At 37.0% G+C, this 72,089-nt stretch overlaps 4 protein-coding genes and 2 long non-coding RNA genes across 15 annotated transcripts; 4 read left to right on the top strand and 2 right to left on the bottom strand.

The window, feature by feature from the left end:
• Nucleotides 1–3,444: 3,444 nt before the first annotated feature.
• LOC110928751 lies at nt 3,445–5,498 on the top strand. 5 transcript variants are annotated; one of them, XR_002586656.2, is made up of 6 exons: nt 3,445–3,586; nt 3,753–3,826; nt 4,008–4,086; nt 4,180–4,275; nt 4,353–4,412; nt 4,982–5,498. It is a non-coding gene; the product is annotated as an uncharacterized LOC110928751 (long non-coding RNA). The 5 variants fall into 5 exon arrangements; XR_004888384.1 differs by having other exon boundaries at nt 4,359–4,412; XR_004888382.1 differs by having other exon boundaries at nt 4,353–5,498.
• A 1,902-nt stretch (nt 5,499–7,400) lies between these two features.
• Nucleotides 7,401–9,735, top strand: LOC110928752. Of its 2 annotated transcripts, none has more exons than XR_002586657.2 (3): nt 7,401–7,485; nt 7,812–9,125; nt 9,199–9,735. It is a non-coding gene; the product is annotated as an uncharacterized LOC110928752 (long non-coding RNA). The 2 variants fall into 2 exon arrangements; XR_004888386.1 differs by having other exon boundaries at nt 9,207–9,735.
• Nucleotides 9,736–10,734: 999 nt separating this feature from the next.
• LOC110928753 (disease resistance protein RPV1) lies at nt 10,735–25,784 on the top strand. Of its 4 annotated transcripts, XM_035987451.1 has the most exons (11): nt 10,735–10,937; nt 11,056–11,121; nt 12,414–12,506; nt 13,005–13,477; nt 15,657–16,788; nt 16,882–16,947; nt 23,266–23,481; nt 23,571–24,251; nt 24,353–24,960; nt 25,053–25,132; nt 25,459–25,784. In XM_035987451.1, the coding sequence occupies exons 4-9, from the start codon at nt 13,020–13,022 to the stop codon at nt 24,914–24,916; spliced, it is 3,117 nt and encodes a 1,038-aa protein (XP_035843344.1). In that variant the 5' UTR covers nt 10,735–10,937; nt 11,056–11,121; nt 12,414–12,506; nt 13,005–13,019; the 3' UTR covers nt 24,917–24,960; nt 25,053–25,132; nt 25,459–25,784. The 4 variants fall into 4 exon arrangements, with proteins under 4 accessions (XP_035843344.1, XP_022027475.1, XP_022027477.1 ...); XM_022171783.2 differs by lacking the exon at nt 12,414–12,506; XM_022171785.2 differs by lacking the exons at nt 12,414–12,506; nt 23,266–23,481.
• Nucleotides 25,785–45,195: 19,411 nt separating this feature from the next.
• LOC110931307 lies at nt 45,196–45,675 on the top strand. The gene has a single exon (XM_022174706.1). It carries the CDS (start codon nt 45,196–45,198, stop codon nt 45,673–45,675), a length of 480 nt encoding a protein of 159 aa, XP_022030398.1.
• A 283-nt stretch (nt 45,676–45,958) lies between these two features.
• Nucleotides 45,959–50,339, bottom strand: LOC110928754 (eukaryotic translation initiation factor 3 subunit G). 2 transcript variants are annotated; one of them, XM_022171786.2, is made up of 3 exons: nt 50,229–50,339; nt 49,365–49,742; nt 45,959–46,704 (listed from the first exon to the last, which is right to left on the bottom strand). In XM_022171786.2, the coding sequence occupies exons 2-3, from the start codon at nt 49,708–49,710 to the stop codon at nt 46,157–46,159; spliced, it is 894 nt and encodes a 297-aa protein (XP_022027478.1). In that variant the 5' UTR covers nt 49,711–49,742; nt 50,229–50,339; the 3' UTR covers nt 45,959–46,156. The 2 variants fall into 2 exon arrangements, with proteins under 2 accessions (XP_022027478.1, XP_022027479.1); XM_022171787.2 differs by having other exon boundaries at nt 49,365–49,733; nt 50,229–50,315.
• A 1,103-nt stretch (nt 50,340–51,442) lies between these two features.
• On the bottom strand, nt 51,443–57,987 carry LOC110928755 (peptidyl-prolyl cis-trans isomerase CYP28, chloroplastic). Its single transcript, XM_022171788.2, has 3 exons — nt 57,548–57,987; nt 56,114–56,419; nt 51,443–51,780 (listed from the first exon to the last, which is right to left on the bottom strand). Exons 1-3 carry the CDS (start codon nt 57,906–57,908, stop codon nt 51,572–51,574), a joined length of 876 nt encoding a protein of 291 aa, XP_022027480.1. The 5' UTR covers nt 57,909–57,987; the 3' UTR covers nt 51,443–51,571.
• Between the last annotated feature and the right edge of the window lie 14,102 nt (nt 57,988–72,089).

Here is a 72,089-nt window from a genome sequence, read left to right on the forward strand (position 1 = left end):
CTCCAAGAGATTACCACGCTTCGCGCTAAAAACACCCATGTCAATCTCAGACTCTGAGGGTGCAGGAGGAGTTTCCTTTTGAAGCTTAGATCTCTTGGCGGTAAGAGCAACAGCAGCTTGTTTGTCAAGCTCCTTCTTCTTATCCTCAAGAACTTTCGCCTTCTTCACGATCTCCGTCAAAGTTTCATCGTCCTGAGGGTCACGCTCAATACGCTTACCCCCTGCGCCTAAACCAGATAGCGTATCAGAAACGACAACATAATCCAGGAAAGGAAGGGTAGAAGGTCGCTTACGAGGAGCTTCAGTAACGTTCTCCTCAACCTTCTTCTCCTTCTTCTCAGACTTATCCAGTTTTTTCTTCTTTCTGGTCTCTAACTGCTCAGCAGTTTCAACTGGAGGATCAGGACCATCACCAACAGGCTCATTCACCGGTTCATTAGCAGCCCCTTACACCGGACCTGCACGCGCGGAATGAGGGATTAGGCCTTCAAGAGATCTGTCAAAACCCTCACTCGAAAGGACAATAACCTCCTCTCGAGTGGGGTCAGTAGTATCGTCAAAATCATCTTCATCATCTTCACCTAAGATAGTATTGGCATAAGCGGAAAAACTATCGTTGGTAGGGTGCAAGAAACGGTTTCGGATCTGATCCAACCACGTCGGTCTCCCCTCCGGTTGTATCGCTTCAATCATGGCACCACCGGCCTTTGTGTCAAGAACATTCAACAAACTATACCCAACTGAAAAATATCAAACCATGAGGAAGAACATAACAAAATCAGAGGAAAACACAAACACACGAGCAACCGTAAATACCTTTGCCCTGATAGCCATAAACAGGGATACCCCTAGGGTTCTTCGGGACCCCCAACATGCTCATACCAGCACCCACCAACGCTCTCTCCTCAATTTGTGAAATAGAAGTGGTTTTCCACGTCAACGTCTTATACCACTCTTGCTCAGCAAAATCTATAGAGACATTTACCTTGGGGATCCCTTCACCCTCTGCTCGGTAATGCATATCCACCGTAATAACCCCATGGCGAATATAGAAGAACTTCTGTTTCCAATCGTGCAGGCTCTTCGGTGGGTTGGAACTACAAGGGATAACACCACCGGTCCGGGAGTTAAAGGAGTAAAAACCCCCGGTGTAACTCACGTTGTAAAACACATTGAACATCTCGAAGGTTGGCTCAAGACGGTTGGCCTTGCATATAAACTTGAAATGTGTAAGCCAAGGTAACCCTAAAGCATTGATTTGAGAAATATGCAACCCGTAGTTTGTCAACACCTCCGCAGTAAACTTCGTCATAGGGAGATGGAAGTTACCCTTCCAGAAGAAGGCCGCATACAAATCTATATAACCGGGGGGAGCATCCAAAGCAGTGGAATTTGGGGTGGGAAACTGAGCACCCCACTCAGGAAGAAAACCCATATCTCTAACCAAATTTTGGAATTCCTCCTCTTTCCAACCTATCGCCGCCCGGTCAGGACCTGGAGGATTCCTGGGTTTATACTTTCTCTTTTTCGTCGAAGGATTAGCTCCGGTAGACATAATGTAGGAAGATGAAAAGAGGAGATAGGGATGAAACAGATGGAAGAGGAAGAGAAAGAGAGAAAAAGATGAGAAGGAAATGGAATTCAAATTTTGAAAGTGAAAGAAAATGGAGGAACCGCCATATATTTATACCCATCGCATTAAATGTGATGGGTAGTGGACTGTCAGGAGTACAGGTAAACAACCAACGGGGAAAGGACACGTCATAGGGAAGAGAAACTGTCACCTCTTTTTTCGAAAAAGTAGGTGACGCACACCTGACAACGTGGAGAAAAAGCAACTGACACGTCTGAAAGGGCGCATGTTCACCTCCGAAAAGACAGGGACATCAAGCAGTCACGACAGTTGTCTTCAAACCAAGAAGGGAAAACTTCTTTTAGAAGTTACCATGGTAAGCCATGCGCCATGCGTCCACTTGGCTCAACTTTGCAGTTACCATTGTACGCCATGCGCCATGCGTCCACTTGGCTCAACTCCGCAGTTACCATTGTACGCCATGCACCGTGCGTCCACTTGGCTCAACTTCGCAGCAACCATTGTACGCCATGCGTCCACTTGGTTCAACCGCGCAAGGCAACCAAAAAAAAACAAACAAACAAACAAACACAACAACAACAACCATTATCCTTATAAGTCCAAAATCCCTCCTAGACGATCAACTCAACTAGAAGGCACACTGGATTGGGGGGACTTGAAGAGGTATGGTCCCAATTCTTTGCCTACATGGCAAGGACCAAACCACTTTTTCATCCAACATGGCGCCTACATCAGCAAGTGAATCCAGATGCTTCTAGAAGCTTCTGGAAGACGTCAAGGTGGCACCAAAGATGCTCCTCCCAACAAGAAGGACAACACGTGTAACCAGTGACCAAGCGCCATGTGGACCTGCAACAAATCCAGGAGCAGGCCGACAACAGCAGTACAATTTCCCCAGCATGGACAAATATCGGCGCGCCACGTGGACCACTATCCTGAACGCAACAGGGGAGACCAAGGGGATATTCCCCTTGGTCGGACAGCTGGCGTCCGATAACAGCTGGCGAGGCTGCTCCTCCCTCCTTCACCCTCCGGCTATAAAATAGGACCCTTCATCATTCAGGTTAGGGGATTCTCCACACTCTCACTCTCAACACACACACTGTTTTCTTCCTCAGGGCAGTACTTATTCTCACGCCGGAGCCCGGTTAAGAGGGAAACCCCCATATTCCCCTCTTAACGAGCTAACAGTTTTGTTGTTTTGCAGGACCTAGTCATTTGGCGAGTAAGGAAGAAGATTGAACCCACAGAAGAGACAATCCAGCTAGTTCACCATCAGTGTTAACCAGTGTTTCATCATAACTAAAACAAAATAAATTATATATTATATAATATATATTTTTGAGTAAATTACTTTTTGAGTCCCTGTGTTTTAGTGGTTTTAACCACTTGAGTCCAAAATCAAAAAGTTTAACGCCCTGAGTCCATAGCCATTTATTTTATAACGTTTTGAGTCCAATTTTGTTCATTTTATAACGATTAAGTCCAAAAAATTGGACTCAAAAGGTTAAAATTTGGACTCAAAAGGACTCAAATGGTTAATGAAAATACTTATAGGGACTCAGGTTATTAAACTTTTTGTTTTTGGACTCAACTAGTTAAAACCACTAAAACATAAAAACATAAGGACTCAAAAAGTAATTTACCCTATCTATATTTATATATATAATATATGAATAAGGTTTGGGACACGTGTCAATTTGTGGTGCAACCTCAATAGGTTTTTGGCGGGAAAATGTGGGGAACATGTTATTTCTACACGGGATCCGAATGGAGATAACCATACCCACAAATATGACCCGGAGTATAAATCATGTAAGAATCCATCATCCTTTCACCCTATGTTTCAGAAACCCTAATCTCCTTCGCCTCCATCGTTCGTTCTTTCATCATCAGTCATCGATATCAAATCACCATTCTTTTGTAAACCCTAACCTTCCTTCCCCTTCATCATGAATCATCATTCTCTTCTCTAATGGTTAAACAAACCAGGTACCACTTCCGATTACAATAACAATCTAAATGGTATCACTTTTGCTCTTAACAACAATTGGAACATCATTGGGTCTTTCGATTTCTAGGGGATATTGGTGTAATCCAGTCAGGTTTATCTTTCGATCCTGATTTCTAAGTGTATTTTGTGTTTGTGAATATGTAGACTGGGTTTCCATTTCGTCATTGCAATCCGATTTCAAATCTCAGAAACCCTATGCAATCCGAAGATATCTTTAGGTGCTTTCCTTTTGTGAAATTTATACTTTCATTGTATTATGATTCTTCATTCTAATATTTTTTATTTGATTAATTTAGGGTGCGATTAGGGTTTCGCGGTACACAATCATCCATCCTTGATGACACTTTATTATTTACATTTATATTATGTTGATGTTTTTTCTTTGTATGACCTGTGTAGGATTGTTTTCGAAGCCCTAGATATCGCATACATCTTCCTTCTCGATGAAGCCTCTTAAATCTGAACATTCAAGCATCAGGTATACTCTTTCATTTTCTGTTCTCGCTTTCATATGTTGTAGTTGTTGCAACAAGGGTTTATAAGAATTCAAGATACATTTGTTGTTTTGTAGTCTAGGGTTCCGGTGGTAGAACTCAAGCAGATCGGTGGATATAAAGACGAGTTCCCAGGTGTAGATGGTGGTTGTGGCAGGTCCCGACAAACAGAGGTATGTCCGACGACCTTCTTTTGATTTTATTGGGTCATGCGCTTTAGTTCTTGAATCCGATTTTTGTTGCTCTAAAGTTGCAGATCTAGGGTTTAACTTTCATGTGTGGATTTTTTAACTCTAAAGTTGCTTCTGAGGTTTGTTTGTAACTTTTTTTCATTTGAGAAATTTATATTTGGGTTTGTTGTTGTTAGCTGGCTGGATTGTGTATTTCTGTTGTTCTAGATTCTAACATCATGATGATTGTTTGTTTGTTTATTTATTAAAAAAACTGTTCTAATGAATTTAATTGATGGATGATGGAGAAATGTGGTGATAATATATTGTGTTCCTAAAAGAATATTGGGCTTTGATTTGTATGATTGTTGTTGTAGACTCTTGTAAACAGAATTGGTCTTGCTGATAAACTGTTGGGGCATGAAGGGTGCACAAACACAGTTGCTTTTGTAAGAAAAATGGTTTTTTTTGTATAAAACCTCAAAACCGAACCATCAAACCATGAAAACCGGCCGGTTCGGTTTGTATTTTGCTGCAAAGAGGTTTCGGCGCATTATCATTATATAATTTCTCTAAATGATGATGATATATCAAAAGGCAACAGTGGTTACATAGGAAAGTTGAGGCAAGTTAGTTATGAATGACTGAATGAATTAGTTTTGTTTTAGCAGTAATCTTTTATTGAAAAATCATATGTTTGTTATGACAGATACAATTTTATTGGGAGCAAGTTTAGAGCTTATGTTTTAGCAACGATATGTCATTCCTCGAGGATGGGGAGCGTCAAACGTGTATCACCTAAATCCCTGCTGGAAATTATCCATTTTCCAACATTTCATATGAAGTAAATAACCCGGGAACCAGGTTAATAATAGTATGTCACGTCTATACCAAAAGAAAGTTATGTTGACTATCTTGAACAAATTCAACAATTGCTGAAGGTTAGATTTTGTTTAATCTTACTTGTACTGGAAATAACTTTGTGAATTTGTCTTTATTGTTGAGAATTTTGGTGTTCTACACGTCAATTTGGCTACAGTTACAAGTTTGACATTTCTTTGATACCCTGATCTGAGTGTTATACTAGTGCTTCACCAATCAGGCTGTAATATAACCACCTGTCAGCTACTGGTTCAATCATGTAGATATCTTTTATGATGTAAATGTTACTGTTAATTACATCAGTTTGTAGGTTGAATTCAAGGTTCCAAAGTTGAGGTGGGATCCATATCTGTAGAATGTGAAGTTCTTAACTTCTTATGATAGTTTAATAGCTTAACCATGCCTCAACAAGCATACAAACATGGTGGAAATACACTTTAAGTATACGATAAACTATATTCACCAACCAAGCATAGATAAAACAGTAAATTTAACAGCTTAAATGCCTGGATTTTTTTATGCGCTTGGCTAATAAACTTATGTCTACGTCGCGCAGACACGCGCAGACCTTTGGGTCATGCAGCTTGTTTGTTTTCCCGAAGCACTTCTCACCTTTTACCTCTTCCCCACGCAGACATAAGCCCACCTCTTCTCACCTCTTCTCACATCTTCCCTCTTTCAAACCCTCATTTTTTTTTTCACAAATGTTGCAGCCGCATACACCCTTTTCTTCCCCAATCCCTTCTCTGCAAATTCACATCAAACACAGAGACAAATTTCATCTCCTCCAAACAAAGCACACCCATCTGCTCTCTTCCTCGAGCTCTGGTCGCTAGCTCTGGCCAACAACACCCACCTAAACCATTTTCCACCCTATACCAAACCCCCTACTCGCAGATCGGAGATGGAGGTTCACGGCGACGGTGGTGGCGTCGGGTTGTTCGAGCAGGAGAGAGAGTTCAGAGATGGAGGGAGCGGCGTACGGCGGCGGTGGAGCCATCTGCGGCGACGGTGACTGTGTTGCCGGCGTCAGAACCACCGTGTACGGCGGTGGAGATGGTAGGTTCGAGCACAGAGAGTAACAGAGACGTTTGAGAGAAATGTTTGGTTGTGTTGTGACTTGTGAGGTCTGATTTTGATTTGAGGAGAGTAAAGTGGTTTTTTAGAAGTAAAAAAAAAACAAACCCTCTTCTCCTTACAGACTGCAGACCTTTGGTCCACCTCTTCTCCTGCAGATGTCTGCAGATGTGGTCCGCAGACTGCAGACCTTTTGCATCTGAAAAAACAAACACCACCTTATCTTCTCTATTCATGAAGCATACTGTGTTGTTGTGGTTGAATCCATTGGCAGACAGGTTCCAATTGCTTGTCTTGAGCGTATCAAGGATGACGTCTCCAAGAAATATGGTGGTGGGAAAGCTGCAACTGCTACTGCCAACAGCCTGAACAAAGAATTTGGGTATTTCCACTCTCTTTTTTAACTGCAATAATCTTCCCATGTATTAAGTATCAAGCTTTTAGTTCTGTAGTTCTCATGCACTTACACAAACCTTTTTTGTCAGTCCCAGTCCCAAGTTGAAGCAACAGATGCAATATTGTGTGGATCATCCAGAAGAGATCAGTAAGCTTTCGAATGTGAAGGCTCGGGTTTCAGAAGTTAAAGGGGTGATGATGGAAAACATTGAGAAGGTAAGGTCTATGTGAAATTCACATCTGGCATGAATACTGTAGGATATTAAGCATTGAATATGTACCGTAAGCCGGGTAAAATGTGTGGGTCAGGTTGGTTAACGGGTCAAACTAAGCTTAGGTCAAAAACAGCTTATGAGCAAAATGAGTTTGTGTCAAGATAGGCTTTTTTAGAATAGTATTAATTTGGTTTGGGTCAAAAAGGTGGAATCGGTTTGAAATTAGTTGTTATAATTTACTTAAATAACGGGTCATGATTGATACTGTTACAATAATCTGGTCAATTCTTTTCTAAGTTGACTTATGAACTGGTAGTAGATTTTTCATGACCATAACCCATTTGACCCCTTCTCATTTTAGCTAATTTTTTTTAGTTTCATACAACCCGTTGCCAACTCTATTTAAAACAAATAATAAATGTTCATAGGTTCTATCGGACTTTCATTTTGCTGACAGTTAGTTTTGATTAAATTTGCAGATGAGACTCCTCTTTGATATTTTCGGAACAATACAACCAAAAAATCATTGATAACAGTTCAGTTATTGAAAACGCTGACCAAAATGATGGTCAAACTCTTGCTTATCAAGTGCTCCTTCCTTTATACAAAATCTGTGAGTGATTTGCTGGGAACGTTCTCTATGGTAAGTTATCAACATTTAATGTAATTTAAATGTCTTTACTAGAGGTGGCAAACTGGGTTGTTTGGGTAATGATTGAAAATAGGTAACATTTGGCATGGGTCAAAGTAGGACGGGTCACGCTGGGTTTAATCACTTTTGTCCACTATTTAGAGTTTTTTAATTATAATATCATTAAAAAATCTTATGCAGCACCGTTCGACATATCTTAATCATTTTTGAGATCTTTTAATTGACCTATATTGAATCATTTTTTAGCCGTGTTAATTGGCCTGGTTATAAATGGGTCAAAATTGTCACCCTTATGTGTCTTTGCATATTTGTTCCAGATGAGACGAGACGAAACAATTTACACAAGGGGTACGGGCTAGCATCAAAGGCGAAATCCGGGTACAAACTTTTAACAAAATTTTAAATTTGACCGGGAATAATTCTAAGGTAAAAAGAGATAATATTAACCGTTTCAATTAGGGGTAATATGGTACTTTGTTATTTGTTATTTTTGGAATCCATTAACATTTATTTCCGTTTAATGGATAACGTGGAAAGTGCAGAGCTGCAAAGTTTGGTACAAATGGTGGGGATCCCGTTCCTGTCAAGTGCAAAAGATAGCTAGCATCGTGTTGGTCGTGAACTTTTTGGAATAAAATTGAATATTGATTGGCCATTAAAAAAAATCTTGGTCAATTATAGGTGAAATTCATATACATGATTTATTAGCATTTTGGTAGGTGTACAGAATTAACATAATAGTGTTGAATTGGTGGGTGGAGATGGATGGAATCCTCCTTATTTTACTGTTCGCGTTGAAACGGACAAACGGTACTGGTTGAAATGGTACGCGTCGAAACGGTACGGGTCGAAACGGCTCGCGTCGAAACCCGTCTCGGTCCGAAACAAAATTATTTTGTTGGATTATTCCTTCAGGTGGTGGTGGTGTTTTTGCTGATGCTGCACCAGCAGCCGCTGCACCAGCAGCCGCTGCACCAGCAGCCGCTGCACCAGCAGCCGCTGCACCAGCAGCCGCTGCACCAGCAGCCGCTGCACCAGCAGCCGCTGCACCAGCAGCCGCTGCACCAGCAGCCGCTGCACCAGCAGCCGCTGCACCAGCAGCCGCTGCACCAGCAGCCGCTGCACCAGCAGCCGCTGCACCATTCTTCTCAAGAACAAGAAAACAAACTTTTTCTTCCTGTAGTTACAAAACAACAGATAGATATGAGAGATTTGACATTGAAATGGAAATTGAATTGTTTTGTGATTTGATGATTTAGGTCAAATAGTTTATAAGAAGCTGAAGGAGAGGTCAGGGGAGTATATGGCACGAGGTTGTGTTAGAAGTGAGGAAAGTAAGACGAGTCCATTGGTGGAGCCGACGTCGTTTTGATCGGCGATATACCAATCTGGCAGCTCTATGCACCGAGGCTGCACTCCAATGCATCAGAGAGAAAACGGACGTGATCGATTTGGAAGACGAGTCCATCGATGCGGAAATTCTTAACTTCATGACAGTTACGAATGAGCATTTTCAGACCGCCCTCGGGACCAGCAATCCTTCTGCTCTTCGTGAGACTATTGTCAAAGTTCCGAACGTTAGCTGGGAAGACATCGGTGGACTCGAGAATCTTAAACTAGATCTACAAGAGGTATTAATATTGAAATATATTATACATTTAATTATTATTATTATTATTATTATCTGTTAACCATATTATTCAGCTGTGTAGACTGTTCAATATTCTGTCGAACATCCCGTGAAATTTGAGAAGTTCGGTATGCTTAGGGGTGTGAATTTCTCACACATGTCAAACTTAACACGATACGTGGGCTTGTGTTTGGCCTAAACGGGTTTGGGACTTTGGGTCAGCATCAGACTTTTATTCGGACCTGTATTGGTTGGATTTATGCTGGTAAAGGTTCCGGGTTATACGTTTGGGCCGGTTAGCTTATGAAGACTCAGTTCTGGTACCCTATTCAGACTCAAGGGGACCGGGTTTTGGCTGTTATATAATGTGTCGTAAAATGCTGAAGGACAGGGATGTGCTTCTGTGTTTGGCTGCAAGAAGTGGGCTCCGCCAACAGTTGTACGTAGCAAGTCCCAAGCTGATTTGTCTGAAGATTATTGTCAAATTGGAACTTTTGCAGCTGCTGATTGATTCCGAAAATTAGCTTTGCATTGTATATTCTCAAAACAGTATCGTTTTGCCCCATTGTAAATCTATTTATTTCTTTTTTGAATTCAGGGTTCATTTTTTAGCATTGGAGTTAATTCTCGGGTGTTATATGTTTTATTATTTAACCAACTTGCAAATATAGTTTTTTTTTGTTTTTTTATTTATTTTTAGGGTCTTTGAAGTATTCCTATTTATTTTCTTCTTTCCTTCTTTTTGCACTTTAAACCTAAGGAGATAAAGCCATCAGTAATGTCATAGTAGTGCTACATTGCACTATGATTTTCACTTTTATACAGTTTAAGTTGACGTGCTTCTTCAGTATTTAACTGTTATTACACACTGTGAGGTCGTGCGAATGTGAGGTTCCAATGAGAACCGGAAGTTAGAATCATCACATGTATACAAGTATTTTGTCGTAAAAAGGTTGCGTAAAAAGGTTGCGTGTCTAATGTATATATATTAAGCAAGATGTGTGTTGTATTCTTAGTCAATTAGATTTAGATTGTTTTTTTTTTTTTGTTTTTGTTTTTTGTTTTAACAACATACTTGGCTACTTTTCAAGTATTAATTTTTTTATTTACCCAACCAGTAGAGATTTATAATATAAGTACATATTTTTATACTTATTGGTTGACCCTTCTTTTGAAACTTACATAATACCGTTCTTATCTTATAGCAGTTTCTTTTTATAACACGTAATATCATATTATATCAGTTATTTTTTTTATATTTTATGACATTTAGTATTGTATCTGTGGCTACAAGGAAAGTATGGTAAATGAATGGGCAAACATATACTATAATGTGGCTACAAGGAAAATATGGTTAATGAAATGGGTAAACACATATTAATTATAAATAGTTTTTAATATAAGTAAATTTCTCGAGCCTGAGAAGCAATCCCGGGTGATAACAAAAAAGTATTCTGTTTAACATTAATGGATGAATCTTAATAAAAGAAAAACTATAACCAAATACATATGATTTCATAAAAGACGCTTATAATTTCTTTATTAATGTCATTCGTAAATTTTATTTGTGTACTTTTGTTTATGTTCCCGGTGATAGCCTAGTATTTTTATATAAACACACACTCTCTTTATCTAAGGCAAACTCCCATCCTCACCACCACCTACCGCCACGAGCACACTAGCTACCACCATTCACCCCCACACCAGCTTATCTCCAACCCCACGTCATGGTCATCTTCCTATGACAAAGCCTTAGATCAAGAAGCAGTATGTCAACTAAACAACTAGAATTTTGTTCTTCCTTATCGATTAGGTATGTCGATCCATCAGATTGTTCTTCACTGTTACAATTTTATTTGAGATTATGTACTTTCTTGTCGACTGTGTACTTCGTTTTTTCTCACCGTTCTTCTTCTTCTTTGATGTAACAGTTTGATGGTTACATCGAATTCTAGCCTCATATAGTTGCATCTTAATTTCTAAAGCAGCAAATAAAGGTTTTTTCATGTTCTTCAGTTCCATTGTTACAATTTGAGTTTAATCTATTTATTCGTTAATGAGTTTATTTGTTTGTTATTTGATGTTGTGATACAAAGAGCCGAAGGTGGCCATGGTTCTAATGGGTCAATTTCTTGTCTGATTTCCACATTTGTTTCGATTTAATTGTTTGATTTCTGGTTCTATGGTTCCCCTGTTGTGTACTAATGGTCGTTCCAAATGCTAAGCCAAGAAAATAGGACCGGGTCTTTTGGTAAAAATTAAACATCCACTGGAATGTTCGATCACTTGGGTAAAAGATTTGGGAAATCCAATAAAGATGACAACCAAACACAAATTCTAGGGGTGTGAATTTCTAACCCGACCCGAAAACACGACACGAACCTAACACAAAATTCGTGGGTTTGGGTTTAGTCTAAACGGGTTCGGGTCAGTTTCAGGTTGAACCCGCAAACCCGTTTAGCTAAAAGGGTCAGGTTCGGGTCAACCCGGTCATGTTGGCGGGTTGACCCGTTTAACCCATTTCTATAATATTATATTTTTACAATATCTTATATGTTATAAATTAAATTTGGTGTGTATTTTATGCTATACTTATAACTTAAAAATATAAATTAACATAAGATTTCATGATTTTAATGTAATTTTATTATCTAATTTGTGTTTTTTAGTAGATATTAGATATTAATTTTAATATATTAATTTGCTGAAAAAAATAAAAAAATTCTGGTTGAACGGGTCGGGTTCGGGTCAGCCTGCGGATATTAGGGTCAGGGCTTTAGTGTCCAATGATTTAGACTTTTGTGAATTCTGTAACCAAACAGGGCCTTAGTGTCCAATGATTTAGACTTTTAACAAACAGAATGTATTTCCTTTTATGTTTGGTTGTAGACTAGGCTTAATTTTGTGGTGGTGGTATGGGGTGGGGGTAGGGTTAGGGGTGGGTGAACTTAGGTAGTGGTGCTGGTGAGGGTGGGAGTTTACCCTTAGATAGAGTGAGGGTGTGTGTTTATACTTATAATTCATTTTGTTTTAGTTGTTAAAATTATAAAAATGGTTTTATTAAATAAATGGGTAAAAATACCAATTTGTCCTTCACTTAATGGTTAAGGTTAACTGAGTTTGGGCTAAATGACAAACCGTAAATTTGTAATTTTAATGGAACTACAGGAAGGTTTTTTTCTGGATATTACTATGAAAGTATATAATTTGTTAAAGGTTCTGCTTTCCGCTTCTGGAATTATTCCTCTGATCACATAACTTTCTTCACATTATCAACTGGTAAATTTAGATGGCATAGTCATAGCTACTTCTAAATAGCCAAGTCAACCACAACCTTCATTAAAAAGAATTGCTGTCTCTGATCCTCCGATTGCATTCAAGAGTAAGCTAATCCTTCAAATTGCATTGTGGGAATATCTGGAATTTATATATTTTCATAGATCAAAGGCAAAACAAAGAACAAAACCAATCAAACCAGAACATGGATCGTGACGTGTGTGTTATTAAAAAACCAAATGCCATCACAAATAGCTAACAGAAAATCGAAGAGCACAACTGTTTCAAATATTAAACCTCTATTGTTGAAATTGGGGTACAATCCTCCCTTATTTTTATGTCCCCACTACACATTTTTCTCCATACTTTTGGTGTGAAAGTATGACTTTTGGGTCTTTGTTAATAATAGACTCACCCTCTTTCTTGCTAACCAGTTTCCAGGAAATTTTGAAACCAACTACTTTATATTATTATGCAATGCAATTGGCCATGATATTTTCATAAGACTTTTTGGCTTTTTAATGGCTTTATTATTCTATCTCTCAACTTCAGTTACACTCTTCATTCTGTTGTTCTCAATCCCCTCACCTGATTTCTTTCACAGCTTGTTGACTTTTCAATGGCTTCTACTTCATCTGCCCCAGCCCGTTACGAGTATGAAGTTTTTCTAAGCTTAGACACTCGCCATTCTTTTACGGATCATCTCTATGAGGCCTTACACCAAGCGGGAATTAGGACTTTCAGGGATGAAGATGAAATCCGTGATGGTCAAGAACTCAAGCCAGAAATAGAGAGATCAATAATAGAATCCAGGGCTTCTGTAATTGTATTTTCAGAGAACTTTGCCGTTTCAACTTGGTGCCTTGATGAGCTCTGGTTGATCCTTGAGCAGAAGAGGAAGGGCGATCATTTCGTGCTACCTGTGTTTTATGGCGTTGATCCTTCGGATGTCAGGAACCAGCGAGGAAGTTTCACGGTTGAATCGAGAATAGGATCAAAATGGACGGAGGATAATGTGAATAGGTGGAAGGCAGCCTTAAGAGAGGTGGCTAATTTGAAGGGAATGGTTGTTTCTGGGTATGCTTCTATTCTATATCTTTACAGTAATTACTTTTACTTTGATTTATCGACTATCAAATTTTAGTTTTGGAATTTTGATTTGATATATATTTTTTAAAGTTTAGCATATATCTCAAGGACAAAAACGAAAATGGTGCTATGTATTTTATTAGTAGGTCGTGTACTACACGGGTTTGGGTATAAAAGATGATGCAAGAAAAAAACATTTATAACAAATAGTTGTATAGTGAGTTGCTAAAATGAAAACCACCCCCAGCTAAGAGAATCACGAGAACCACTTTCCAACCATTGGCCCATGGCTTTATAGCCTAATGGCATCTTGGAGGTGGGATAAAGCTTTCGAACCAATAGGTCCTGGGTTCGATTCCCACAATGGAGTTTTCCCATATTTATTGGGTTTCCTCCTGAATTGGTGTATATGCATAATACCTAGTGGGTATGGATATGATCGGGTGGTTCCACTGGTGGCACGACGATACTCCAGTGGTCCGTCAGTGATCTAAATTTGCCGTTCAAAAAAAAAAAAAAAAAAACTTTCCAACCATTGATATTTGGAGATGGATGTATGATATTAAAAGTTATAAAAACAATATTAAATTCTTTTGTCTTATTATATTTTTAATATTTTAATGTCAAAATGGCAGTTTAATAAATTTGCTTGTTTTTCTTATTGTATATATTGTTTTTTATTACTTTTTTTGTCTTATTAAATTAATTGTTTTTTATTAAAATCAGATTTTTAATTAAAAAACATTTTAAAATCTGTTTTTTTTTAGAAAAAACAATTTTTGTCAGGATTTTTTTTACAAAAAACGTTTTTACGAGCCGTTTTTTACGTCACGTTTTTACGCGTCGTTTTTACTCCCGGTTTTACGCACCGTTTTTACGCCCGGTTTTATGCGCCGTTTTTTTTCGCCCCCGTTTTTACGCACCGTTTTACTCCCCTGTATTCACGCCCCGTATTTACGCGTCGTTTTATCACTCGGTTTTTTTACGAGCCGTTTTTTACGTGCTGGTTTTTTTACGCACCGTTTTTTACCCCCCGTATTTACCCGCTGTTTTTCTACACACGTTTTTAAACTTTTTTTACGGTTTTAAACTTTTTTTTTTTACGAAAATTTTTTTACGGTTTTAAACTTTTTTTTTACAATTTTTTTTACAAAAACTTTTTAACAAAGAAAAAAAAGTCATACGAATTTTTTTTACGGTTTTAACCTGTTTTTTACAAAAACTTTTTTTTACACACACGTTTTTTAAACTTTTTTACGTTTTTTTTTTACGAAAACTTTTTTTACGGTTTTAAACTTTTTTTTATAAAACTTTTTTACAAAAGACAAAAATTTATTCCAAAACTTTTTACGGTTTTAACCTTTTTTTTTACAAAAACCCTTTTTTACACGCACGTTTTTAAACTTTTTTATATTTTTTTACGAAAGCTTTTTTACAATTTTTTTTAGAAAAACTTTTTTTACAAAATAACAAAAAGAGGAGAGAGAAATGTGAAGAGAGAGAAATTGAAAAAACTTTAAAAAGATACTTTAAAGAGGAGAGAGAGATGATTTGATGGTTTTGATTAAATGACTATGTTACCCTTTTGGTTGTCATTATTTGATTGGTGGAGAGTGGTTCTCGCAACTGGAGGTGGTTTTCATTTTTAGCGTCCCCTAGTTGCATATTACTACTTACATGTAATAATAAAGAATTAAAAATCAAATACATTAGATAAATACATTAGATGTCCTGCTCGTAAGATTAGCATCTTTATCAACAATTAGTGTCCATCTCTACTTTTGACTCCTGAAAAACGTATAGACGATGTGAAAATACTGGTTATTTAAAAAAAACCTCTGGATTGCAACGTGAATTATGTTCCTTGTAGTTGTTTTATTGGTCCCAAAATGTAGGAGTCTGCTAAGTGCTAAACGGTTATTATAGTGGTAAAATGGGTCTAGTAAGTGTAAGGAGTCAATACGTGAAAATATACAAAACAAGTCATGGGTGAGGGTTTGATACGGCTTGTCATTATTAAAATCTGGTTTTACTCGTATTGCATTACATTTTCTATGCCACTCCGGTTACTAGTTTAAGGTGGTTTGATGAAGTTTATGGTGGCTGAAGCATTTATTTTGTGAGGGGTTCTAATGATTTGCTGATCATTTTCCTTCTTTTGTTACAGGTCTGAAACCGCCTTTATTGCAGAAATCGTTCACAAAGTTTACCATGAACTAGATTTGAAACTACTCTGTAGTCCGCCCAATCTAACTGGAATAGAGATTAGAGCCCGAGATATTAATTCCTGGTTGAGATATGAGCAGCCTGGTTTTCCAGTTCTAGCAATTTGTGGTATGGGAGGAAGTGGTAAGACAACACTTGTCAAGCACATTTATAACACAAACAAGCAACACTTTGAAAGCAGCAGTTTTCTTGAAGAGATTGAGGATAAACCAGGTGTTTTGCTTGGTCTACAGAAACAACTTCTCAGAGATGTTTTAGGAACTAATATAGTGATATCTAATGTTTCTGAGGGAACACTTCAAATCGAGAGAGCCATAGAAAGGAAAAGAGTCCTTATTGTTGTTGATGATATTGATGACTCAGACATACTAAGCACTTTATTTGGAGCAAAGGTGTTAGATACACAAAGCAAGATCATTATAACAACAAGGCTTCTAAACATTGATACATGGTTTGAATCCATATCTTGGAGGTGCCGTGTGTACAAACTTGAATTGTTGAATCCTGATGAATCATTAGAGCTCTTAAGTTGGCATGCCTTTGGTTCCAAAATTCCTATGGAAGGTTTTGAGAAGATTGCAGCAGAGTTAGCTCAATATTGTGGTGGAAATCCACTAGCTCTTAAAGTATTGGGTTCTTCTCTGTTTGTTAGTGTCGAAAACCCATGGACAAAAAGTAACATGATAGAAATTTGGAGGAGTAGAATGGATTCACTGAATTCGTTGAAAGGAGATCTTGATGCTAAAATCCAAGGTGTATTACAGAGGAGCTTTGAATCCTTAGCATGTCACAGTCACAAAGAATTGTTTCTCCATATTGCTTCTTTTTTTGTCGGTGAATATGCATTTGATGTGGAAAAGATATTGGAGAATGATTATCATGCAAAATCTGGGATAATGACCCTCGTTAATAGGTGCCTCGTGACCGTTTCAAGAGATTTTGGAAAACTCATGATGCATAACCTTCTTCAAGATTTGGCAAGAAATATAGTTCGTGAAGAGTCCAAAGATCCTGCCAAACGTAGTAGAGTGTGGCAATGTGATGAATCTTATTGTTTGTTGAGTAAAGGAGACGTAAGACCATGCTTCTTCTGTGTATCTTTAAACTCACTTCCACAACATATCATTTCAAATAAGCATTTTCTAATTTCATGTATTTCTCCATAGGGCTCCAAGACAATTGAAGGCCTAGTGCTTGATATGCCAAAGGCAAAGCAAGCGATGACATCAGAGGTAAGACAATTGAAGGCCTAGTGCTTAATGTTTGGCATTTAGAATAAATCACATTTATCTTCTCTATATAATAATTGTCATGCATTAATACCCGTAAAAAATTTGTGGGTCTTAATGTCTTCTTCACCAATTTTGAGCAGCTTTAGTTTCTTTTGTTGGGGAATTTCGGTTTTCCGGACGATCAGAGAGGCGTGTAATCACTCTCAGATCAAATTATTTCGGTGGTTCACCCGAATAATTTAATCGGATACAACTCTGATTTCGAGAATTGAACCTGAGTATGTGTTTTTGAGTGAAATTGATGAACCAGAGATTTGTGACCAAAACTTAGAAACGAATTTTAGGGTTTCTTGCAGATAACTGCCTCTGGCAGTTATTTTTGAATTTTAGAAAATTGCATTAAAAAACTGCCTTGAAATTTTGTCTGAAAATTTATCATAAATTTTCATAAATTTTATTTTCTAAGGCATTTTCTATAAAGCAATTTAACTAAAATAAAATTTTTCCAAGCTCGACCCCAGCCAGGGGCTCTGCCCCTTGGACCCCGCCAGGGGCTGCCGCCCCTTGGACCCTGCTCCCAGGGGCGCTGCCCCCGGACCCCCGCCAAGGGGGCGCTGCCCCCTTGGAACCCCCGTAGAGTACGGGCTCCGCCCGTACACCTCGAATAATAATAACTCAAACAAGCGTGCACTCCCGCACCTCCTAACTTGCTTGATGTGTATTATTATTCGCTTTGATCACCAAGTCAATCCCGATTACACTAAAATATCTAACATTCCTCCCCCATTTTAGCGTAATCCTTGATTAACTTAAACAAATTCACAACAATCAAACTTATGCATAAATGAAATATCGCGACGATTGAATTTCACATTAGTATATTACACATTCCAAATATTCGAATATAGGGGTGTCGCTAAGGATTGAACCCTTTCTATTCAGTGAATACATGAAGATAATATACACACAAGTTTACATACTCTAATGTTCTTTCTTGACACTATTTTTACTAGCCTGTGTCCCATCCTTCAATGAACATATCAAAGCCAAGTCCTAGCTTCTTGAAGCGGCTAAACTTCATGCTCATATAGGTAGCTCTTTATTCTTGCACCTGCATATGCAATTTTTCAAAGAACTATTAAGAAGAGAACCTTCAACCTCCTTTAACTTGCAGGTCTGAACACATACCTTGGGATGATGCTACTGATGTGTTCCAATTTCTAGATGTTAAGCTTTCCACATTGAATTCAGCACCTAACGTCATATTAGGTGGGAATTGGGTATCTTAACACGAGAAATCTCAGGTGGACTTTAATCCCATCCCTACAGCCGCCTTGTGCACAAGATCTCTACATAACTCTTTGGTTAAGTGGTCGGCTAAATTCTGTTGAGTTCTCACAAACTCCACCGATATCACCCCTTGCGTGATGAGCTCACGAATCATGCTGTGTCTAACACCTAAGTGTCTAGACTTCCCATTATACACTTGGCTATATGCCTTAGCCAAGGTAGCAGCACTATCACATCTAATAGATATTGGTGATATAGGTTTGGGCCACAATGGAATCTCATAAATCAAGTTTCTTAGCCACTCAGCTTCTTTGCCAGCTGCGGCCAATGCTACAAACTCAGACTCCATTGTCGAATCAGTTATGCAAGTCTGTTTCTTAGATGCCCAAGATATGGCACCTCCTCCGAGCAGAAAAGTCCATCCACTCGTGGAAGAATGATCTTCCTTATTTTTAATCCAGCTTGCATCCGAATAACCTTCTAAAACCGAAGGAAATCCAGTATAGGTCAAACCATATTTCATGGTTCCTTTCAAGTACCTAAATACTCGATTCATTGCTTGCCAATGACTTGCACCTGGATTGCTAGTATACCTACTAAGCTTTCCAACAGCATAAGCTATATCCGGTCTAGTGCTAATCATGGCATACATGAGGGATCCAATGGCCCTTGAATATTCAAGTTGGCTTACAGCTACACCTTCATTAGGTGAGAGCTTAAAAGCAGGATCCATTGGAGTGCTAACTGGAGAACTATCATGAAAATTGAACTTTTTCAATATCTTCTCAATATAATGAGACTGAGAGATAGATATGCCATTGTTCTCCCGTTTGATCCTTATACCAAGGATCACTTCCGCCTCCCCCAAGTCTTTCATATCAAAACAAGATGACAAAAATTTCTTTGTTTTATCAACTTGATCCTGGTCAGTACCGAAGATCAACATGTCATCTACATATAGACAAATTATGACTCCTTTCCTAGAATCATCAAATTTGCTATATACACACTTGTCTGCTTGGTTTAATACAAAACCATTAGACAAAACCACTTCATCAAACTTTTGATGCCACTGTTTTGGTGCTTGCTTTAAGCCATATAATGACTTAACTAGCTTACACACCTTATGCTCATTGCCAGGCATAACAAAACCCTCTGGTTGTTTCATATATATCTCCTCATCCAAATCACCATTCAGGAAAGCAGTTTTCACATCCATTTGGTGAATTACAAGATTGTGTATTGCAGCCAAGGCAACCAACAATCTAATAGTGGATATTCTTGCTACAGGAGCATATGTATCAAAGTAGTCAATTCCTTCCTTTTGTCTAAAGCCTTGGATAACCAATCGGGCTTTAAACTTTTCAATTGAACCATCTACTTTCATCTTCTTCTTGAAGATCCATTTACAACCAAGTGGTTTACACCTAGGGGGCAGATCAGACAGTTTCCAAGTGTTATTCTGCATAATAGAGTCCATCTCATCATTTATAGCTTCTTTCCAGAAAGCTACATCTCGAGATGCCATGGCTTCACTATAGGTTTTAGGATCTTCCTCAATATTGAAGCAATATTGATATTGAATTTTAATTTCATCTCTAGATCCTTCAACCAAATATAGCTGAAAATCATCACCAAATGATTTAGCTTTTCTTGCTCTACCACTCCTCCTAAGTTCCGGAGGAGTATCAATCACTTGATCAGCCATGTGAGAGTTACTAGAGCTTGGAACCATGTCTCTAGGTCTAGGCATTGAAGAGAATCTATTCTCATCATACTCTGCAGTTCTTGCCTCAATAACCGTATGCACTGACACGTAGTCATTTGGTTCTATAACATAGAACCTGTGAGCAAATGAATGCTCCGCATACCCAATGAAAATGCAGTCAATACCTCTTTCCCCTATGTTCCTTATCTTAGGATCAGTGAGCCTCACCACGGCTCTACAACCCCAAACTCTCAGCTTATGCAGCTCAGGTGGTTTTTTATACCAAAGCTCATAAGGGGTGGTCTTGTTCCTTTTATTTGGAACCCTATTTAGCAAATAGCAGGCTGTCAACATAGCCTCACCCCAAAAGCCCTCACTTAGGCCCGAATAGGACAACATGGTATTGACCATTTCCTTTAAAGTCCTATTTTTCCTTTCCGCCACACCATTTTGTTCCGGTGTGTATGGAGCTGTGGTATGGTGTATTATTCCAGTAGATTGGAAATACACCGGATCAAAGTACTCACCACCCCTGTCCGTATGTAGGGTTTTGATCAACCCACTCCGATGAAGCTCTACTTCTTGTTTATAGATCTTAAACTTTTCAAGAGCTTCATCCTTAGCATGCAACAAATAAACGTAACAAAATCTAGTAGCATCATCTATAAAAGTTACTACATATTTTTTATTACCTAGAGATGGTGTAGCATGAAAATCACATAGATCACTATGTATCAAATCTAACACTTTAGTTTCCCTATGAACATGTTGCATGAAAGGCTTTTTGGTTATCTTATTCAACTTGCAAACATGGCATTTTTCATTGTTTATGTTAATAGGCGGAATTAAGCTCATTTTAGACATTTCTTTAACCCTTTTATAATGTACATGTCCTAGTCTAGCATGCCATAATTCCGATTCAGTCAAGTTGTTTCTACTACTAGTTGAAGCTATACAATTTGCATTACTAGTTGAAGGTACATCATTAACATTACTAGTTGAAGCAACACAAACAGATTCATTCATGAACGAAACATCAACATTCAACATAAACATACCATTACATAGATAACCAAAACCAACAAAGGTACCATGTCTTGACAAGATATACTTGTCACTTTCCAATACTTGTTTGTACCCACAATTATTCAACACAATGCCACTTAACAGATTCTTTCGAATCCCAGGCGCATACAAAACATTGTTCAAAAGCAAAGTTTTTCCAGAAGTAAACACAAGATTAACAGTTCCTATTCCCTTGATTGGTTCAGTTGCAACATTCCCCATCTTTATGATAGACCCGTCTTCGATTGGTTGAAAGTCTTTAAACCAACGAAGATCCTTGCATACATGACTTGTTGCACCCGAATCAACCCACCAAGCAATGTCATCATCCTGCACATAAAATGCCTCAGAAATTAGTGACACATAATTCTGAACCGAATTATTAAATTGTACTAAATTCTGACCTTGCTTGCCCGGGTCCTTGGACCCGCTAGAACCAGCCTCTTGCTTGTCCTTTGAACCAGACTTCTTGTTTTTCTTCATCAACTTACAGTCCTTCTTAAAGTGACCCACCTTACCACATTTCCAGCAAGGGTAATTCGGCTTTTTGTTTGAACCCGAATTGTTGTTTCCTTGAAACTTGCGTTTCCCTTTGAACTTACTGTTTCCTTTCGATGATTCACCTGTCTCAACCATATTCACAGAACTTGATCCAGCCCGTTTCTTTTCATCATTGACCAACACATTTTCCTGTGCTCTCAAGCCTTCTTCAATTCTGAAGTGGCTTCCAAGTTCAACCAAAGTTAACTCTCCTTTCTGATGTTTAGATTATGTTTAACATCTCTCCAGGAAGGAGGTAACTTGTCAATGATACTCGAAACAGAGATGGATTCATCCATCTTCATATCATGTTGGGCAAACTGCCCCAGAATTCGTAGCAATTCATGATATTGTTCCATCACAGGCCGTTCATCAACCATTTTGTAATTATTGAAATTACTGACAAGAAACTTCTTACTAGAAGAATCTTCTGCCATGTATTTGGGTTCCAACGTGTCCCACAGTATCTTTGCAGTTTCAACATTTTGATAAACATCAAATAAGGGATCAGACATACCGTTCAGGATGTGGCCAAGACAGATATAATTGTCGTTCTCCCACTTCGACCTCTTCCTGATTTGCTCCAGATTTCCCTCCTCTTGTATTTCCGGGATTGGAGTAGTCAACACGTACACAACCTTCAACGAACTCAGAAGAAAATGCATCTTCTTCTGCCATCTTCGGAAGTCCACACCTTCGAACTTCTCTAGTTTGTTCTCCTTGATTATCATATCCTTCATCGATCCGCTTGCCATCTTCACAGAAATTAATTTGATCTTTGTTGGGGAATTTCGGTTTTCCGGACGATCAGAGAGGCGTGTAATCACTCTCAGATCAAATTATTTCGGTGGTTCACCCGAATAATTTAATCGGATACAACTCTGATTTCGAGAATTGAACCTGAGTATGTGTTTTTGAGTGAAATTGATGAACCAGAGATTTGTGACCAAAACTTAGAAACGAATTTTAGGGTTTCTTGCAGATAACTGCCTCTGGCAGTTATTTTTGAATTTTAGAAAATTGCATTAAAAAACTGCCTTGAAATTTTGTCTGAAAATTTATCATAAATTTTCATAAATTTTATTTTCTAAGGCATTTTCTATAAAGCAATTTAACTAAAATAAAATTTTTCCAAGCTCGACCCCAGCCAGGGGCTCTGCCCCTTGGACCCCGCCAGGGGCTGCCGCCCCTTGGACCCTGCTCCCAGGGGCGCTGCCCCCGGACCCCCGCCAAGGGGGCGCTGCCCCCTTGGAACCCCCGTAGAGTACGGGCTCCGCCCGTACACCTCGAATAATAATAACTCAAACAAGCGTGCACTCCCGCACCTCCTAACTTGCTTGATGTGTATTATTATTCGCTTTGATCACCAAGTCAATCCCGATTACACTAAAATATCTAACATCTTTTTCTTAACGGCGGGTAAATGTGGCAAGACGTAAGTTAGTGCTCTTTACCAGTTTCAGTTATGTGGCGAAGAGAACTAGTTTGAGATTTTATTGTTGGGTCAGGAGCTTTGTCTCTTACGACCAAGTGTTGGAATATGTAAAACCACGATCTTAAACCTTCGGTTTGCAAACCCCTTGTTTAGCTAGTAAAATCTTGTCTAGACTCTGTATGTACGTAGTTGTTTCAAATATTTTAATACCTCACTTAAATGAGTAATCTCCATGTTAGGGACTCTCTCAATGATAGTTATAGAACTGTGATGGTTGCAGACTTTTAAAACAAGTTCCCTTGTGAAAATGAAGAACCTTAAATTGCTCCAGCTCAGAGATGTGAAACTTACTGGTTCATATGAGAATTTTCCAAATTTAAGATTGTTGAAGTGGCATGGATGTAATCTGAAAACAATACCCCCAGGCCTATTGATGAGCTCCTTGGTGGCTCTAGATATGCGTAATGGAGACTTGGAAAAGTTTGAACCACCCATGGTATGTGATTATCGATTGACCTTTTAGCTTCTCAGATTTTGTTAATCTTTATTTGAATGTACAATTTCAGCTTGTTATTCTTGGAACAGGTTCTTCATTCGCTCAAGGTTCTACGTCTCTCTTGGTCTTACAAACTTGTCAGTATCTACAATCTCCACCGACTCCCTAAACTTGAGGCTTTGGACCTCGGTAGCTGTATCAGTTTGACTCATGTTTGTAAAACGATAAAAGACCTTGAGAATCTTTCTTTCTTGAGGTTGTCAGGGTGCACTAGGTTGTGGAAGGCTTCATCGAATCAGAAGTGCGTCAATCAACTCAAAAGGCTAAAAACTTTATGTATTTGTAGTGGAACTCCTAAACAGCCTTTGTGTTCCTTACCCGAATCATTATCTACGTTGATTTTATCTTCAAGTTCATTTGAGATCTTGCCGAATCACATTGACCTTAGAATGCTTCAGACGCTTTACTTGAGTTGGTGTCCAAACCTCAAGTCTCTGTCATGTCTCCCAATTACGCTAAAGGGGCTGCATGTAGATTGGTGTACATCACTGGAGAATATAACATTCCAATCAGCTCGTTTCACACTGCAGGAGTTTTGTTATGAAGGTTGTTTTAAACTGTTTGAGATTGAAGGCCTTTTTAAGTTGGTATCCATAGCAGAAGTTGATGAAGCAGATCTGGAGCATATGCAATGGATTAAGTTGTACCAAAATCATAAGGTGGACCTGGTTGGTGATGTGATTACTAAAGGCAGAACTTTTAATATCCAGGTTCTCTCTCTCTCTCTCTGTCTCTCTTAATTGCCCAGCCAGCAAATTGTTTAATATATGATGAAGTAACTGAATTATATATGTGTGTGCAATTAATATAGATGTTGTATGAATATGGTATAAGGAGCACTTATCTCCAAAGCATAGAGGATCAAAGCATGGCGCAACATGAATATACCTCATCATCCAATTTCTTATCCCTTTGTGTGCCCTTGCGTCCGAAGAAAAATAGGATCCAAGGACTAAGTGTCACCATCTTATGCGGATCATTATCATCAGATGAGGATGGTAGAATTATGTTACCTCCTTTTGCTAAAATCAGTAACAGAGCCAAGGGTATAACTTGGGTATACAACCCTGTAGTGTTTTGCCTACCCAGAGTTGATAGAGATGTTGTATGGTTAAGCTATTGGCCAATTGGAAACTTACTTGACGTTGGAGATATAGTTCATGTGACTGTCTTTTTGGATGAAAGAATGTTTATAGTAAGAGAGTGTGGTGCGAGCCTTGTGTATATGGATGATGGTGAAGTAGAGAAAGATGAAAAGTGTGCTGAAAGGATGAAAGGGGAAGAAGTGATTGGAGGAGATCTTTCTTTATTCCAGGTCACCAAAGGAGCCTACTATCTTTGCCGTCGTGATTTTTATAAGTCAGAGACCCCCTAATTTGTTAAAATGGTTGTTTGGTGATAATACTGAGTATACAATAGGTAACCTCCTAGTCCTAGATAGTTGTTTGGATGTTAATGGTTGATATTAAGCTGCAAATAATGATATGTACTCATATCACACATTCTTACAGATTCACGAAGGTGGAGACCGTATACTCCATCATTAACAGAGCTTCCAGAGCTGAATGTTTATCGAAACCCCAATCGCAGAGTACGTATTTACCTTTATTTTTCTTTTTGTCATGACCATAATTATGGCCAACTCTTTTCATATATAGAGTACTTTATTTATTTCCGTTACTGTTCATAATTGTTATTATTCTATAATATAATCATTTATTTGTCCATTAATTTTTTGAACTTTCATGTATTCGTATAATGATTTATGCTTTTATCTACAAGGCTGGGTTTTGAATCGATGGATCATAAATTATTAATGACTATATTTTAGCTGTCATATCATGATTCTTCAAAATGTTATTGCTTCTTTTAATCCTTTTATGTGTTGTTTGTCCTATATTTGTGTGTACATTTTAGAAAATTGAAGTTGTGCTGGGAGTGAGCTTTAATAGTGACACTGAAACTGAGAAGATGGTGAAGACGATATCGAGTCTTGTAGGTGTTGAATCTGTCTCCACTTACAAAGAAATCGGAAGACTAATTGTTGTCGGACGTGTTGATGTTCGAGCAGTGGCAACATGTGTTAGAGAACATGAGAAGATGGTTCAAGTCTTAGAATATAAGCATGTTTAAACATCTTTGTATATGAAATTATGTATCGTGGCTTCAACGCAACTCCCATTATTTTATAGGCATAAACATAATTTGTTTACAAATATCAATATAATACTTTTTAGATCTTATGGAATTTGATTTTTAATGAAAGTACATAATTTGTTTTTTTTTTTCTTTTTGCAAAAATTGGGCTACGATCACACTATAAAAATTTGTGACCATATGCTAATCGTCATATGAGTTATCATCATCTTCATTATAATCATCATGATATGGGTTTCCATAACTATCACTATCATATATAGTGCTGCAAACAAACGAACAAGCACGAACAAGACCTTATTCACGTTCGTTTCATTAAGGAAATAATGTGTTACGAACGGTTCATGAACACTTACAGAATGAGATTTTCTTTTTGTGTTCATTCATTAAGGAAAAGAATTTGTTCAAGAACGGTTCATGAATAGAAACAAACAGAAATAAAATCGGCAAAGGTGGCGGAGGCTAGAAATGGATCACAGAGGAAGTAGCGCTGGAATTTGAGGTCCTAACAGTGGAACGGAGGTCAATGTATTTATCAATGTGAATAATGATGGAGGAAAGGAGAGCAATGGGAATAAGGGTTTCCACTTTTGAATGTTAGGGTATGTTTTGGTCAAAAATCTGATTAAGGATAATGTAACCAAATTTGTAATGTGAGGTAGAGTGCTTAGGTGATGAACAATGACAAAGTGAATTGCTTGATGAATGAAAAGATGAACACAATGATTTATACGAGGAAAAGCCTTTGATCACTAGTAGATCGCCGGCATAAAAACCCCGGATAGTGAAAACTATGTCTGTCAACTATATTGCACAAAAAAAATTACAACTTTGGATGTTGATCAAGGGTCATACAATCGAATGCTAAGTATGTTGGGAGCTCTGGTTTGCAATCTATGCGAGTATGTGTGTGTAACCGTAAAAACATATTGACTAACACTTAATCAGCCCCTTTTGAATCAACCTAACAACTAAGTCCGAAATTCTTGGAAGGCCACGTTCAAGCTCCATGACCGTTAGTGGAATTCAGCACGTACAACATCTTGAACTAATTATGCCCGAGATTCCAGCTAAGCCTTAGTCCACGTCGTTCATAACCTGCATACGTGTAACATCTGCGTCCCTGGACTTTTAGATATTGTCAATTTTAGTCCCTGAACTATATGGTCATTGATACTTTTGATACTTGGTAAATCTTATACTATATACTAGATTCTTATGATATCTAAATCTAGACTCTTGATACTTAATACTATGAGACTTGACACTTAAACTAGATACTTGATGCTTGATTCTTGACACTTGATACTTGATACTTGATACTTGGAAGACTAGACTCTTGACTCTTGATACTTTGGTGCTTGACTCTTGAGGCTCGTGAAACTTGAAACTTGGTTGCACGAGGGACTGGAGTCTTGTCACTGGCGGAAACTATGAAACTTAAAAATCTTTTGTGTTAATGCTATAATCTAGTTATACTATTATCCAATAATACGCAACGCTCAATATAACTCGCAAATCGAATCAAGACGGGAACGCGGAAAGGATGGGTTTGACCGAGTGGCAATCCGATCGGATGACCATCCGATCGGATGGCCACTCGATCGAGCTGCCATCCGATCCGAGTGCACACCGCCTTAACTCTCCTTCCACACTATAAATAAGCCTGTCACATCACCATTCTCACTGATGTGACAGCCTCACTCGACCAGACGCACGCACTCCTCTCTTCTTCCATTTCTCGGCGATTTCGGTACGTTCTACACTAGATTCTTGTACGTCTCTTATCTACACATCATTCTCCACGAGATTCTCCCTTGAAATCTCACTTTTCACCATAAATCTCGAGGATTTGAGCTCTTGAAGGTGATGTCATCATGGCGGTTTGTACCAAAGTGTTGTGTGATGTCATTCTAGTCAAGATCTAGCTCAGATCTAAGGAATTTCATGCGTTTTACACTAAATTTATGCTAAATCTAAACTTTTCAAGCTAAAACTTATGTTTATCTTTATCTCTCTTAAACTTTTACTTAAAACGGTGAGATCCGGATCTAAAACGGACTGTAGACTTGATTATTAGTCTGGAGTCGGCTTGGGAAGCGATTGTTACCGGAGAAGACGACCGGGGTACGGATTCTGACATAAGCACCGTCACGGACAGACGACTGAACGGGCTGGGGTGATTCCCGTCCGATTAGATCGGCTGTACACTGATGTGTTTACTGTTGTCTCTAGGGGTGTTCAAAACCGGATATCCGGAATTTCGAATATCCGAATTTCGGATATCCGGAAACTTCGGATAGCTAATTTCACTATCCAAATCCGTATCCGAAATTCGGATATCCAAAACTTCGGATATCCATTCGGATAGTGAAACGGATATCCAAAATTTTAGAAAAAAAAGTTTAAATTAAACCTGCACATGAAACGTGTAAACAATTTATCTTTTGCTTAACTAATTACGAACGTAATGAGAAACATAAATCAATCTAAGAATATGTGGTTATAATATAAAATGGTCTAAAAATCAAACTCAACAATTGAACAACAGCCATTCAAAAAAACTAAATAAAACAATTGAACACCAATAATCATAACTAATAGTAATTGCCTCTATAACCTCTCTGTAACCTTTAACCACATGTGAACACCAAAACTCAATAACTGTACACCATGCTTGAAGTCTTGAACAAAAAAAAAAAAAAAAAGAAAGAAAACCTTTAATTGAACTACTGATAAAAAACGATCTTCAAAACCTTAATCGATGTTCAACGTTCTAACCCATAATCATTAATACAAAAATCAGAAGCCGTGAGTTATCTAATCGGCTTCGAACGAACTGTTGCGGGTTGTATGAATGAAATAACAGATCTACAGATTGAAAGAATGGCGGATGTAGGTGGCCGATCACAGCGTGAGTGGCAGAGTAGGGTGGGTCGTGTGTGGCGGCTGCGTGGAGGGTGAAACATAAAATGCTGAATGAGTGATTACTGTGTAGGGTTTCTAGAATAGGTTATATATATTTACTTGTAATAAATAATTAAAAAACAACTATTTTATTATTTCGGATATCGGATATCCGAAATATCCGAAAATTTTCAATATCGCTATCCGAATCCGAAATTTCGGATATCCGAATTTTGAATATCCGAATTTTCGGATATCCGAAATTTCGGATAATTCAGATTCGGGTTTTCGGATATTTCGAATTCGGTTTCGGATTCGGATTTTTTTGAACAGCCCTAGTTGTCTCAATGCGTGCCATGTCGTCGCTGTTTAAACGAAAACTTAGAAACTTTACAAGTTTAGGAACGAGACAAGGATAACCTGATCGAATGGCAATCCGATCGGATAGCCATCCGATCGAACAGCCATCCGATCAAGTGACACCTGCCTCTAAACCCCTAACACTTTGAAACTTTGAATTCTTTATCGATGAACGACAACTCGATCGGATAGCCATCTGATCGAACTGCCATCTGATCAGGTGACATGCCTCTTGAAGTCTTTCAACACTTAGAAACTTTTCCAGAAACTTGAATTGAACGACCATTCAATCGAATGGCCATCCGATCGGATGACCATCCCATCGAATTACAATCCATCTTTCACTCACAACTGTCACATCAATCGAATGGCAATCCGATCGGATAGCCATCCGATCGAACTGCCATCCGATCCGGTGACAGATCCAACACTTTGCGCAATCTCGTTATTATGCCCGACTCTTATCTATTGTAATCTAATCAGGCTAACTCTAAAGAGCTCCCTTTGATCCAATAACAGTTAACTTGTTCAGCAATCACTGTGAGTATATCGATCCCTTTTTGTTTTAAACTTTGGGATGTAACATGTATCCTATTAAACTATGATACTTGAGACTTTTGAAAACTAAACTCTATCCTATGTGTTTGTGAAACTTGTGATTCTTGTATTCTATTTGTGCTTTGTGAACGTTTAATCCAGGGTGTATAGTTCCGCCTTAACAATAGTAGCGCTATAGAAGATGCACCTCCCCATTATTCTCGGGGGTATTGTTAGGAGGATTCTAGTTTTCCTTGTGACTTGGGAAAACAACAAAGCATCAGGATACTGTAACAACCCTCGTCAAAACTATCATTTATTGTATTATTTTATTCAATAGGAAAACCTAATTAAAACACCCAAGTAATTCTGCACTAACCCTAAAATTTCCAGAACAATCAGAATCAGGATCAGGGCCCCTAAAACTCAGGGGGGGCAAAACCCTAGCCAACGATTATCCTCATAACTATTTGTAAAATTCGAAATTTACGAAACTGTCGACACAGCAAGCCTAGTTACACACGTAGCTACCCTATGAACATAGGTTACCACTCGCGTAGCGCGACGCCTATGGGGGGTACCCCTCGCGCTACGCGACGGGGTCAAACTTTCAGTATATATAGAGGGGGTTGGGACTTGAATTCAGGTGTTGCTGCGACGTTAAAATTCATAATATACGTCGAGTTATAAGCAAAACAGTCCAACACACACACACAAACCTCGAAACGCTGCCGCAATCAGGGTAATAACTCGATCGCTATTACGATTCAACGTCCGATCGATTGTAACTATCCAACGATAGTCCAGGTGCTGCTCAATTGAGCTTGTACTTTGATTATTCTTCGTGATTTCAACTTGAATATTAGAGTGCTGTTCGAATTCGGACTATGCTCTGTTATTCGTTGTGAATCCGATTGAATTATCGAGTATTGCACTGATTAATCGTTGTGAAGGTTTAATCTCGTGAATTGTCGTAATTGCTGTATTAGTTACAACCCCGTTTGTGTGAATTAGGCTAATCAGTAGACTAGACTCTGCCCAAATTGAATCAGCAGTATATCAAGGATATCTGTAGACTAAACTTTGCCCGTAGAAATCTGCAATGTGAGTTCATTTCTCTTTTCTCACCGTTTGTGAGTCCATACTCTTTTATCACAGTTTTATCACCTTTTTGTGAAACAATTATATTACAAAATGCTTTCTAAAACCCTAAATGGTTACCAGTTATACTTACAGTGATTAAGTTATTATATTTTACTGGTATGGGAGGTATTATACATTATTTGATTCTCATTGCTATTATCCAGAAAGTTAGCATGACCATAATTATTATATATAAATCTAAATGGCAGATACCATAACAAAGTCAAGTACTGTATTCTATTTGTAGTCAAGTTATTATATCATATTATTACAATTAGTAAATTAACATATTTTGATAAGTTATAATAATTGACATAACATGTCATTATTCTGAATTGCATGAATTAGTGCTAGAGGTAATATATTTGACAAAGTAATAAGACATCATTATGTCCAAGGTCACTAGCTGAAAGAATGATCAGCAGTGATATGTCCAAAGACACTAGTTGAAAGAATGATCAACAGTGTTATAATTAAAATCACTAGTTGAAAGAATGATCAACAGTGATAATGACCAGAAGCACTAGTTGAAAGAATGATCAACAGTGCCATGAATAGAATCGCTTGTTGAAAGAATGATCAACAGCGATATGACCAAAGACCATAGTTGAAAGAATGATCAACAGTGTTATGAACAAGTGATATGGTCAGAGTCACTAGTTGAAAGAATGATCAACAGTGATATGACCCAGTCATAGGAATTGCCTAATGATAGATAAATTGAATAACAGTAAAGTATAGTTATTTGATTAATTCACTATTGGATGAAAGTAAACCAATGAGTGATATTATTGCTGTTATATTGGAATTGCTATTATGTGACAAAATGCTGATTAAGTAAGGTAAATGCAAATAAATATAAAACCTTAATACTGTAAGGTATAACAATATATTTGTATAAAAATGGAATGAATTCACTCAGCATTCCCGCTGACAAAACCTTTTTCAAACATGTTTCAGGTAATTATTATAAGGCTGGATACGGCACTGAAAGGCATCAAGAAATGGCTTATTAAAGAAATATTGTTTTATAAAATAAAACTTATCTTTTTAAAATAGGGATTTATCCCATCTATTTAAATCAAATCCGGTGTTTTCTAAACTCTGATATTTTTCCTAACTCACGGTCCTGATGAAAATTCCGCTGCAATGTTTTTCAAAAATAATCACCGGTACCACGGGACTGCTCACGGCACCCGATTCCGTCCAGGGTGGGTCGGGGGCCGTGACAGAAGGTGGTATCAGAGCTAAGCCACTACTTTGATCCTATAAGTGTTGTGATAATAATATTTAAACTTAAATAAAAGAGTTAGGAGATTGCTATTAACTGGTAGCACATCTGATAACATTCAAAAGTTGAATAAGAAAAGATGCTTTAGTATAAGTTAAGCCACTTGTTTAAGCTAATTAGGTGTTCTTTAATACCTAAAGTTAAGAAACTAATACAAATTAACTTATGTGTTGTACATGAATATGTATATGTCAATATGCACATATAATATCCTGGAGATATTATTTTTAATTATTATGTGATATTAATAAGTGAAAATATTTGCAATCCAGATGTCGAATGAAGTATCACATAATCCAGAAGTTCATGCTAATAATGAAAATCCTTTGGATAAAAATGCTATAGAAAATCTAATAGCTCAAGGAATAGCTAATGCTTTACCTTTAATAATTAAAGCTGTTAAAAATCCCATAGAACCCACCAAAGCTATGAGCAGTAAGCATACCCGTGACGATAGTTTTAACCATAGTGTCAATAGTGATAATAATGATATTATCAAAACCCCATGTCCTAAGAAAAAGAAGGCAATGACTCTCGGGTGTACCTACAAAGAATTTCTAGCCTGTAAACCAACCGAGTTCGCGGGCAGTGAAGGTGCCACGGCTGCTCTGCGATGGTTGGAAAAGACAGAGGCTGTTCTTACGATCAGCAAATGTGCTGAAGAAGATAAGGTGATGTATGCATCTAATCTTTTTAAGGAAGAAGCCTTAGAATGGTGGAATACAATTCTTCAGGCAAAAGGAAGGACCATGGCTTATGCCATAAACTGGGAAGAATTCAAGGAAGTAGTAGAAAGAAAATTTTGTCCTCCTTATGAAAAAGAACGAATAACTAACAAGTTCCTAAATCATAAAATGATAGATGTGAATTGTCGTGAATATACGACAACATTCTTCGAATATGCAAGAATGGTACCAACTCTGGCTTCGCCAGAACCTGTACTAATTTCTCGTTATATTTGGGGATTAGTTAGTGAAATCCGAGACATAGTCAAGGCCGTTAGACCACAGACTATTGAGGAAGCAGTTGAACTAGCTAACATGCTGACAGATGGACTAATCCGCACAAGAGAAGAAAATAAGAAGAAAGAATTAGCCCAGAAAATTTCCCAAGAACTCAAGAAGAAAGAAACTGAACCGTCATTAGAGCAACCTATCTGCAGAAATAGTAACAAAACGCATTCAGGACGATGTCGTTTTAGGAACACACCCTACTGTGACTTCTGCAAGATGACCGGGCACACAGAGGAAGAGTGCAGAAGGAAAACTAACATCTGTTACAATTGCGGGGAAACCGGACACATCAAACCATATTGCCCGAAACTAACCAAAACATCTAACACCAAGGCTAGAACAACAGACGGAGCTAAGACGAACGCGCGAGCATACGTACTTACTATACAAGAAGTAGAAATGATTCCAGACGTGGTCACTGATATATATCTAAGTTAAGTTATCATTTGACCCTAGTACAAATAAAAGTTCATAAATAAATACATTCCGTCAAATAATTCCTCTATTTCAGATTCATACCAAACTTGTTTGGTTTTCACTTTCGTTGAATCATTTATTTGGTCACGATCACCTTGTGGTGACGTTTTCACAAATTTGAAGCTTGTGCTAATCTCGTTGCACCTCTTACATACGGGTTTAATTATTCATTCATGTTGAATCACTTTGATTTATTCTATCAAAACAATCTTAACACAATCGTGTGCTAAGATAATGATACACAAATTCATTTCATATTTCCGTGTATCTATCGAGCGCTTCGCAATCTTTATTGCTTTATCATCTTTGATCATTTCAATTTCAATCCAAAAATCCTACTCATTTTTTTTAAAACATTCGGATTTACTTCATTTGATGGTGAAACTCGTTTCATTCACCACTACTATGACACTTTGTGGCGTCATAATAAATTTATAGCTTGAACTATTTTCAATTTCACTCCTAATATACGAATTTTAATTTTTGGTTTATATTCTTAACCAATCTTAATACAACTATGTGTTAAGATAAAAGTACACAAATTCGTATCATATTCCGGTGTGCTTCTTAAACGTTTCTTCTATCATCGAAAATTTTATAATATTTCATTTTGTCTTTTCATCATCAATTGAAACTCCTATTTGAAATGAATATCCAAGTTTTCTTCAGTGGATTATACAGTGAAATTGTTCGAGCACCGTAACTATTGAAATTATTCCAATCATTACGACACCTTGCGGAGTCGTTACAAACTTGTAGCTTGGGCTAATCCTAATCATACGAACCATTCAAAACCACGTATGTCTTTCGTTTGACTCATCATATGAAAGTAATCTTGATATAATTGTGTATTAAGACAATGATACACTAAACTTTATTGCATTCCAGTGTATCCTTGCAATGTCAACACACTGATTTTTCTCTTGATATGATTCGATAAATAACAATGATCTTCGTGCCATTATTTCTGAGTTTTCCTCAGTTGCCAATCAAAGTAAGTTTTCTTTTGACCATGAATTTTATTCTAAAAAGTCATTTCACTAACTGTAAACAGATATCTATTTGATCATATATCTGTTGACTTGAACCTAGTCCCATTCGAAACTATATCATTCCATCTCATTCAGTTGTCATCGATTTCTTGAACTATTTCAGTTGAACTTTTTGAACCCTACTTATACAACTAGTATTCACAAAATTTGACTCTGTGTCATTTATCTTAAGAATCTAGTTCCATTGACTAAATTATGACATAAATCTAACAGACATATCATAACCCAAATCTCGAGGACGAGATTTTTATTAAGGTGGGGAGAATGTAACAACCCTCGTCAAAACTATCATTTATTGTATTATTTTATTCAATAGGAAAACCTAATTAAAACACCCAAGTAATTCTGCACTAACCCTAAAATTTCCAGAACAATCAGAATCAGGATCAGGGCCCCTAAAACTCAGGGGGGGCAAAACCCTAGCCAACGATTATCCTCATAACTATTTGTAAAATTCGAAATTTACGAAACTGTCGACACAGCAAGCCTAGTTACACACGTAGCTACCCTATGAACATAGGTTACCACTCGCGTAGCGCGACGCCTATGGGGGGTACCCCTCGCGCTACGCGACGGGGTCAAACTTTCAGTATATATAGAGGGGGTTGGGACTTGAATTCAGGTGTTGCTGCGACGTTAAAATTCATAATATACGTCGAGTTATAAGCAAAACAGTCCAACACACACACACAAACCTCGAAACGCTGCCGCAATCAGGGTAATAACTCGATCGCTATTACGATTCAACGTCCGATCGATTGTAACTATCCAACGATAGTCCAGGTGCTGCTCAATTGAGCTTGTACTTTGATTATTCGTCGTGATTTCAACTTGAATATTAGAGTGCTGTTCGAATTCGGACTATGCTCTGTTATTCGTTGTGAATCCGATTGAATTATCGAGTATTGCACTGATTAATCGTTGTGAAGGTTTAATCTCGTGAATTGTCGTAATTGCTGTATTAGTTACAACCCCGTTTGTGTGAATTAGGCTAATCAGTAGACTAGACTCTGCCCAAATTGAATCAGCAGTATATCAAGGATATCTGTAGACTAAACTTTGCCCGTAGAAATCTGCAATGTGAGTTCATTTCTCTTTTCTCACCGTTTGTGAGTCCATACTCTTTTATCACAGTTTTATCACCTTTTTGTGAAACAATTATATTACAAAATGCTTTCTAAAACCCTAAATGGTTACCAGTTATACTTACAGTGATTAAGTTATTATATTTTACTGGTATGGGAGGTATTATACATTATTTGATTCTCATTGCTATTATCCAGAAAGTTAGCATGACCATAATTATTATATATAAATCTAAATGGCAGATACCATAACAAAGTCAAGTATACTGTATTCTATTTGTAGTCAAGTTATTATATCATATTATTACAATTAGTAAATTAACATATTTTGATAAGTTATAATAATTGACATAACATGTCATTATTCTGAATTGCATGAATTAGTGCTAGAGGTAATATATTTGACAAAGTAATAAGACATCATTATGTCCAAGGTCACTAGCTGAAAGAATGATCAGCAGTGATATGTCCAAAGACACTAGTTGAAAGAATGATCAACAGTGTTATAATTAAAATCACTAGTTGAAAGAATGATCAACAGTGATAATGACCAGAAGCACTAGTTGAAAGAATGATCAACAGTGCCATGAATAGAATCGCTTGTTGAAAGAATGATCAACAGCGATATGACCAAAGACCATAGTTGAAAGAATGATCAACAGTGTTATGAACAAGTGATATGGTCAGAGTCACTAGTTGAAAGAATGATCAACAGTGATATGACCCAGTCATAGGAATTGCCTAATGATAGATAAATTGAATAACAGTAAAGTATAGTTATTTGATTAATTCACTATTGGATGAAAGTAAACCAATGAGTGATATTATTGCTGTTATATTGGAATTGCTATTATGTGACAAAATGCTGATTAAGTAAGGTAAATGCAAATAAATATAAAACCTTAATACTGTAAGGTATAACAATATATTTGTATAAAAATGGAATGAATTCACTCAGCATTCCCGCTGACAAAACCTTTTTCAAACATGTTTCAGGTAATTATTATAAGGCTGGATACGGCACTGAAAGGCATCAAGAAATGGCTTATTAAAGAAATATTGTTTTATAAAATAAAACTTATCTTTTTAAAATAGGGATTTATCCCATCTATTTAAATCAAATCCGGTGTTTTCTAAACTCTGATATTTTTCCTAACTCACGGTCCTGATGAAAATTCCGCTGCAATGTTTTTCAAAAATAATCACCGGTACCACGGGACTGCTCACGGCACCCGATTCCGTCCAGGGTGGGTCGGGGGCCGTGACAGAAGGTGGTATCAGAGCTAAGCCACTACTTTGATCCTATAAGTGTTGTGATAATAATATTTAAACTTAAATAAAAGAGTTAGGAGATTGCTATTAACTGGTAGCACATCTGATAACATTCAAAAGTTGAATAAGAAAAGATGCCTTAGTATAAGTTAAGCCACTTGTTTAAGCTAATTAGGTGTTCTTTAATACCTAAAGTTAAGAAACTAATACAAATTAACTTATGTGTTGTACATGAATATGTATATGTCAATATGCACATATAATATCCTGGAGATATTATTTTTAATTATTATGTGACATTAATAAGTGAAAATATTTGCAATCCAGATGTCGAATGAAGTATCACATAATCCAGAAGTTCATGCTAATAATGAAAATCCTTTGGATAAAAATGCTATAGAAAATCTAATAGCTCAAGGAATAGCTAATGCTTTACCTTTAATAATTAAAGCTGTTAAAAATCCCATAGAACCCACCAAAGCTATGAGCAGTAAGCATACCCGTGACGATAGTTTTAACCATAGTGTCAATAGTGATAATAATGATATTATCAAAACCCCATTTCCTAAGAAAAAGAAGGCAATGACTCTCGGGTGTACCTACAAAGAATTTCTAGCCTGTAAACCAACCGAGTTCGCGGGCAGTGAAGGTGCCACGGCTGCTCTGCGATGGTTGGAAAAGACAGAGGCTGTTCTTACGATCAGCAAATGTGCTGAAGAAGATAAGGTGATGTATGCATCTAATCTTTTTAAGGAAGAAGCCTTAGAATGGTGGAATACAATTCTTCAGGCAAAAGGAAGGACCATGGCTTATGCCATAAACTGGGAAGAATTCAAGGAAGTAGTAGAAAGAAAATTTTGTCCTCCTTATGAAAAAGAACGAATAACTAACAAGTTCCTAAATCATAAAATGATAGATGTGAATTGTCGTGAATATACGACAACATTCTTCGAATATGCAAGAATGGTACCAACTCTGGCTTCGCCAGAACCTGTACTAATTTCTCGTTATATTTGGGGATTAGTTAGTGAAATCCGAGACATAGTCAAGGCCGTTAGACCACAGACTATTGAGGAAGCAGTTGAACTAGCTAACATGCTGACAGATGGACTAATCCGCACAAGAGAAGAAAATAAGAAGAAAGAATTAGCCCAGAAAATTTCCCAAGAACTCAAGAAGAAAGAAACTGAACCGTCATTAGAGCAACCTATCTGCAGAAATAGTAACAAAACGCATTCAGGACGATGTCGTTTTAGGAACACACCCTACTGTGACTTCTGCAAGATGACCGGGCACACAGAGGAAGAGTGCAGAAGGAAAACTAACATCTGTTACAATTGCGGGGAAACCGGACACATCAAACCATATTGCCCGAAACTAACCAAAACATCTAACACCAAGGCTAGAACAACAGACGGAGCTAAGACGAACGCGCGAGCATACGTACTTACTACACAAGAAGTAGAAATGATTCCAGACGTGGTCACTGATATATATCTAAGTTAAGTTATCATTTGACCCTAGTACAAATAAAAGTTCATAAATAAATACAACCCCATTTGTGTGAATTAGGCTAATCAGTAGACTAGACTCTGCCCAAATTGAATCAGCAGTATATCAAGGATATCTGTAGACTAAACTTTGCCCGTAGAAATCTGCAATGTGAGTTCATTTCTCTTTTCTCACCGTTTGTGAGTCCATACTCTTTTATCACAGTTTTATCACCTTTTTGTGAAACAATTATATTACAAAATGCTTTCTAAAACCCTAAATGGTTACCAGTTATACTTACAGTGATTAAGTTATTATATTTTACTGGTATGGGAGGTATTATACATTATTTGATTCTCATTGCTATTATCCAGAAAGTTAGCATGACCATAATTATTATATATAAATCTAAATGGCAGATACCATAACAAAGTCAAGTATACTGTATTCTATTTGTAGTCAAGTTATTATATCATATTATTACAATTAGTAAATTAACATATTTTGATAAGTTATAATAATTGACATAACATGTCATTATTCTGAATTGCATGAATTAGTGCTAGAGGTAATATATTTGACAAAGTAATAAGACATCATTATGTCCAAGGTCACTAGTTGAAAGAATGATCAACAGTGATATGTCCAAAGACACTAGTTGAAAGAATGATCAACAGTGTTATAATTAAAATCACTAGTTGAAAGAATGATCAACAGTGATAATGACCAGAAGCACTAGTTGAAAGAATGATCAACAGTGCCATGAATAGAATCACTAGTTGAAAGAATGATCAACAGCGATATGACCAAAGACCATAGTTGAAAGAATGATCAACAGTGATATGGTCAGAGTCACTAGTTGAAAGAATGATCAACAGTGATATGACCCAGTCATAGGAATTGCCTAATGATAGATAAATTGAATAACAGTAAAGTATAGTTATTTGATTAATTCACTATTGGATGAAAGTAAACCAATGAGTGATATTATTGCTGTTATATTGGAATTGCTATTATGTGACAAAATGCTTATTAAGTAAGGTAAATGCAAATAAATATAAAACCTTAATACTGTAAGGTATAACAATATATTTGTATAAAAATGGAATGAATTCACTCAGCATTCCCGCTGACAAAACCTTTTTCAAACATGTTTCAGGTAATTATTATAAGGCTGGATACGGCACTGAAAGGCATCAAGAAATGGCTTATTAAAGAAATATTGTTTTATAAAATAAAACTTATCTTTTTAAAATAGGGATTTATCCCATCTATTTAAATCAAATTCGGTGTTTTCTAAACTCTGATATTTTTCCTAACTCACGGTCCTGATGAAAATTCCGCTGCAATGTTTTTCAAAAATAATCACCGGTACCACGGGACTGCTCACGGCACCCGATTCCGTCCAGGGTGGGTCGGGGGCCGTGACAGATACTTAGGCCGTCACTTGTTGGACTGCGAACACTAGCACGGCTGAAACTATTTTATCATTTACACGACGGATATGAGTTGTTTTTAAACTATTATGCTATTACTCACACTTGTATACTCGCCAGTACATTTTGTACTGACTCTATTTTAATACATGCTGCAGGCTGATAGGATGCTAAATCATGGAAATCAACCTAGGGCTGATGCTTAGAAACCCACCTAGTTTAAATCTAGACTTTGAACAATGATTGATGGTTGTATTTTGAATCTTTTGTTGGTGATGCTGTTTTAGACAAATTTATACATGAATCTTGAATAATCTATATTGAAACTTTTATTGTTATGCAATCTCATGAGCAATCCGAACACTTAGTGCTTGCACCCCGATGTTTCCACCATCGGTTGGGGTGTGACAATACGAACATTAGAAAACATAGAGAACAATTGTTAGAAATCATAAGTAATGTTAAGGATCCTTGATCCCCTGAGTCCTTGCACCATCCGCTAAGGATAGCTGATCCAGGCAACACTTCAGTATACATGATCCACAATTAATAAAACATATACCCTAACAATTGCCCCCAATATGGCAGTTGTGATAAGGATTCACAGCTGTCATATTGCCATCACATCCGGACTAGTCGTTGCTGCGTGCAACTAGTCTTTACAAGGTCAGACGTCAGTGATAAGACTAGCTATAACCATCATTGAGCTATTCAGGGTGGAGATAAATCTCCAAGTGCCTTTAAAGATCAGAAGATCCTTCCTTATATCTTCTTTCCAGAGCTAATTCAGGTATTACTCTCTCTCTCTTTCTATTCTTTCTTTGAAATTCTTCATCTTCTTTTCTTTGATCATGTCAAAAATGGCCACTCGATCCTCACCCGGTTAAAGCCCGCAGAAGGTTAGTGTGTCCCAAAGTCAAAACCTTTTAATGAATCCTTCCTCGGAGCTCTGCAAGTTTACTGATCCTGAGATTGAGGGTCTGTTCCCCTGTTTTCCACAGGAGACCATTTTCCGACCATTTGATTCCTCAATGAAAAGTGATGCCATTTCACCTCCCAAGGACCATTGTGTAAAACAATTTAAATTAGAAGAACTATTATGTAAAATTTAAAAGAAAAGATGTATAAAATCCATACACAATATTAGAAGGACTATTGTGTAAAATTTAAAAGAGAAGATGTATTGCAGGGCATTCTGAAGCGGATCTTTATTACTCTGGATAAAAGACTCGCTTCTTCTCCAAATGGGGGATCACATTCAACATCTGATTGATTGCTTTGAGACGCTAAACACTACTCCATCTACGTTTTTCCTTAGCGATTCAGATGTTTCTACTGAAGTTATTGTGAGTACTGCTATTGATTCGTTTGAGATTGAAGAGGGCTCGGTTCAACAACCTAAACATGGAATTACTTCTGATCTAGAGCTCGATCCATTAACAAGCATGTTTGTGGCTGCTCCGATTCATTCTGTTACGACTAAGGATACCACTATTGTATCGACATTGAATTCGGATCCAAAATATTTTCATGTATCATCTGGGAACACCACTATTTCTGCTGATGGTACATCCACATTCACATTGAATAGACCTGTTATGGTAATTGATTGTCTTCTTTTGCCTTTTTATGCTAAAGTTCATAGAACGAATTTTGGTTTTGATCCCGTTCCGTATCTTCGTCACATGCCTCAGTCTACTCACATTATTATAATGCTTCAACATATCGGTTTAGCTTTGTTTGAGTTTAGAGTTTCTAGTGATAGGCCGGGAATAAATGATCCTTCCTTGGGTAGTGTCAATTATGCCCAGAAACTGTTCGATGAAATGTCAACTAACTCCAGACTCTTAGATGATGCACTGAAGAATGATTTACAATAGTTAAAACCTGTTCTTTTGGTTGACGGGTACAGGGGGAGCGGTGACGAGCGGCGGGTTGCAGGGGGAGGCAGTCAGGCAGGGGTGGTGGTGATGGTTGGTGCAGTAGGCTTGGGGTGGTCTGTTGGTGGGGGTGGAGGCGGTGGAGGCGGTGAAGGCTGAGGTGCGGTGGGTGGCGGCGGTGAAGGTTGTGGGGTGGTGGATTGAGAGATATTAGAGAGAGATTGGGTTGTGATGGTGACTGGTGGGTTACAGAGAAAGAGGAAAGAGTCTAGATTTTTTTCAATTTGTAGATATAGCCCCTTAATAATAAGTCTTTACAAAATAATCCATGGGAATGTGAAATTACAAGTATGCCCCCATGTGCTAGGCACATGACCATACTTAACCAAAAAATCTGACTAAGTTAGGTTTAAAGGACAAACCGTGCAAGATTTTGAAACTTAAAGCACAAAACTCGTCAACTTTTGCGCTAAAGTACAGCGCATGTAATTTGGTGTAAATATAAAGGACAAAACTTGTAATTTACTCTAAATTTTAAAAGATTAAATTACTATTTTGGCCCTTGTGGTTTAACCAGTTTAACCCTTTCAGTCCAAAAAGGAATCTTTTGACATGTCAGACTCTGAGATTGCATTTTATAATGGTTTTGGCCAGTGGCAGACTCATAATTTTTTCTATGGGGGTGCGGGATATTTTTAAAGATTTTAGATCCAAGAAAATTCGGTTCATATCGTGTGAGATCAGGTTGGGTCATGTAAAACAAAAAAATGTCAAACTAAAATTTATATAACCATCTGAAACACGTCAAACGTCATTACATACATGTTTAAAATTGTGCCTACGGATTTTTAGTTTTTGAAATATATGCAAAACATCATGTATAGCTACTTTCCTAATGGTTCCTCTTAAGAGATCTTGCCAAAACTTCCCTACCCATGGTTCCTATCACATATCAATCGATCCATAAGTTCATAAAAAAACACTAAACACTTAAACAAAATAAACACTCATTTTCAACCATAGTCCATAATTTTCAAGCCCTACTAAAGCCTAGAACAACAAAAAAAAAACATCAAAACAACAAAATAGTGCTACTAAACTCTAAAACAACAAAAAAAATCATCAAAACACATAAAATTTCAAACCCTTTTAACACATTTATAACTTTACTTCTCCTAAAAAACCACATAAAACAACAAAAAAACATAAAAAACGAAGGTACCTCGTTAAATTTTGGATTCCGGTGATGGGGTGGCCGGAATCAAGCTTTTCCGGTGAGAATACAGTCGTTGCCGTCGTACCTGTTGACTGCTTACGTGTGTTGGTCGTTGTGCGATCAGAAGATGGAGATCGGGAGAAAGAATTGGAAGGGGCAGTTGGGTTGGGTTATTTTATTTAACTTCAAATATAATTGGGTTGGGTTAATTAGGCTTGGGTTATAATGAAATATTTATTTGGCTAATGACTAAATTGTTAAGTGAAAGTTATTGGGTTAAATTATTAAGTAAAGTGGTTAAAGAATAATTATATAAACTAGGTTATATTTTAATAAAAATCAGTGTTTACAAGTTTTTTTTATAAATTCAAAAGATATTTTTTTCTAAGGGGGCGGTTGAAAATTCCAAGGGGTGCCGTTGAAAAGTTTCAAGAGGTGCGGTCGGGATGTTGTGCGAAATATAACCCTAAATATTTTTTTCAAATGGGTGCGGCCGCCCACCCACAACAGTGGCTAGGTCCGCCCCTGGTTTTGCCCCCTAACACTAACCAAGTTACTTTTTTCTAGATAAGCCTAAGGTAGCGTTTGGTATGAAGGAATGGAATGTGGAATGGAATGGATCATTCTGATGGAATGAAAGGAAACATGTTTGGTTATAATGTGGTAATGGAATGTAGCATTCCAAAGGAATGTAACTCCTTCCAAATATAATAATTTCCATTCCTTGGTATGTAGGTGTTTTTTTTTCCATTTCTTCAAGGAATGGAAAGAAATATGTTATTATTATTATTATTATTATTATTATTATTATTATTATTATTATTATTATACTTTTACTTTTACTTTTATTTGTATTTATATTTATATTTATTATTATTCATACTAATATTAATATATATCAAAAATCTATTATTAATTTGTTATCATTAATATATTATTATTATTATTATTATTATTATTATTGTTGAGGCAATTATATTTTTGTCGTTTTTAATACAGTTGTGTTTCGTTACTTCATCTTTTTTTGTTTATCAAATTGTACAAAGTAATGATTCATTTTATTCACATATGAGTAACCAAACATCACAATGGAATGGAATGATCCATTTCATTCCGTTGTCCATTCCATTATAAAGTTATAAAGTTCTTTTAATATTTTTATTTGTATAATTTCTTAATTTTTTTCTTTATTTCACAATTATTATTTAGCATAATACGTTTTAAATATACATATAAATACATATTTCTTTAACAATTTCTTTTTTATAAATTTCGTTTAAAAAATTGTTTTTAACCTTTATAAAACCATTTATCGTTTTTAAAATTGTTCATTTTTAAACTGTTTGTTTTTAAAATCATTCTTTTTTAAGAACTCATTTTTTATAAATTGAACAGTTCATTTTTTTTAACATTCTTTTTAAACTATTTTTTAACTTTTTTTAAACAATTCATTTTTAAAGACGTTCTTTTAAAGCTGTTTATTTTTAAAGCGTTTCTTTTAGTACCGTTTTTGTAAAGGTTATTTTTATTTTTAAATCGTTATTTGAATCGTTTATCCTTTTTAAAATCTTCTATTTTTTGACTATTTGTTTGTTCGAAATTTGCTCATTTTTAAACATTTTGTTTACTAAAATCATTCACTTTTTAAAACCATATACTTTTATCATAATTTTTAATACCATTTGTTTTTTTATAAATGTTGTCTTTTTAAATCTTCGGAAAAACCTTCATATGTTTAAAATTGTTCATTTTTTACCTTTCTTTCTTAAAACAATCGTTTTTTAAACTTTGTATGCTGTAATTTATTTATTGCCGATAAAAAACAAATTGTTAAAGAATTATGCATTTATTTGTATATTTAAAACGTAATTTATTAAAAACTAATCATGAAATAAATAAATAAAAAAATAAGTAATTACACAAATAAAAATATTATAAGAACTTTATAACTTACCTAAACAGCCCTAAGCTATAAAAGGACCATAATACCCTTAGGCTTAACTAGAAAAAAGTAACATGGTTAGTGGTAGGGGCCAAAACCGTTATAAAATGCAATCTCAAAGTCTTATATATCAAAAGATTCATTTTTGGACCGAAAGGGTTAAACTAAGCCAAAATAGTAATTTACTCATTTTAATATTTTATTATCCGAAAAGACAAAAATACCCATTTATGTCTAGGTGTTCTGCCGTCTTTACTCTATTACTCCTTAGTTGTTTCCCACTAATATCTTGACTCATTGTTCTACACTTGTATGATTCTTATTGCCGTCCAATGAACACAAAGTCACACACCTTATAAATACAAAACACACACAAGTCCTAAACACCTCTTAATATGTCTAGACCACAAGCTTTTGATGTAACAAACACCAAGCCATCATCCATGATCATGGACCATGACCAAGAACCCAATCACAACACCGACGAGTATTACAACTATGACTACGAAGAGATTGTTTCGAGCAGCGGTTGTGGTTGTTTCCGCCTTTTCTCATACTTTGGTACGCGCCATCAAGATGGAGAAACGACATCGTTTATCTACCACAGGCCGGGAGATGTTTTGGATAACGACGGTTGGTTGATGAACCGATTCAAGAGCATGAAGGAGTTTTCAGAGGTTGTGGCGGGCCCGAAATGGAAAAACTTCATTAGAAGGTTTAGCAAGAAACCGAAAAAGGGGAATTCTTCGTTTCAATATGATCCCGAGAGTTATGCTCTTAATTTTAACGATGGTGGTGGTGGGGGAGACGATGATGCATTGCCTTGTAGTTTCTCCACAAGATTCGCTCCTCATTCGCGATCTATGTCGAGTTAATTGCTTTTACTTTACAATTTTTGTTCGTCTATATGATTCTACCATACAATTTTTGTTCGCTTACATGCTCTTAATTCATTGTTTTTTCTTGTAAAAAAAATGAAACTTGTCGTCAAAACTTCAAAATGAGATTTTGTCGCGTTCAATAGCGCTATATACAGACTGGCGACAATCACGATGGGTTGAATTGTTGAGCCGAACAACTCGTTTATTCATACCAAACACATCACGTAAATGAGTTTAAAACAACTTATGTTGAACGGGTTGAAGTTACATGTCTATCTGAACACGGATCACAAGTACCAAATAAGTAAATGTAGATATCTCAATGTATCAAACAATCGAAAAATAGAAAACACCATGGTTCTATGTATCAAATAAAGTAGATCTTGCTCAAATGCAACCTCTTAAACAGAGAATCTCACAATCTTGCCGACGTACATAAGCATACTTAAAAACACAAAACAGTAAAGGAACAGAACTAGTTCGCCCTAGGAGCAGCCCATTCAACGCTCAAGATAAGATTATCATACCCATACCCATTCAGCTTAGCAATAGCTCTTTCACCATCTTCCCTCCTCACAAAGTTAACAAACCCAAACCCTCGGCTCATACCCGTCTTCTGATCCATAGCAACATAAACCCGCGACACACTACCAAACGGGCGGAACAGCTCAAGCAAGTCAGGCTCACGGGTATCCTCTGAAAGGTTATTGACCCGAACAGAGTTTTCATCGTTCCTACGTCTCATGTCAGCACCACCAGCAGGAGTTCTGACCGCACCAGCACGCATGGTGGGTGGGACGTATGCACCGCCTTTGCTGGGACCGGAAGCACCTGAGTCTGCAGGGTTAGGGTTCGGGTTCTCGACGAAGGTTTCGCTGGGCTGGGCCAGATCCTTGTATGGGCACTTTGAGGTCCAATGGTCACCTTTCTTGCCACATGTTCTGCATACCATAAGAACCGCACCTCCTTTTGACATTTGAGCCAGTGGGTCTCCGGATGCGTTGGACTCCTCAGCTTTTGAACCTGTTTGTTACAGAGTCAGCGCACAATATCCATATGTAAATAGTCGGCATCATTCAAACTAAATTAAGTGTTGGCACATAATATTCATAAGTAAATAGTCAACAAAATAAGTTACGACAAACTTTCCAAGAATTTAATTAATATTATACTCTTTTTATTGTAATACAAGCTAATGATACGTCAGCTAACATACTGACAACCATCTAAATCTAAAAAACCTTAAACAAGTTATGAACAAGAAAAAAAATGAAAAAAAGAATCGATAATTACTTTGCCATGACCTCTTGCTATGAATACTATCAATATCCTTAGGGATCTACAATGTATGCAACTGATAAAACCTATGCGTATGCATAGTCACAGCTTAGCAAAAAAAAGGTATGTAATTATGTACATGAGCGTATGTACACAAGTATGGATGCACGCAAATATACATTTTATTTTTGTGATTGGTAAACAAGAAAGACTAGGTTTAAACATGTTGAACCGTCTCAGATTATTGTAATGTTTAACTGACTGCATAGTTTTGGTAGTTCCAGTGCATTCTTTATAAACGATCCCTCGAGTTTAACTTCTAGAAAATTAACATAAAAATGAATAATTTGAAAAGAAAAATATTAAAACGCAAGCTGCAGTCACCAAAGTGTTACAACTTTACAAAACTTAATCGCGTTATAATGTTATATACTAGACAACTTTTGTTATTCAAGTCATCAAAATTTTGAAATCGCTTATGTAGTTACTTAGTCACTCATCTTTACAAAAAACAATCACTTTGTAAAAACATACCTTTTGTAATCATTGTGTCTTTTGGAACAGGTTATTGGGTCGCTAAGTAGCAAGCACAATAGCTAAAGAAAGTGTATACTGAAACTCTCAAAGCGGCCATCTATATACAGTGTGTTACATTTTGGTAATGATACATGTGTGTGACTGTATATATGTATATGCGCATGTAAATTCGTATTTATGTATGCACAATAATTTGGATATAGGTTAAAGTCTAGAGAACTTGACAATAATGGCCACCTCGTGCTTAATACTTTCTAAAGTTATTGTACTCAAAAAAGTCTTAGGGACCCAAATAACCAATTTTAAACATAACAATTTGCCAAAAATGCACATTACACAAAGCGACCGTATCAGAAAAATTGAGAGACTTGCATAACTAATTTTAAAAATTCAGTGACCCAAAGCCCTAACTCAGTTAATTTTTGTGGTTAAATCTGACCAAATGGACCCCACATGAGGGTATTTTGGTCATTTTACTCTCATGTGGGGTCCATTTGGTCAGACTTAACCACAAAAATGCCCTCATATGGGGTCCATTTGGTCAGATTTAACCACAAAAATTAACTGAGTTAGGGCTAAAGAACACAACTTGCAAGGGTTTGCAAACATCGAGTACGTTTTCTGTAATTATTGAAGATAAAGGACACAGTTTGCAATAAGTGACATACATAAAGGACGATTTCTGTAATTTACTCCAAGAGTATATAACACAAACTCGCATAGTGATAACTTTGAAAAGTTGAGTAACCCACACACAACTGATTTTAAAAGTTCAGCAACCCGAAATCCCGAATAACCACAAAAAAGTGCATCACATAAAGCTAGCATCTTTATGAAGCTCGTTACACTTTAACGCTTTTAATCAATATTAATACATCTAAGCAGAGTGACTCGTATGATCAGTTTCAAACTCTAGTAACTTGAATGACCAAAACAGAGTATGTATGACACACAAAGTGAACATTTTTATGAAGTACGTTCCACTTTGATGACTTTAACGGTTAACCCTAAGACAATTGTACAAAATCTAAACAAATAATCAAGCCCAAAACTAAAAATGCACGAATAAAATCAACATTGAAAACTTATTTCTAAGCTCTTTAAAGCATGTTACGAAACCATGTTGAATTGAAAAAAGTCACCGAAAATAATCCCGAATTCATGAACTTGATTATTCTTTTCAAGCATACTAAAAATGCACGAATAAAATCAACATTAAAAACTTATTTCTAAGCTCATTAAAGCATGTTACGAAACCATGTTGAATTGAAAAAAGTCACCGAAAATAATCCCGAAATCATGAACTTGATTATTCTTTTCAGATTAAATTACAAAAATCGTCCTTTATATATATCACTTATTGCAAATTGTGTCCTTTATCTTCAATAATTACAGAAAACGTACTCGATGTTTGCAAACCTTTGCAAGTTATGTCCTTTAGCCCTAACTAAGTTAATTTTTTGTGGTTAAACCTGACCAAATGGACCCCACATGAGGGCATTTTAGTCATTTTACTCTCATGTGGGGTCCATTTGGTCAGATTTAACCACAAAAATACCCTCATGTGGGGTCCATTTGGTCAAATTTAACCACAAAAATTAACTGAGTTAGGGCTAAAGGACATAACTTGCAAGAGTTTGCAAACATCGAGTATGTTTTCTGTAATTATTTTGAAGACAAAGGACACAGTTTGCAATAAGTGACATACATAAAGGACGATTTTTGTAATTTACTCTTCTTTTCAAGCATACTAAAATCACATCTAATGATTCTAATCATCAATTCAAAGCACAAATCTCACAACAGAACATATCTAGGCCATAACAAAAACATATCAATAATAATTTTCGGATCTCGAAACAAATTACCTGGAGCCCTAGGTCGCTCAAAGATAATTTCCTCAGTAGAGACCATAGTCAACCTAGCACCAACATCCTCATGAACAGCATCACCAAACTTAGCCCACGACCGCCTCTCCACCGCGCGCTTGCTGAGCCGCGCATTCGCAAGCTTACGCACACGCGTGGTGGTAGTTATCTTAACCCGGTTACCCTCGTCGTTAAACTTGTACTCAATCACCTTCTTCAAACCGTGCTCATCCGGTCCAATCACCTGTTTCGGCGGCAACAAGAAGTCGTAATCACTTCCATCGTCCTCTTCTTCCAATTCGCCCCATCGCGGCTTCTGAGCAGGTGCAAGATTATCGATCGCCATGGCTGCCGTAAAAGTGAAAAAATCTGCAAATACTAATCACAAAACAATTGATTACGCAATCGATATGAAATCTTTTTGAAATACTTTAACAATTCGGATAAATAGGTTGTTAAATCTATCAAAAAGAACTAGGGTTTGCTATCAGTAGGAATAATATAACGTAATGAAACATTAAAACATGAAGTATTAAATTAAATATACATAAAATTGTGAATCAATTTAATAAAATTAGGGTTTGTAAATGTGATGAAAAAAAAAAGTTTTTTTTATCGGTTAATCTGGAAAATTATCAAAAAGTTTGAACAATTAAAAAACCCTAAGATGTGAATGATTAAGAATAAATAGATTGTTGAATCAATCGAATCGAATAGAATTAGGGTTTGTAATTAATGAAAAAATCGAAAGCTTTTAACGATTAAAAAACCCTAAAACGTGAAGATAAATAGGTTCTTGACTCTGTAATACAATTAGGGTTTGTAAAGTACGAATAATGAAGAAGACGAAGGGAGATGGAGTACCTTATCGGAGTGTTGTTTGCTCAGACGGACGGCGGCGTATGTATGAGTTTAAGTTGCCAGTGGTTGTGCACCAATTTCAGATTTTATATATTATATTTCCTATTTTCACATAGGGCAGACTTCACTCTAAGAGCATTCTCATCCAGTCCATCATATGTAGTGTGTGGGGTTTTTAAAATGTAAAGAGTATAAAAAGTGGTTGTGAGTGAAGGAGAGAGAAAATATTACTGTTCATCTGTATATTTGGGGGGACACTGTTTACCCACTATAATTTTTTAATATATATTGAAAGTGGTTGTGAGTGAAAGAGAGAGAAAAATGTAATATATATTGAAAAGGAGAGAGAAAAAGTATTTGTTTTTAGTGGAAATATATTGATATAGGAGTTGTTTTTTAGTGAAATGTATGTATATTTTTAGTGGATTGAATGTGAATGCTCTAACACTCTGTTCCTGAGACTCATTTAATAGGGGAAGAGGAAAAAGAGATGAAAATATAAAAAACCATGTTCTCGAGTTTCATTTAACAGGGGGAGGGGAGGGAAAAGGGAAGAAAATATGACCAAATATAACCATATATTCATCCTCCCAAATTGGAGAGATTAGGAGAGAAAATTTTCCTTCCCCTCCCCTCCCCTCACCTCCCCTTGTTAAATGTAAGGTCGCTGGAATGAGTTTAATTCAGAGTTTGTTTAAACCGGCTTTCTACGTTTTTAGGTTAAGAATAGAGGTGAAAACGTTTGTGCACCAAATACTTAAAAGAAGTGTGTGTTTATTAGCTTGGGTATACATAGCATTGTCCTTTAATGGGTTTAATAAGGAATGTGATCGGGTAGTGATAATGAAACCGTGAGTTGGTGGAGCTTATGGGGTGATTTGCACTTTGTCGCATCACACGAGATCCCAACTAGTAACTGTATAAATAACACGTCAGCCATAGTCGAGTTTGTGTGTTGTATACCCTAAGTGCTTGGTTGATTGAAACTTCAACATATGTTATTTTTTAAATATCTATATTTTATGGGGTGCTTTTACTTTTTTTTTTTTCAAATTACATTTTAATAGTAATAGTAAAGTAATAATAATACTCCAAAACCCAAACCAAATTTGGAAGTTGGACCTCCCAACTAAGCCAAAACCGCAAGGCCCCGGGGCATGTCGGGCATAAGCTGTGATTGGTGGGGTTTGAGTTTTCTCTAACAAAGTTAGGAAAAGTTGAAAATAACCGTCTTCGAATATATAATTTCATATAAATAAAAACGTACATTAGGTACATCTCATGTACAAACACCTCGGATTTTCAACAAGAATTGTGAGCTTGGTGAAACAAACAAGTGAAGTGAATTAAGGTAATGAGGGTGAGAGGGTGGGCTTTGTGACTTTGACTTCTCCACAGTTGCTGATGTACAATGTTTTTTGAGGTCTGTCCCATATTGCCCGTGCGCTTTTAGCTCTTTCATCTCCAATAAATTCCGCAAAGTCATTGTATTGTCTGACTCTTTCCCCTGGTTTGTATGTTGCAATTGATGATATGTTTGCCACAACATCCATACCTACCAGAAAAATAAAAGAAAACTAACATCAAAGTTGATGTTAAATTATCAAAAATAATATTGGGATATCATTTATATATAATGAGGCAACCAAACTATTCAAGTTTTTTCACTAAATCAGGCGACAAAAAAATGTTAAATTATCAAATTTCTTTAGCTTTTTGACTGTTTGATAACTATTTAGGGGCTGTTTGTTTACCTCTTAATGAGGCTCTTAATGGTTCAGACCTCTTACTGGTTCAGCACTTAATGGTTCAGACAATTGCCTCTGAATGGTTAAGACCTCTAATCTGAATTGGTCAGACATTTGCCTCTGAACGGTTAAGCTTTATACTAGCTCTTAATGGTTCAGACCTCTTCCTGGTTCAGCACTTAATGATTCAGACCTCTTACTTACCGGTTCAGCACTTAACCATTTAGATGTTGCCAAACAGCCCCTTACTTTTCAAAACGAAAAAAGTAACCAATAGGGGTGCTCAAAAATAGTTAAAGCTGACTAAACCACACCCAAGCCAAAGCAAGTGCTAAAGGACGAAAGGTGTAATGAGTTTTCCAAATAAAGGACTATGACTGTAATTATCGAAGTTAAAGGCATCTGTTGCTATCCGATGCAAACATAAAAGACGAGAAGTGTAATTTACCCTAATTTATATTTCATGAACCAACGCTTTTGGAAAATAGGTTCAAACCACTAAAACTGGCTGGTCCAACCCTCTCAAACAGATCAACATGGTTTGTTGTTTTCTAAAACCGTAGTTTGAGGTTTGGCCCATAGTTGCATCAAAACTAGCTAAACCGAACAGGGATCACCCCTAGTAACCAATGGTATTCTACTTTTTTTTTAGTTTTAGCCTTATATTTATCATTCGGCCTGTTGTTTTATATATAGTATAAAAATTAGACAGAATACATTTTCGCATGCATATTAAATAGTTTCAATAGTTGGATGATCTAAATGAAGACAATTAAATATTGTATGTAACTCTTATACACTATCCCACAAATGTTTTAGGATTGATAACCATATATACATACAGGAATTTGTTACATACATGCACCCATAAAAGTTGCTAGAAACTTTATTATATAATCAATACTATTGGGCATATATTATTATTGAGTAAATTACTTTTTGAGTCCCTGTATTTTAGTGGTTTTAACCACTTTAGTCCAAAATCAAAAAGTTTAACGCCTTGAGTCCCTAACCGCTCATTTTATAACGTTTTGAGTCCAATTTTGTTCATTTTATAACGTTTTGAGTCCAATTTTGTTAAAAAATTGGACTCAAAAGGTTAAAAGATTCGACTTAATAGGACTCGAAAGGTTATAAAAAAGCGTCCAAGGACTCGGGGCATTGAACATTTTGATTTTGGACTCATATGGTTAAAACCACTAAAACACAAGGACTCCAAAAGTAATTTACTCATTATTATTATATAAAAACACAAATCAGTTGCTTGACAAAAGAAAGGATAAAAACAAACAAACTACCTCCTAAATCATCAAGAATGACCTTTTTTCACACAAACCATGTTCTATGACATGCACATAGATAAAAATAAAAAATAAAAAAAAACAATCATCTCGACCTTTGTGAAACATTTATTGATCTTTATCTCCAATTCTAGTACATATGCAAAACCAAACACGTTCACATCTAATGCCTTGTGTGTGTTCTATCTTTCTGCATATGTCGGGATAAATCTGTATATATTTTTTTTATCATAACTCATAAGATTGAGTCGATTTCACTGTATTGGCAACCCGTGCCATCATATTGTTTTGACTATTCTAGATAATATAAACTATGTATCCTCACCGATAAAAATTTAATTAAAACAGATTAAACAATGTAGCCTATCCTATGTAATCAAATGCGAGCCGGGCACGCACAGAAAGGCCTATGCACCTTGAAGATACGCAGTGTGTTCTTCTTCACCAGGAATGGTGAGGTTAGCTTAATTAATCAGTTTGTTTTATCAACTTTAGTAGAAACCTCTGAAAAAGGGGCTATTGACTGAAAGGACCAAGTGACAGCAGCCAAGCAAAACTACCCTATTATGCCAATGTGCTCTAGCTATGTCACTGGATGAAGAAGCGGATCAATTTGTTCCGAAGGATCGTTCTCATCAGCCACAACCAGAAGACAAGGTAGTGAAGTGGGTCGCCCGTTTGCCCGAGTCCGAAGACCCGCCGTGATCCGTCCATGTCATCAACCGCCAACACGTTCTTTCATTTTCAAATTGTCATTTTTTATTTTCTTAGATATTTTTTGTCAGTTGTTTACTTGTGTGCATGTGTTTCTCAGTTTTAATTAGTTAAACCCAAAGGTTTAATTGTTTTCAGAAAACTCAGTTGTTGTAATCAACATACGCATGGCGATCTTCTTCATCAAACTGACTAAGAGGAGCGCTATAGGGTGTTCAGCGACAAATAGCGACGATCTATAATTCTTTTTTATTTTTCATTTTCTTACTATAAACATAAATAGCGATGCCCCTTAGGGTTTTCAGCTAAAAAAGAACGTATTTAGATGATTAGTGACAGTGTATTTTATCTATTTTTTATAAAATATATATGTAAAATATTTCTTAAATTTTCTACTACTTTATCGCTAAACATGTAATAGCTGGTGCTACTTCATCGCTATTGCTACGTAGCATACAGGTAGCTTGTCGCTATTTACCACTATTCGCTATTGACAACTATGAACCAGCACAAAACATAATTTCTTAGCAACAGGTCAAACACATACTTATGGATGGTTCCTTGTTTTGGGCCTTTTGGCATGCACATCTCCTAGCCAAATTTCTTTACATGAAGCGATGTGGGATGAATAAAACAAATTTCTTTAACTAGATGGACTTTGATTAGAAATAAATCATCTCAGTTCTTTATTATATTTGTAGAATAGTACCAAATTACCAACCTTCTACGCCTATTCTATACTTTATACTTCGTTCATTATTACGCTTCTTTGCCTCTTGAGATCACCTTGCGCCTTTGACTGCCTAGTACTAGAGCCTATCTATCCTCTCAGTCTCAATCACGTCAACCCACAAAATACTATGCTTACCCGTGGTCATAACACATAACACAAACTTAACCAAATCTGGTGTGCATTTTGAAAGTGATTATTGGTATTTCCTGAATCAAAATCTATTTTGAATCAAATAATTGAAGGATTAAGACTAGAGATTGGTATGTTATTGTAGATTCGTTTAAGTAATTGGTTTTCTTAATGTAATATAAATCATATATATAACTGCGTACCCTGTAGCGACCTTCGACCTATACGCTACGCTATTCACTATAGCGACCGCTATTGCCAACTATGTGACAACAACTTAATTCAGACAAACTAGATTATGTAGTCTATCCTATGTAGTCAAAGACAAGTCACGTGCACACAACGAGACCTAGGCACCTCAAACATAAACAAGGGGATCATCAAGCGCTTAAGGCAAGCGGGCGCTTAGTTCTAAAACATATACTGATATACCATGCTTACTCGTAGTCATAACTCAAAACCGAAACATATCCAGGGACCAGGGGTGTTTCAATGTGCATTTCGAACATGATTATTGCTACTTCATGAATCAATATCTATTCTAAATTAAATATCTGGAGGAATGAAACCATAGAATGGTATTTAACTGTAGATTCATTCAAATAATCAGTTTTCTTGATGTAAATTCTTTTACATGATTCTCCAAATAATAAGAAAATCGAAATAATTATTACTTCTACCCAATCACTCAAGATTGATTAATCTATTGCAAAGTTGCTAATTGCGAATAGCGATAAGGTACCTATATGCTACATAGCGAATAGCGATAAATAGCGGACGGCTATTTTATAAATAGCGATACACTAGAAAAAAAAATTAAAAAAATTGTTATGTATATTATATAAAAATACCCTGGTATATGTGCTATTTTACACGTATATTTAACAAAAAACCTAAAATCCAGCTATATTTAATTGCTATTTATATTTTAAAAAAAATAAAAATAAAAATAAGGTGTCGCTATTCTCGCTATCCATCGCTACAACCCTAACAGCAACACTATACCTATACGCTACATAGCGCGTTATAGCGATCGCTACGATCGCTATTGATAACTATGATCTATTGTAAAACTGTTTTAACATACATCTAAACTCCCCTTCCCCTTAGATAGCTTTAACAAAATTCAAGCCCTTTGGCCTTAGAAATGAAGTAAAACTAGTTCACAATTTGAAGTAAATAACCAAATAAACTTCAATTATAGCTACTATACATGCATCCAAACACTATTTTACTAAACTATTAACCAGGAATCAAACTGACCTTCAAGAACAGAACCAAACACGATATTCCGACCATCGAGATCAGGGCAAGGACCCGGACCAGTAGTGATCATAAACTCCACATTATGATAATCCGGATCAAGTTTAATATCATCCTCGTCATCATTCTCCGACAAACACAACGACAAAACACCACCCTTCGTGTGTCCTAATTCGAACGCCTTAGGCTCAACACTCTCTGTATTCCTAACCAAATTCACTGGCGGCTTCACTTCCCCCTTGTCTCTCCGCCCCTGCCGTCCCGCCATAAAATACCTACCAGGAAATATCTTCTGTATCAATGTACCTATTAACATTAAATTATAAATACATCATTTATAATATACTAATTAAATATATTACTAATACAAATGTTACTAAACCGATATAAAATGAAGGCTGGACCCGTTTAAGGATTGAACCCGAACACGACGATTGTTATTTGAATTGATAATAATGGTGCTTTCTTGTAAGTTCGAATGTCATACGAGCCGAGGTCGATTGCTATTTGCTACTATAAGTTCTACAACAGAGTTTACTTCTAGAATCATAACTTTCTGTATCGTCTTCATTCCATACGAGCATTACAATCTAGTTTCTTACCCCAGTGACTCTCTATGGGAGGTCGCCGGTTGGAGTCTCGTTCGTGACAAAATGTCATGCGTGGGGTTTTACTACAGCGGGCTTTCGGGCGGCGGGTTTCCTCTGAAATTGGTGATGGGCCGGGTCACCAACGTTTGTTTGCAAGCGTGGGTGACCTTTTGCCAATGGGTGTACCCGGGTATTGTTGGATGTCAAAAGAAGAATACTTGTACTTAGAAACTATGCAGTTAATATCGGTCATATCGGTCCCCTGGTAAAAAATCGGTCTCAAATATCAGTCAAAATATCGGTACCGATAATATCGGCGATATTGACCGATATAACCGTATATATCACTGATATTTGACCAATATAACCGATATATCACCGATATTTGACCGATATATCACCGATATTTGACCGATATATCACCGATATTTGACCGATATATCACCGATATTTGACCGATATATCACCGATATTTGACCGATATATCACTGAATTATCGGTGTTAAATTGCATTATATATACAAATTCTGCATTATATTAAAATTACCGATATCCCACTGATATCTCACCGAGATAACCTATATCTCAAATATCGGTCCTTGACCGATATCCGATAATTTACCGCATTAACTGCATAGCTTAGAAACCCGAATACCAGATAACCCAACCCAAATTAACCAAAACCCAATTAACCCGAATCTTATTTGAGCCAGTAAAGAGTTGCATTTCAATAACCAAAAACTCGAAACAACCCAATTAAAAAAAACCCAAAAATGTTACATTCTATCTAAGATTCATATTAAGTTAACTGTAATAGATCTTAACTGATATACTAATCGTTTACCTTTATAATAACCGGAGACACCAGTGCACATAGCTTTGAAATTAGAAACAGTGATAGGAACCAGATTCCCATATAACCCAAGAACAATGCGTCCAACAGGCTCGGAGTCAGGACACGAAGCGAGATCAGAACCAAGGGTTCGGGCTTGGAAGTAGCTAGGGCAGATGCTAAAGTCCATAAACACACGGTCAGTGATGGTGGTGTCGGGTTGTTTTAGTGGTGGGGAGGCGGTGGAGAGGGAGGGGAGGGAGAGGGTGGTGGTGGTGGTGGCGGAGAGGAAGAGGAGAGAGCGGCGGGGGAGGTAGAGTTTGGTGGGAGGAGGAGGGTAGCGAGGGAGTGTGGCGGTGGTGGTGGTTGTCATGGTGGCGACGGTGCATGCCGGAAAGGGTAAGTGGAAAAGGAGTTGTAGATTTTTGGTGGGATTCTGTGTGATCCAAGATCATACACGAAAGCAAGGGTAGTAGGGCCACTAGCAAAATAGATAAGACGAAAGTAAAAAATCAGATTTTATTACGGTGCGTTTTCTCTGAAATGATTACATCATCTGCTATCCGCAATGCGGATATGGATGACTTTTTGCCAAGGTTGGAGAACTCGCTAGTCGCTAGCGGGTCGGTGAGGTAGGGACTAGCGACTACTCGGGATTACTCGGGATTAATTGTATCGGACTTTTTATGTATAATTTTAAGTTTTTATACATATATACATATATTTTTATACGTAATTTTTTTAAGTGGACAAGTTTTGACCGGAATCTGGGAGGTTTTGGTCGGAATATGTGTTTTTTCTGATTTTTTCCGATTTTTCCGATTTTTTTTGTTTTTTCCCGATTTTTTCCGATTTTTCCCGACCGACTAGTTGCGATTAGCGCCGACTAGCGATTTTTTTACTGATTAGCTAAAAATTACTCAGTTGATGGGCGACTAGCGACTAGTCAGCGATTAATCGCCGGCTAGTCGCGATTTTTGCAACCATGCTTTTTGCTATTGAATTTACTCGAATAATCAGGTTTTTGTTGATCGTTCAAAGAAAAAAAAAGTTTTTTTAAATTTTTTTAATGTAATGTAATACTATAATCTAGACCTATGGTTTAAAATTATTATGTGCTTACACTATAAATCTGCAACTGAAACATGACTTGTTAATGTGATGTGACTTTGATACATAATTGCACATATATCCATCAAAGGTCTATGTAGTGTGGACATTCCCAAGTGTTTTCGGGTGTGGCAGGTTTATCTGTTTCGGCCTCGGCGGATGAGGAAGCGATGGGTGTGACTCGAGGAGACGTGTGCATAATTAAGAAACGCTCTACAATAGATTTTGAGTAGTTTAGACCAAGATGAGTAGTGGACCTATCGATCTCGAGAGTGACCAAGATAATGTTTTTGATGTTGGATATTGTGATTGTGAGGCGAAGTTTTGATTCCATTGGAAAAGGGGGAGGAGATGACCGGAAGCTGAGTAAAGCTCAATCTCTAATACCTTATTAGATAGTGTAAGTCAAGTGTTGAACCACGAGTAGTATTGTGGAAAATGTTGTTGTTAACTTATTCCTTAGTAACTATCTAATTGTATGGAAAGTAAGATTGATTGTTCGAGAGTTTATTTAAGAACTAGATTAACAAATTAATTAAGTAGGTTGTAAATAGTTGGAAGAAGAAGTGATTCCTCCGAGGTTTAGATTCAAAGTAGATTCATGAACTCAGTTTTAATTGGAAAAATCACATAGACATGATTACAAGCGTCAATTAATTGATTGTGATTACAAGGACAATTTACTCGTATTGCAAAACAATGAAAGGTTTATCACTTGATTATCAATTATAAATTACCAATCCAAACCCTTTTTCCAATATATCCCAACTACTAGAACTCGCGGAACTTAAGGCTTAAGACAACGTTTCAAATAACATACAATCGTTTACAATGAGTCAAATCAAACCATTAAGCAATAAGCATCGAACGTTTAGATTGCATGTCCCAAATACAAAGAAAAACCAAGTTAAATAGTCTACTTACCAGAATCCTCCATGTAACAACCCGACTTTTTGAAGTCAAAGTACAAGTCAAAGTCAAAGGAAGAAAAGATTGCTAATTCGATCTGTCATTCCTTGCTTACTTATTACTTGTACTTTTTGACTCGATAATCGATACTTTAGTTTATGTTGTTTTAGTTGTATTATGTGGAGTAACAATGTAATAAACGCTATTAAATGCTATCTCATCGCTATCGCATCGCAACTTGAATCGCAGTTCTGGATATTGTTTTACGTGTGTGTGCTATTATGTGTTAATTGTGCATGTTTAATTATGTTAAAGGTGTTAATCGCAAATGCAATCGCAACTCTATCACAACGCAATCTCATCGCGCACTGGAAACGCAAGGTTACTTATGTTGTTGTATGTTAGTTATGTTATTTGTGTAACTATTATTTAAAACTATCGCATCACTCGATTAAACGCATCGCAACGCTCAACGCACGAAACGAAAGTCGGAAACCAACTCGCTGAAGCCCTTCGATCGAATGACCCTTCGATCGAATGGTCATCCGAACGGATGACCATTTGATCGGATGGCCATCCGACCCACTAACTCGCACCGCCTTTCTCCTCCATCCCCTATAAATACCCACCTGTCACATCACTGTTCACGTGATGTGACAGCTCTCCTCCGACCAGCGCATTCTCGGCCCTTTTTCTCTCGATTCCTCGGGATTCTTGTAAGTTTTCATCTCAAGTCTTGTACTTCTATCATCTACACATACTTTCTCATCATTTTCACCATCAAATCACAACTTTTAACCATGAAATCATCTGATTTCGGGCTGTTCAAGTATGACGTCATCACGGGTTTTATAAACTTCGGAGAATGACTTCATTCCAGCAAGAACAATCCGAATCTAACAGATTTCTACAATGTTTAGACACTTATTTCACCTAAAACTAAACATTGTCAACTAGATTCAAACTTTTCTTCAACACCCTCAACTTTTCACATAAAACCGATAGGACCTGAGCTCGTTTAGGCCTTTTACTCATTCTCTGGTGAAGTGCCGGTATGAGAACGGATTCCTATCGAAGAGATGACCGACTTAACGGGTTGAATATGAAGTTTCGTCAAGAACAGTTACTGATTGGACGGGGTGATTCCCATCCGATCGGACGACTTAGGCTTGATGGAGTTTCCGTTGTTTAACACGTTGTCATACCGTCTCGGTCCAACCGTAAACCTTTCTAAACTTAACGAATTTTACAAGTTGTCAAACGCACAGGTCGCCGAACGGATTGCCGTCCGAACAGATCACCATCCGATCGAACGACAATTTGACCGGATGACTTGTGATTTTCTCAAACACTTAAACATTTTACGCAACTTTGACGAATATCAGTCCCAAACGAATAGTCATCCGATCGGACGACTGTTAGTGCAATATCTGTCTATCGCCTTCGTCAATCTATTCCGTAGCAGAAATCGAAGAAACCGAAGGATTTTAAGCATTCTAGGTTACAACTAGTTAAAAAGGGCAAGGTGGCAAACTTGTAAATAAGGAGAAATCCTTATAATCCTTGTGCCTATAAATAGCTCAATTAGTTGTAAAGATTAAGACTTTTGGAAGACTTGGAGCTTATTTGGAGAATTAGAGATCTAGTTGTAGAGAGAGAAAGTCTAGAGAGAGAAAGTCTCTCCAAGTGATTCTCGGCATTGTACAAGACATCATCTTAATCGAATCACGTTTTCTTGTACGTTATTGAGTGTTCGATCACATACGTTCACGGATTCCGCACGTCGAACGTACGTTACGCAATCGAACGGTATCGAAACCGGTCCTAACAAGTGGTATCAGAGCTAGGAGCTCGATTGCTTGATCAAACACATCTTTTCGTACCAGATTTCAGCAGAATTTGATCCGATTTCATCTATTTCATCATCTTCTACCTACTTTTCATGTTTTTTCCTAAAAAACGTCAAATTGAACAGGTTTTCATGGTCCGTTTTGTCTGATTTTTGGATATGTTGTGCGCATAGACTCGATCTACAACCCTACCAAGTTTCAGCTCGAAACTCCAAGCCGTTTTGGAGATATCGCAATTTTTCCGGTCCAAATTCGCGTCAACTTTCAGCTGTGGATCGCTTATGTGGCACTATTGTGGATCGCTCATATGAAACAGGTTGAATCGCTCGTAATGAATTGTGTTGGTTCGCTCGTAATCAATTAGTATGAACCGCTCATTGGTCAACTGTTGAATCGCTCATAGGACAATGTGTATGAACCGCTCGTAAGACACTTTTATGAACCGCTTATAGTGATTACGTGTGAACCGCTCCAAAATTATAAACTGTGGATCGCCTTTTAGTCAAGTTTTGGTCCGCTCAAAAGGAATGGGGGTCGCTTATTAGTCATCGTCTTCACGTGACTATTTGTCAGTTCATCAAAATCAAAGTGGGTTCAATTACAAACAAATATTAGTCCACCGCCCCACTACAAGTTGATTGTCCGCCACAATCAAAGGCTTTGTATATACAGTCATGGTTGGTTAGTTGTTGTTATCAAAGTCCACCGCCCATATCTTTTAGTTGGCCCATGTGACCGACCCACTAACCCAAAAGACCCAATCAGACCTTTTAATCCACCGCCCAACCGTCCATGAAACCCAATCAACTTTAGTGATTTAGTGATATATAAGGCCCAATCACTAGTTTTTGTTTCACCGACCAACTATTTCTTTTTGTTGGCTGTTTGTGCAGCCCATAAAGCCCAATCAGATCATTCTTGTTCTTGTTGTTTAAAGAGCACCGTCTCACTTGTAAATTCGGCCCAATCCAGGAGATTAGAAGTGTTTTTTACAAGGAGCAAATATCAACATTGAAACGTGTTCACGAATCTTTGACAACGAGTCTTAGATTGGTTTCATCAACATACGGTTACATATTCAGTTCAGTTTAAACTGATTGTTTGATTGTTGATTTGCAGGTAACACGAGGGAATTTACAAGGTAATTCACAAATATAAGCTCATGGCGAAAAATGAACCTATTCCGTGGAAAGACGATCGTACAGAGGAACAGAAGTACCAATACAGGAAGATGACTGCTGAAACAAAGATTATCAGACTGTCTGGTATATATCTAGAGGCAAAACGAGCAAATAGGTGGGATCCAGACAGAAAGTGCTACCTTGATAGGTATGGCAACATCGCGATTGATGACAAAACGCTAGATATCGAAGCCATCATCCAGGAGTACAAAGAAGAGGATGATTATTGGCAGAAGAAATGGTGGGGAGATGGAGAAGAGAAGAAGAAAAAGAAAGAGTTAATAGATGAAATAGAAAGAAACTCAGAAAATATAAGTTTGGATGAGTTTATTGAATTAATCAACAGGGTTAGAGAAGGAATAACAAAGATTGAAGAATCTAAGAAGGATGAAACTTCAAAATGTGAAGTTGTATGCTCGAAATGCGAAAAATCAGAAGCCGACAGTGTGAAACTCTTGAAGGATGTGGAGAGTTTGACATTGGAAAACAATACTCTGAAAAACGAGAAGAAAGCTTATGACGAACATATTCAGGGTTTACGTTTAAATTGCGAAAAATTGAGATCTGAAAATGACGAATTTTTAAAGATTGTTGAGCGTTTAACAACAGAAAACAAAATTTTGAAAGAAAACGAAAAAGATTTTGAAAGCAAAAGAAAATCTTCAGAAGATGAAGATCTCTGGATAAAATTGGAAAACAAAAATCTGAAAGAAAATGAAACAAGATTTCAAGAACAGTTAAAAGTCTTGGAAAATGAAAAATCTGTTCTTGAAAATCTTAAAATTGAAAATGAAAAATCAATTAAGTCTCATCTTGAGAGAATATCTCAGCTTGAAAATGAAGCTGAGAATTCAAGGATCAAGATTGAAGAACTTGAAAAGAAGTTGAAAGGTTTTGCGACTTCATCAGATAGGTTGAATTTTCCCTGTCCAAAACCAATCAACTCTGTTCCAATAAGTGACAAGGTCACAAATTTTGACAAAGTCAAAATTGAAGATTGTGATGATGTATTTGATGATGAAAAAGAAAAAGAAAAAGAAAAGAAAAGAAAAATATTTTTAGATTTAAAAGAAAAATTTTAAAATACTGTTTTGCAATCTACTGAGAAAGGTGAATGCTCAAAGCAAAAACCTGTAAAGAAGATTGTGGAACAGAAACAAAAAGATAAAAATTTGAAAAACCCTAAAAAAGAAAATAAAAGCTCATCAGATAAGTCATCCAATCATTTTCAAAAATCAGAAAAATTTAAAAATGAAAACTTACAAAGTGTTGGTAATAAGTGGTGCAGGTTTGACCATAGTGCTTCAAAGCCAAATCCAACATTGAGAAGGAGTGCAGATTATCACAATGCCAGACAGTGTTATGATCTGAGCATTTGGAGTGAAGGAGATATATGTTATGATAACAGAGTGTGTTACTCTTGTGGAGTTAGAGGGCACATTGCTGTTAACTGCCAGAATTGGAGTTATGAAACGCGAAGATGCTTTAACTGCCAAATTCGAGGACACATTGCCAGAGATTGCCCAAGGAGATCAATGGGAAGATCGAGGGCTGAATCTCAAAGTAAGGCAAAGAAACCAGTCAAAGTCAAGCCCAAAGAACAGAAGGTTCAACAACCTAAAGTTCAGGAAACAAAAGTAAAACTTTCTTAGGGGCAAAAAGACAGACTGCGGAAGAAGAGGAAGAAGGCGAGAGAGTATCTCGAAAGGATTTTGTCCTCGGGTTCACCCGACAAATCGAATAATAGTGCTGATGAAACGCTTCACTCGACAACAAAGTCAAGTAAACCGAATTCATCAGATGCAAATCTGAGGACGAAAAAGGACGAGAAAAAGGTCGGCGATGAATCTGATATGTCGAAATCAGACAAGCCACCTTCAGGCGATGAATCTGACAGGTCAAAGTCAGACAAGCCACACTCAGGCAATGATTCTGGTTCGACAAAACCAGAAGAGCCAGTTGTTGAGGTAAAAACTATCAAACCCAAGGCTGGTCAGGCTTGGGTGGATCTTTTCAAGTGAAAAACCCTGACTTGCCGGAGTTCCCAGGTTGGTAAGTGTGGAACAGGTATCGGCATATTTCTTGAGAAATTTCACTCTGGTGATTTTTCGCCTTTCAAAAGATAAATCAGGGACATTAAGTTGTACTTGATTTATCTTTTCTACAAGTGATAATATGAAAAAAACAATGTGATGAAACCCCGAGTTTATGAAATGTCACACAAAACTAATTTTCCGGAAAAACCATTTTGATTAAAACAAACTTAAGTGTTTTGAAATCATAATGGGAAAATAGTTTGTTGTGAGGGGGACTTCTGATTGTTTAAGCCAAACGGATGGAGAATTGAAGTGATTCAATATCAGTTTGTCATTTTATTTGTACAGTTTTCAAATTTTCCTTGAAAATCAAAATTGAAACATATTTTGATTTTAGGGGGAGAAAAATTTAAAAAAAAATTAGAAAATTTGAAAATTCCAAAAACATTGAAATTGAAAAAATGAGTTTTGTTGATAAAAGAGGAAATGATAGTAAATCACTATCACAGCATGCTAAAGAAATGTAATGTCAAATGTAATAAACGGTCTCATTGATGATGTGACGATAGGTTTTCATACATTTAGTAGATTTATTCGGGATATAAACCTAAAATTTCAAACTTGTGAAATTCGTGGGGAACACTACTTGGATATATAGGTAACCCCTGAAATCTCGTTTGAAAGGTCTCGTATTCTGATATACTAGGTGGTTATACTCTATGATGTCTGGGGTATTATTCCGGGAGTTCTGCTGAACGGTGGTTCTGACCTAGTCCCTGGCTAATACTTTCACCAAAATGCTTGAAATATAGCATAAAGCCCTCAAATTGATTAAACAATAAAATTGATAATCATCTGTTGTAGCTAAAAGATCCTCTAAAGGGGACACACTGCTAAGTCGAAGCTGATATCTCTCTGCTGAACGGAAGTTCTGACCTGAGATCCCTCAGTTCTCGCATTTAACCCCTAATTTACGTACAGACATCATTGTAGAATTCTTGCCTGTAAGACTGAATATTGAGATTCTGGATACGGGAGTATATTCAAGAGGCGGGACACATGAATTGAGCTAAGTTCCTAAAACATCTAAATCGTATCCTGAATAGATTGAAAATTGTGTGAAAATTTAAGAGGACAACTATATCGTCAATCGAGGTGAATCGTTTAGAACTTAAAATGATTAAAGCTTAACGGTGCTAGTGATTTGTCTCAAGAACTGATATGATCCTCTTACACAAACTCACAAAAATATTATTTGTATATATTTGTTTACTGCTTTTCATTCAAAAACAAAAATCCAAAAAGATTTTCGGAGTGTTTTAGTATAAATTTTTGAAAAGTCAAAAAGTTTTTTGACAACTGATTTTGAAGAGCTGATATTCAAAATTCGAGTGCTAAACATGATGAATAGGTTTGGGGAATATGTTGAATACTTTAAATGACATATATAAATGGTTTGAAAGATTGTGTACATTGGTTAATCAAGGTCATTTATTTGAACTTGATGTAACTAAAATGGTTGTTGAAAATGATTTCTACCGGTAAGTTTACGGGAATTAATTTGACATAAATTTGTGAAACTTATGATGAGGTAGAGGATATGCAGGTTAACCAGGTTTCAAATCCTGAGCAGATGCAGAACAAAGCCAGGAATTGATCCTGAACTTGTGAAATGATGAAAGCCAGACTACGATCCCGACAGCTGAGTCTAAGGGGGAGTCTGAAGACGAGCTCAAGGAAAATGAAAGCGTACAAAGAGCCAGGTATCATTCCTGAAGGAGCTTGTATACAGAAATCCAGGTGCCGATCCCAAAAGCACGGAAGCTTGATGAAAGGGGGAGCCTGAAGAGAGATCCACGGGGATTCTGTTCGAGAGAGAGAAAGAGAAGGCGCTACGAGATTGACTACGGCAATATCCAAGGGGGAGTCTGTTAGTGCAATATCTGTCTATCGCCTTCGTCAATCTATTCCGTAGCAGAAATCGAAGAAACCGAAGGATTTTAAGCATTCTAGGTTACAACTAGTTAAAAAGGGCAAGGTGGCAAACTTGTAAATAAGGAGAAATCCTTACAATCCTTGTGCCTATAAATAACTCATTTAGTTGTAAAGATTAAGACTTTTGGAAGACTTGGAGCTTATTTGGAGAATTAGAGATCTAGTTGTAGAGAGAGAAAGTCTCTCCAAGTGATTCTCGGCATTGTACAAGACATCATCTTAATCGAATCACGTTTTCTTGTACGTTATTGAGTGTTCGATCACATACGTTCACGGATTCCGCACGTCGAACGTACGTTACGCAATCGAACGGTATCGAAACCGGTCCTAACAACGACCATCCGATCGAATGACTATCCTACCCAGGGACTTGAATCTTTGTAACACTTCACTTAAACGGATCGCCATCCGAGCGAACGGCCATCCATTCGGATGACCGTTCGACCGGGCGACCTGATAGGTAGAGATACTTCTCATCTTTTAAAATGCTGCAACGAAAACTTCAAGGTGCGCATCATACACAAACACATCCATCCCAAACGGACGACCCTCCAACCGAATGGCCATCCGTCCGGAAGCTCATCCGATCGGATCACCCTTCGCCACTTATTCCTCCGACACGATGTTTCACGCACTGTTCAATGCTTATACTATCGTTATCTGATCAGGCTAACTCTGCAGCGCTCCCTTCAATCCAAGCTTTTGTTTAGTTATTAAACACGAACTGTGAGTATACTCGAACCCTTTTTGCTTTACGCACTTTTGGGTGTTACATACGTTACTTATATCAGATCATATCTATCACACAACGCAAACACTTTTATACGCTAACCGCTCTGCATGTTATACGTGTTATCCGATGAATGCTTGTATGTTATGTTTACACGGTGATTGTTGCCTGACACCTTAGCAACGATAGTACTATAGTTTGGACTCAGCACCAGTCGTGGACAGGGGTTGTTAAGGGTTTTACTTCACGTGTCACGGTGGTGATATGTGTTGCGCATTCTATAACTCGCAGTCATGTCTGTGCATATTTCATTGTCGATAGCTTACATGCTTCACTTTTCAACATGTTACATGCTGGTTATGTGTAAAACGCTTTCGCTACTATACTACTATTAAACTTGTATGCTCACCTTTACACTATGTGTATTGACCTATTTTAACGTATGTGACAGGTGTTTAGGATGCTTATGATATGCTTGCTGCTATGGAATCAAGTTAGGAGGTCTAGAAACGTCACATTTAATTCTGAGTTGTCGAAACAATTTAATTGTCTATGAGATACTATGACTGTACTAACTATTTTGCTAAGTATGTTATGGTATGGGACGTAACTTTAAATATTTGGTAATATTAGTTGTTATGGATTTCTCCTGGACAATCTGTTTCGCTCAGTGCCGCACCCCGATGTTTCCGCCATCGGTTGGGGTGTGACAGATTGGTATCAGAGCCATAACTATAGGGAATTAGGCAAGACTCGACCTAGCCCGGGTCGATATCTTAGAAACGACCTAGTCTATAGTCTAAGTACCAACAGACCGCCTGTGCGAACCCAGTAGGGGTTCTATGCGAGCCTATCTCTGTTATTTTCTCGAACTCATCTTTGCGTGAACACCGCATATTACAGCTCCGCGCAACCCAGCCTTTCCTAAGTCTGGAACACTATCACTTTGCCTTTCCTAAGGCAAGCACACCACCCACTATCTTCGAAAATGAACGAGTGAATAGATCGAGACTAGGTGTGAAAACCGCAAACTCTCGATTAGATCGCTTGTTCGACGCGCCTTTTTACTATAAACACGAGAATTTGCGTTGAATCAGGAGTGAAATCCATACTTCGACACAAATCTCCCTCTCTGTCTCGTGATTCTAACATACAAACAGGAAAGCAGTCGTTAAGTTAGGGGTGAAATGTGACAAGTGTCACTTTTCCGTACATTCCGTACACTAACTGAACAGTAATCTGTGCTTTAATAACTGTGCATGATCTAGTTTACAGGACAAGTGAATTTCTGATTACTGTTATATTCATACAATGGCATTTCATGTTGCAAGACTTTTATCGTTGCTACATGCAACACGATATAGTTCTAATAATACACAGAACAGAATTGGCACCATTATCAGACAAACTGAAAATGCTGACGATGTTCAGTACATAGACAGACAATATTTTGAGGCCCAGTATGAGCCAGAGACTAAGTACTACACTAGTATAGTGTGTAGGGAAGTAAGGACCCCAAAACTGTCACACCCCCAAAATCCACGCGCGGTGTACCACCGCTTGGAGGCGTGACTGACCAGGATCAAGCCACCAATCATATAGAACAACGTAAATAGTAAAAGTAAATGTAATTTAACCAAACCAATCCATATGAAAGGTGTTCAAAACCTAAGTATAAATTCAACGTTTAGCGGAAGCATATGTGTAAAAGCCCAACATAAGTAAAGTATGAAATGTCAAATGTTTAATCAAAGCATTCACGATCCTTGTCCACAACGACCGCGCCTCCCAGTGCAAGCTCCATGAATACCTAACGACCTGCAAGGCATGTAACAGAGGGTCAACAACTAGTTGAGCGAGTTCACAGTAAGTAAGTTCGTAATAGTAAGTTTGTTTCGTAACATGTGGCTCTACTAGGCCGATAGTATGTTCTATTAGTGGGGGCTTCCCATAGTTGCATATACACTAGACTATTTGTAACCATAGTGTTCTTCTTAACCCGGGAACAGTAGTACGTACGGGGTTTACGTAGATTTTACGTAAGTGTCCTTCTTGTCCGAGGACAGTGGTACGCGGGGGTTTACGTAGGTTTTACGTAAGTGTCCTTCATAACCCTAGGACAGTAGTATGTATGAGTTTACGTAGGTTTTAAGTAAGTGTCCCTCGAACCCTGAGGACAGTAGTAAGCACAAGTATTACGTAGGTTTTACGTAAGGGTCCTTCACAACCAAGGACGATGGTAGATAGTCTAGTAACAGTGTAATCCAAATAATTCATCAATCCTTTTCCTTCAATCCCATTCCCTACCCACCGGGAATCCCATGCCTTGGTAAGAGTGTGAACTCACCTTGGTTTGCTCGGTATGTTATTGCTTCTAGTGTTAAATAATGGTTAGGTCCGTTACACACGACCTAAGGTACATTGCACATAAACTCAATGTAAGTGTTTACGTTCAATTAGGGTTTACAATTCCTTGATGTCCAAACAACTGTGTTCCGTGTGATAATTGTGCACAGAATGACATGACATAGATTGTTCATACATACAGTATCATCCAGTAACATACAGTAACATACAATAATATACAGTAACATACAGTAATATACAGTAACATACAGTAGCATGCAAAGTGTTCATCATACAGGGTTTTGAACTTGGCATTATAAGCAAACTCGGATCCCTAGTGTTAACATTAGGCTCTAACACTGGTGTTTGCAATAAACTCATGCAATAAACTCAGACACTTATTATACATGAAATTCGAACCACATAGCATCAACAAACTTGGATCATGCTTTCCCTTCACAAAGTTCGGAACAAGCACCCCCCTCATAAAACTCGGACCATATATCAATACATAGAAGGTCGGACCATAAATTACATCACAAAAGTCGGACCATGGTTCCTTATGAAATTCGGACCAAACAACTCCCACAAAACTCGGACCAAGAACCCTTATGAAACTCGGACCAACATCAACTCATAAAATTCGGACCTTGCAACTCATATAAAGTTCGGACCTTGGTTTCCTTTACAAGAATTCGGACTACACATTCACAAATCAAAAGTCGGACTATATATGTAATCAAAAGTCGGACCATGTTCATTTATATAATTCGGACCATATAGTATTTAATCAAAACTCAGACTATGCTGCTTTCCATAAAACTCTGACACTTAACTCCGAGTTAATAACATGCGTGAATTCAAAACCAATTTACAGAATTTCAATCGAACAGTTACATTTACGATAAAAAACCCTAATTTTTCATACATTCGCAATGCAGTAATCTAATCAACAATCAAACATCTCTATCATATCAGGCATCTTAGTGTCAGGCAAGTGATTACGCAACTAATCATAAACCATTTCACAATAATCAGAATTGCTCAATAAACACAGAACCATTATTTGGAGAACTAGGGTTTGCAAGAATCAAATAACCAATGATTAACAACAAATAATCATTAAACATTTACCTTAGATTGATTCTAGATGAAGAGAGGGATCAAAAGTGATGATTGAGAGCTTGTGCCACCAAGAATGATGAAGAAGATGATTGTTGGAGAGGACTGTAGAGGAATATTGAAAGTACGTATGATGATTTGTGAAAGAGGTTAGGGTTAAGAGTTATTAAGATTTCACTAACTACTCTACTCACCCTTAAGTATCATCTTTTACATAAAACACACACATCACAATATAATTTACAATCAAGGCACAAAGTTCTCATGTAAGTCAAATAATGCATAAAGTAGTACATAGTTCCATGCAATGCTAAAGATTGTGCGACCAACTTAATTGTGTTACGTTAAAGCATAAACCTGAAGTTACGGGTTGTCACAAAAACTGCATGCCTAAGTGATAGATAAAGTGCCGGAAAGTGCCTAAAACTCACATAAAGTGCAGAATTCTGCATATTTCAGCAAAATTCTGCATTTTAACATACTTGTATTATGCAGAAAATTGACTAAGTGGTCCTGAATGCTTTCCTAAGTGTCGGGAATTAAAAGTGTCACAAAAAGTTACATAAAAGACACTATACGGTATAACTTAGCACTTTAACGAACCAGTATCTAACCGAACAACCGGACATTACCCGGAACACCAAAATATTGCTAGAAGCATTGTTTTACTTTTTCTGAGCTAGTTACGGTTCCCGAACACTCTAACATACTATATAATGCATCCTACACATAAAATACTAGACTTTACACTTAACACCCTAACTAATTACCTACATTTACCATCAAAGTTACACTAACCCCTCCCCCCTTATATATTTTCGGTCACAAGGTGTGGCCCCACTTGAGATCTCTACAAATCTTGCAAGATCCTATATAATCTTCTCTAGATATTACAAGATCTCTTTTGATTTTGCTTGGATTTGGAAAGATTCATTTAGATCTTGCTTAGATCTTCCTTGGATATTATAAGTAACCATCATCATCAACACTTCACAACTCACCTCCATCTCCTTCTCTCCTCCATGTTCTCGGCCCAAACAAGCACCCACACCACCACCATTTTCATCCAACTCCAATCTATTCCAAGGTGTGCACAAGGTGCTAGAAGCTAAGTTAGGAAGCTTGGAGCTTTCGGAAGTTGAAGGACCTCTCCCGATTGCTTTTATCCATCACTTTTATCATCTTCTTTGCCAAGTGTTCTTCCCTAGCTTAGAGCTAGTAGTAAGACTCTCACAACCCCTTGTTACTTCTATTTTGATTGGTTAAAAGATGTAT

The sequence above is a fragment of the Helianthus annuus genome, chromosome 3, assembly GCF_002127325.2.
Source record: "Helianthus annuus cultivar XRQ/B chromosome 3, HanXRQr2.0-SUNRISE, whole genome shotgun sequence".
NCBI classification, from domain to species: domain Eukaryota; kingdom Viridiplantae; phylum Streptophyta; class Magnoliopsida; order Asterales; family Asteraceae; genus Helianthus; species Helianthus annuus.

Coding starts and splice junctions, on each gene's coding strand:
- LOC110928754 (XM_022171786.2), bottom strand. CDS start 49,710: ATGGCGATCGATAATCTTGCACCTGCTCAGAAGCCGCGATGGGGCGAA. Junction 46,705..49,364: donor TGAGCGACCTAGGGCTCCAG/GTAATTTGTTTC, acceptor TGTAACAAACAG/GTTCAAAAGCTGAGGAGTCC.
- LOC110928755 (XM_022171788.2), bottom strand. CDS start 57,908: ATGACAACCACCACCACCGCCACACTCCCTCGCTACCCTCCTCCTCCC. Junction 56,420..57,547: donor TGTCTCCGGTTATTATAAAG/GTAAACGATTAG, acceptor TAATGTTAATAG/GTACATTGATACAGAAGATA. Junction 51,781..56,113: donor GTTTGGTTCTGTTCTTGAAG/GTCAGTTTGATT, acceptor TTTTTCTGGTAG/GTATGGATGTTGTGGCAAAC.
- LOC110931307 (XM_022174706.1), top strand. CDS start 45,196: ATGTCTAGACCACAAGCTTTTGATGTAACAAACACCAAGCCATCATCC.
- LOC110928753 (XM_035987451.1), top strand. CDS start 13,020: ATGGCTTCTACTTCATCTGCCCCAGCCCGTTACGAGTATGAAGTTTTT. Junction 16,789..16,881: donor GTTTGTTGAGTAAAGGAGAC/GTAAGACCATGC, acceptor ATTTCTCCATAG/GGCTCCAAGACAATTGAAGG. Junction 23,482..23,570: donor AAAAGTTTGAACCACCCATG/GTATGTGATTAT, acceptor TTCTTGGAACAG/GTTCTTCATTCGCTCAAGGT.